Source organism: Musa acuminata, chromosome BXJ2-10 (assembly GCF_036884655.1).
Source record: "Musa acuminata AAA Group cultivar baxijiao chromosome BXJ2-10, Cavendish_Baxijiao_AAA, whole genome shotgun sequence".
Taxonomy (NCBI): Eukaryota; Viridiplantae; Streptophyta; class Magnoliopsida; order Zingiberales; family Musaceae; genus Musa; species Musa acuminata.
Genome location: NC_088347.1, coordinates 25,875,491 through 25,947,278, shown reverse-complemented (window position 1 = coordinate 25,947,278; position 71,788 = coordinate 25,875,491). Strand labels below are relative to the sequence as shown.

Sequence of the window (71,788 nt, the reverse complement as noted above, 5' to 3'; positions counted from 1 at the left end):
GTTGGAAGTTTTTAAGGTTTAATCACTCTTAATTCTATCCTGCAAAGTGGGCAAAGCTTGCTTAGATAGTGGCAACTGTTGCAATGTTGGTAATGGAGTCTAAATGGGTCCTCTGGTATGGGACTGATTTAAGAACTGAATTTGTAAATAGGAATTTGTTGTCCTTATATACATTTAAGGTGAGGGATCATGAAGTGGCAGAGGCTTGTGAATTACAGTGTAGAGGTGCTATGAGTGCTCCAGTGATGCATGAGAGGTCCACCTAGTGATGAGCAGCCAACAGCAAGGTTTGTCGTGAGAATGTTGTGTGCACCTGATTGCTGAGAATGGTGTTAGAGAAAAAGAATTATATTTTCTTTTTGTAGTGTCTCGATTGGTGGTGGAAGTTTCTGTGGAGTAGGTAATCACTAAACCATGTTCAATTCTTTTGCAGTTCATTCCCGACAAAGGAATCTGACCCCACCCTATAATGCTCTAGTCAAAGTTAGCATGAGAGTAAACCCATCAAGGGTTTTATGTCTATTGTGATGGAAGTTAGGTTCATGATTAATTCTGTGGTTGCATTTGACCTCTGTAATATGTGATATGATCAAATGGTAAGGATTGAAGAAAGATAATGGTGGAACAGAGGAGTGAAAAACTTAATCATTCTTGATAAAGAATGAGATTGAGGAATTCATTAAGCCGGCCAAATAGAATCAACCAAGCCCCATCAAACAAAACAAACCATTCCTTTCCCTAGTGTTTGTTTCCTCTTAATTTGGAAGACATTCTCAGTCTGAATACTTGTAGATGTGATTCATAAGTACTTGATATAGGTGATTCTCATGGGGTTGTTCTTTTTTCTTTTTCTAGATAAAACAATCTCCAACTGACTAAGAAACATTTTTTCATGCATTTTGTAGTATGGCTATTCATATGTACAATCTGAAATTTTTCAATGTTTACATTCACAACAGTCTGTTGATTCTGTTTAGTTGTAGATGCATGGAAGTAACTATAGTGAATTAGATCATTTAATTTGAAGGAAATTATAATCATTCTACATTCTGTTTTCTTTAACTTTCATAAAGTTGCAGTTTCAGAGATTTGCTAGTTTTTATTTTTACAAGCTAGCCTACATCATTCACAAATGAAAAAATAGCAACCCACAGTATCCGAAGTTCTCAACTACATGGGGTTGGCTGCATGGATCATTTCCCATTGTTGAGCTCTATTTGGGAATATCACTACGAAGACTCAGAGTGGTCAAATCTCATTTTGTTCTTCCTAATAAAGTTTTTTTAGATGACAGCCAACACGAAGCTTTGTTTGATCGTATAAGCTTGGACCTTGAGCAATATCACTGACAGTAGATGGCTAAATCAGAATAAAAACGTGTTTCGTAAATTTACTTAAAACTTTTGGGCTATATATGAGAAATAGTACTTAATAATTATAGTCTTGCAAAACATGTCATGTAAATCAAGAGCGGACTGTTTTTTAGCTGTTGGTCTACCTATTTGTCATATGATTACTAACTTTGCAGTATAATTTCAGGAATGATTCACCCTATTAGACTTAATTATACTATCAGAACACAAAATAAACTTGTAAATTGCTATTTATTGCTTTGGGTGCTTTAAGGTATCTTTTCAGTAGACTAAGTCTTTTTAAACTTTTTTGGATAACCTAATATGTACAACTGTATATGCTTTTTTTTTGTGTTTCTTTTTTATATTTTGCTCTGGTTCTACAATATCCGATAAAGAATTTGTTTTATAAGCTCTGGTCCTTACATTTTGCAGGTCTATGCCAGTATGACGCCTATTGTTCATATTGTTAATATGGGAACCGCTGCAACAGAATCACATGCTAATATTACAGTATGCTTCATGATTCACAAATGCCCATATAACTTTTTTGGGTCTACAAAAAGTGTAGTTTTTTTATTTAGAATTGCTATCACCTTTTTCTATATTGCTCTGAGTTCAACTGTTGTTACTTAATAGATAGAAATGTATTATGCAAGTACTATTATTCACATCTTCATTTGCATTGAACATGAAATCCATCCTATCACTACACCTCATGTCACTCTAGAAAAATAGAAATGTTTTTTTCTTTACTGAGAGAATTTTGCTTTGGTATACCTTATTAAAGATAATGACCATAGTGGGTAGATATATGCACAATTTCTTATTGCTCAATTTTGGGGCTTCAAATATAATGATGCATTCAATAGTTGCGGTTTTTGCAAGAGCACAACTGGGTAATATTCTACCTTAAACAGAAGAAGGTTGACACGATATACCTCTATTTTAGGCTGGTCTTATTTCAAGAAATAAGGGCAGTATTGACAACTGGAAAATATAAAACTCTCTTTTGTTCCAAACATCTCAATGTTCTTTTATCTGATTTAAGAGGTTAAGCAATAATTTCATTTTAGCTCCTATAATTGGCTCAAGCCTAAAGCTTCTGATGCTTAATACAGCCATGCCTGTATTCTACTATCCAAAGATTTCAGATTTAGTCAGTCTAAAGGGTGTTCTACTACTTAAAAATCTTTAAATGAAATGGTCTTTTTTATATATTTCTCCCATGTCAGTGATAATTTGGCACCGATCAACTTTCAAAGTTGATCAGTAGAGAGATCTGAAGATACATGGTTTCATATTTCTTGCTTACCTGCTTGACAGAGGCCTGGTTATATCAAAGTAAGAGTTAAACAGTCAGTTTCTTCAATAATATGCATCACCATATTTGACATATCTGATTAACTTTAGAGTGCACACAACTCTTACACTTTAGAGGGATCTGAACATCCAAAAGGTCTTCTATATAAACTATTGTTGGTGTTATTCGGCTTTTGGGACTTTGGGTTTAAATTAGTTAAAAGGTTTTGCCTTTGTTTGCCATATGTTGACAAAAGTCAAAACACTTAAGATAATCATTTTCAAAAATATCACAGGACTCAATTGACATTAGTTAACAAGTAAGTTGCTTGTGAAAGTATCCATTATCAGGTACCCAATTAAACTAGTGGTGCGCACCAGAGTAAGACCTCCATTAATCTTCAAAAATTTTCTGGAAGAGTCCACAGTGTATTACCAGGTTTTATAGAGTTGCAAATTCTTAGGAAAAAAGTAACCATGTTATCTTCTTATAAGAGCATAATTGGTACATAGAGATGTGTTACCCTTACACAAAAGTAAAATGTTCTTTTTGTTTATTGGATCACACCAATTTACCCTCCAGATAATATCTTTCCGTTGTTCAATCTCATTACAATTACGTTCTTGTGTTTGGATGTTTCAGATAATATTTTCATTAGGTTACTGAATCCTTACAGATTGATTATTCTACATCCTGATACATATAGTTTCTTTTTAATAATGTCATGCAGGAAATCCATGAAGGATTAGACTTCTCTATGCATGAGGATGTGGAAAGCATTTTTGGCATATTTTCTATAAAATTTTCATCTGATGGTCGGGAGCTTGTTGCTGGCAGCAGTGACCATTCGATATATGTTTATGACCTTGAAGCAAACAAACTAAAATCACGTTTTCCCGCTCATTCGGTACGAGTTTGTTTTGTTCCTGGAGAAAGTAATTGTAGCGTTGTAGGTACACATTTATGTCCACTCTTACACATCACGACAATTGTGCATGCATATTTGGTGCAAATAATGTCTGGCCACATGCAGAAAACTGGATGTAGATGGGCGTGTCTCCTGTATAATTTATAGGTTTCAGTTCGATAGCTGACATACTTAGCAAACTGAAACATAGAAGAATGTATTTAATTGGAAAACAGTAAGACTGAGAGCTGATATACCTTCTTTTATGTATGAGCTATGCTATTCTACGATGTATAATGAATTCATTTATGTATGAGCTATACCTTCTTTTATGTATGAGCTGATATACCTTCTATTTTTTCCATATATATATCCAGTTTGATGTGAACACAGTGGCGTTTGCTGATGAAACTGGGAATGTCATATACTCCGGAAGTGATGATAACCTTTGCAAGGTGCTTTCTGGTTCTTCACTACTGTGTTCTCCATTTCTAAGCATAATCATACTTCCCCTTTCAAATAGTGTCAGCATTGTGGAAATGCTCAGAGATGTTTCATTTGACAAAATCTTCTGTCTGTATCTTGGAGACCTGGAACAATGTAGTAAATTTGGTCATTTGTAAACTTGAATAATTAAACTTAAAACTCTTTTGAAGCATTAGGTTCTACTGGCTAAGATGTTCAGATGCGTAAGCTGCAGCATCAGGCAGATATTCTAAATGTGAGGGCAGGACATAAGAATATAAGGGCAGGGCAGGAGATAAGTCACTACTTCATTACCCATCAACTTCTATTGAGTTACAAAGCATACAAGGATCTGATAGTGGCAGTCAATTCACAATTCTCTGAAATGTATATTGGATCAAGGCCTTTTGTGCACAAAGCAGTACGCCTATTCCAAATATGCCTCATACACACTCTCAACCTTGGGATTTTAATGAGCCATGATGGTTGAATGTATCTTGTACTTTCCTCATTCCTATCAATTCTTCAGATTCTTGGGCGATTTGGGATATGCCATGCTTGTGATTGTGGGCAGCTTCTAAAAAGAGGTTCTATTGCTAGTAATCCATCCAAACCTAGTAGCTCATTACACAATAAAGAGTACATGTGGTAATTATTTATTGTTGACATTGGCATTTTAAATGTATTCCAGTTATGTGCTGTTATCTAAAACCATGCAGCTAGTATGATTTAACAAAATTTGATATCTTAGCATGGTTTTAAATATTATTTTGTCAAGCTATTTTTATGAAAAAATCATTTAGTGCTAAAACAACAGGAGATCATTTCCCTTTGCAATCTTTGGTAATTTTTATCATTTGTATGGGCTGATAAACATACAGTAAGCATATAGGTTGATTGTTGGAGGTCAATTTAATCAATTTTGCAGATCCCACTATGTCGGTTACCACATGCATAGATGGTTTACCTTTTCGTTTGCAAGCCAAGATGGTTTAGATACAAGGTGCTGTGAATTAGTTGGGCATGGGAACCCCATAAGTGAATATTGGACTCTGTATGTGTCGTTATGAGAATGTCAGGTATTATCTTGTTGGGGATTATGACACCTCCATATGATCATATCCAAGGAGATGATGAAGAGTCAGATGAATTTTGGACCAAGGATTCTAATTTTAAATAATACCGCCCGTCAACAGACTGGTACGTAGATCGTCCACTACTGGACGGTACCGTCGATTGGGGTTGTTTCCGCCCCATTACCATCCTAAATCGGTCGGTGACGGTCGATTTCGACTGTCGTCGCCCGTTATCGGGTGGTATTAGCCAAGGGAGAAGAAGAGGGAGAAGAAAAGGGAGAACCTAGAGATCCGGCATTGCTCTCCATCAATGATCCTGATTTGTCGCCGCCCTCCCTCACAGGACATCACAGATGAGATGTTGCCTCCTTTTTGTCTGAGGCGACAAGACCTTGGCGTCGTCGGTGACTTTTCCTTATCTGCGTGGGGAGAAGAAACCTCGGCGACATCGCGGGGAGAAGAAACTGAGTGTTGTCGAGGCGACGTTTATTCTCCCCGCGCGGGCAGAAAAAACGAGGCAACGACGTCGCCTCGTCGCCCTTTTTTGCACGGGGAGAAGGAAACCTTGGTTTCTTCTCCCCACGTGGGTAGAAAAACGAGGCGACGTCGCAATTTCTTTTCTTTTTACTTTTATATATATATATATATATATATATATATATACAAGGTCCGCAATACCGTACCGGAATTTTGACCTGGGCTCGGTACCGGTACGGTACGGTATACCGAGCGGTACACCCAGGTGTATCGAGCGGTATACTCGGGCGTGCCAAGCTACAGTGTTGCTACAGTGTCGGACTGGTAATAGGCGGTCCGTGTACCGGAAGCCTGTCGGACTGGTACGTACCGCCCGTACCGGGCGGTACAGATCGGTACTGCAGACCATATATATATATATATATATATATATATATATATATAACGTACCAGATTCTCCAGTACGGTACGAAATTACGAACTTTGTTTTGGACAATACCTAGGATAGGACAACTAGAATATTCTTCACATATCCTCAAATGATTTTTTTTCTCCCAAAAAGATATGATGTCCTTGAGTAGCAAGTTTCCAGATGTATTTTTCTACCAAAAAGCCATGATTTCCTTGACTAGCAAGTTCTCCAGTTTTGTATATTTTATAACTACTCTTGCTCATGTTCTTATCCTGAAACATTCATGATTCAGCATATCAAGAATTATAGTATCATTCCTGTTTCCAGTCTTTATTTTAGGTGAATTAAAATAAATTTATTTAGTATTTAAATTGATCTGTACCTTGGATAAGTTTGTTCAATCACAAAATTCAATAAATAAGAATGTGCACAATTGTCAGGTCTGGGACAGGCGTTGCTTTGTCACAGAAAGACAAGCTGCTGGAGTTTTGACTGGCCATTTAGAAGGAATTACTTTCATCGATAGCCATGGAGATGGTCGGTATTTTATTTCAAATAGTAAAGATCAAACTATCAAGCTGTGGGACATCCGAAAAATGTCTTCTGGTACAAATTGGTATGTGTTAGTTCCTATTCAACTTTACTTTTCTTTTTTCACAGGTCGCAAATTTGTAGATAAAATGCATAGCAGTGTGTGTTGGATTTTAGACTACTAATTTAAGAGGCAAGTTAACTGTCTCTTGTCTACATCTTAGGCACCCCAAATTAGACAAATAGAAGCAATCATTGTAACACATCATGAGTGTGCCAGGTTCTAGGTGTAAATAAAAACTTGAATGCTATCTGATCTCAACCATTTGATGATCACTTCAAATTATCCAATAGAACTTCATCCCAGTAAAACTGGCAAAAGTTTAAATGGGCATTTTATGAATTAATTATGCTAGAAGAGTTAAGAGAAAATGATGTATGTTTGTAATCTGGCCATGCAGTGAAATATATGGTAGCCAACTACTGTAATGCAATGCTGTTCTTGGTTTATGTTTATTCTAACTTATTTCTGATACAAGAGTACTGAAAATTTCAAAATAATCAAATTCCACAAAAAATGTCACCGAATATTAATTATCAAGGCAAGGCATTAATGCACACTTCCAATTTTTTGAGACTAAATCTGTAAACATATTTTAATGAATAAATTAAGCTCAGATTTCCCCAAGGTACTAGTGTTATTAGCTCTCCTAAAATAGCTTCTTCTGCTGGTGGTAACATAAGAAAGAGAACAGAAAATAGAACAGCATGCATGATGTGCATACAACATTAATTTGTCATAACTAATGAGTTGTTAAAAATTTGACTATTAGGATCCTGAAAAATGAGAAGTTATATGGGGAATTGGCTTTTAACTGTATCAGTAAAAAAATACTATGATATACAGAAAAGCTCTAATTTTCAAAATCAATGAATTCAAATTTGCTATTATGCGAAATAAGCCTGTCATTTTTGTGCTCTGTGGATCATAGTCCTTATACCACGTTTCAGCTAAAGGACCAACAATAGAGTTGCAGCAAGGATATGCATATCATTATCATGTTTTTCTTTTCAAATGCATGGACATGTGGACGAAAGTCGTATTGCTTGAACTTTCATAAGTCATAGTAGCTGAACATGGATGCCGTACACAGCTGTGCTTGAGTCAAGATACATGAGTAATAAGTCTGACCTGTACAGATTGAATTTCTTGTTTTGTGAAGTTACTCTTCTGATTCCATTGCCACAACTCACTCATGCAGTCCAAAGACGAGAACTTCTGGTTGGGATTACAGATACTCACAGTATCCACCTCAGAATAAACATCTAAAACATCCAAATGATATGTCAGTAGCTGCATACAGAGGCCATTCAGTTTTACGTACTCTAATACGCTGTTATTTTTCCCCCTCAAAGAGGTAATGTCAAGAGTATGTTTCTTTCTGTCATTTTAACTTTTCTGTTTTTAGTGGAGTAAGCATTTTAATTTGGTATTCTTAAAATAATTAAATTTTTTAATAATTCTCATATTCGTTCTTTAAATCACTCACATTTACTTCTCTCTTTTTTCAGCACTGGCCAAAAGTACATTTATACTGGATCTCATGACACTTGCGTCTACATATATGATGTGGTATGTCAAAGCTTTTTCTTGTCTGTCACTGTTTTAACCATGTTTTGCTGCATCTGCATTATAAATTAAAGATCAAAGAATAGTGTTTTTTTGGAAAGAGTAAGTGGCGCAGGCGGGATTCGAGCCTAGGAACTTGCGATAAATTATTAGGATCTTTACTAGCCAAGCTAGCTGATACCTTCGTCAAAAAATAATTTCCCATGACTTTGTCTAATTGCAGTTTAGCAGTATAATATAAATTCTTGCATACTACAGTATCATATTTGTCTCTTTTTTGTCCTTCGAGTGTTCACGTCATCTTTGGCAGTAACCTTAGAAAGCAAAGATTCTCATTGAGGAGTTTGAGTCTGGAAAGCTATCTGATATGTGGTCACAATCCTGACTAAGGTCACCTTAACCAACTTAGAATTGCTATTCGTTCATTTTAAAGCAAATTGCTGAACCTTCACAACATATTGGGCATCCTGAATATTGTAGATTTATGAAAAAAAACTGGAATCAGACTAATTGAGTGTTTCAGGTGAGTGGAGATCATGTTGCACGACTGCAGTGCCATCAGTTGACTGTAAGAGACTGCAGCTGGCACCCCTACTACCCTTTGCTCGTCAGCTCTTCTTGGGATGGCCAGATTACTCGATGGGAATTCCCAGGGAATGATGCAGTCCATGCCACCAATAACAAGATCAGAGGAGGATCCATCGAAGACCAAATGTTCCGTGTCATGTATCTCTGAGGAGCATAAAATTTCATAGCTCAGAATCAACTCTTACCAGGAGGCAAAACCACTTTTATCACTCGCCAACTAGAATCTGAAGGCAAAATCTACCACTCAAGTCCTAAGAATGCAACAAGCCCATGACAAGTATGGTCTCCCATAACCACCTTTACCTTTCATACCATATATATCATGAGGCTTATGCACATATTAGCCACATAACATAGAATCATCACATGTAATTTGTCAAGTAAATTAAAAATGTAAAATGGAAGCGTTTGCATGTTTGGTGCGCCGTCTTGTGTGTTCTTATGTAAAAACGAGATGCTTGTACTCATCCATTCAAAAGATGCAATAATCCAGGTGGGTCATTCAAGATAAATGACTGCATTTTGCATGAGAACCAAGTGTTTCTATCTTCAGTGCATATCGAATGGTGTTCTCGGATACAATGTCAAGTAATTTTGTGTACCATTTTTACATGCAATAATCCCAGTATTGTCAGTTTTGTCATGAGGAGGTGTTAACTATACAGTTCATTCTATCTGTGAATGGATGAATTCAACCAGAATCATGTCAACCAAAGAAAAAGAGTGCAGATAGAGATGATTCGTTCTCCATAACATGCAAAGTGCAGATAAAGTGGGCATCCACCTCCTCTCATTTGGTATGGTTTAATGGTACCTAAATAAACATCGAGCTTATGCTAACCAAATTATGATAAGTCCGTCAAGGCATTTGTAATGATGGAATGAATCAAAATCTCATCCACAAGAAACCCTAATTTCTTAAGTGAATCTAATCATCCCCAATATCTTATTATCTCTCTTTGGGTAGTGCCTTAGAGATTAGAACAAATCGTTGCATGGTGTTTGTTTATGAGAAGCTTCAGTAAAAGATAATAAAGAAAGAACAAGTGGGAGCCAGAAGTGTTCCATTGTGGTCATTGGCTTATATGTGAAGGGTAATAATGAATGTAAAGAAAGAGGAAGGAAGCTTCTTCATGGCTGAAACTTCAGCTGTCCTGGAGTCCATGGATTAGGTTGATGAGAGGTCAAAGGAAACCTTTGTCTTGACTTGTATGGTTTTGATTTGCTTCATTGGAGGATACCTCTCACCTCTCATCCAAAGACAATAACTAATGGAAAGTTGGTCCCTTGTCTCTCTTGTTTGATTGGAAACCAGGCAACATGTGTTTTTGCTATTTATTTTGTCCTCATGTTTGTAGGAAAAAAATATTCATACCATAAAGAAAAACAAGAAAAAAATTTTGACTCTTGTTTTGGTTTTTTCACATTTTAAATAGATAAAAAAAATGCCACAAAAATCAGGTTCCAAATGACTAAACTAGTCTTTCTCTGTCTTGTTTTCATCACATAAGATTGATACCACTCCATATTAAAACTCAACATGATGCAACTCCATCCATAAATGTGGCTTGATTAGTTTATAATGAGATGACACCACCCAGCTAATTTTTTATATGACAGAACTACATTGATCTTTGTGATGACTGATTGGGTGGCTGACCCCAGGGATTCAGATAGAAGGGGATTCAGGGGGGCCAACTTCTGACTTCTCTGAAAGTCCATGGTTATGGAGGACACTCTTCCCTCTTTGCCTCTCCCTTTGTTCATTGTTCAAGGCTCAAGGAAGATGAAGGATGATGTCATTACAGGTGAAGAAAGACTCCAAGAAACACTGGCCCATCTTATCATACTTTGTCTTTGCTTGAAGTGATTTAAGTTTATTAGATCAATGATTCTGGTTACATCCAAGCTTTTTTTTTTTTATACTAGTTGAGATGTATAAGAATACAAAACACCTACAGTCATGTGCTCATCCTGCTTATGGTTGCTGGGTCAATGGATCATTTTAACTTGCAAGCATGACAAGCATTCAATCCACATCTGCTGCACCTGAGGCCTCAGTTCAGCTTCACATCATAAAATAGTAAGCATCTCTTCTTAATCAACCTGATGGAATCAAAGACTTAGGAAACTCGTAAGCTAGTTATAGGCATGCAACATAGACAATTGCTTCCAGATATGTATGACAGCCCTTGCTACATCTCAAGCTCTGAGCTTTGCATGTCACAGCATAAGAAACATTCAAGTAGGCTACATTATGTTTGCTGGATCTGTCAAGTGTAATTGTCAGAATGTTCCATCTTTCCACCATGACTGTGAAGGTGATAAAAGAGAGAGGAAGACAAAGTTAGAGGGCCACAGTCATTGATAGAAAAGACATTGACGCAAACACATAGAACAAGAAAAAATCTTGTATTGAACAGAGTTAGCTGATGCTCTCTCAAGAACATAGAACAAGTAACAAATGTCAAACAGGAAATTTCAGTGATCCCACACTATGTTCTGCTTGTTGCTCTCAAACCTTAATGTAACAGTGAGATGAATCCAAACAAATGTTTGTTAAACATATCGAGAAAAGACGATCATAAACATCCAATTAGTCCAGTCTGCCGGCTGCCACCCGCCATCTAGTCTTTGATGTGTAAAATGATCAAAGCAATAAGATTCAGAAGCGGATGATGGAATGTTTTGGCATAAATCCAAGTCACTCAACCACGGCGAATAAGCAAGGTGGCTAAGTTGACGAGTACAGTGGACGCCTGAGACATGATGAGAACGAGAAATCACCCATCTCCATGTGCTGTTTGCGTCAAGGTTGGGCGAAGAACTCTTCATGACGATAGATTTCATCACCTAGTAGTCTTTTGCCACTGTTTGATCTCATCATTCACGTCCACCCACAGCAATTTCGTGGCTTCGGCGCATTGCTTGGATGTTTGACTAACATACAATTATAGTCAATGCATGGTGGCTCTTGCTACATCTGCATGGCAGCCAACTGAGGTGTTGCGGGATGCCACCTCTTCCTTCTCCGGTCCACCCTCACCTCTTCCTTCTTCCTCTCACCAATCCTTCGCTCCACCTGTGTAAGTTTATGTTTGTGTGCGTTGGTGGAGCGAGTCTGCTAGAAGAAAGATGTGAGTTTGCTTTCAGGTCAAGAATCGTCTCGTGTTTTATAGTTGAGGTTGGTGATTGGCTTGCTGAGATTCTTTTGCATGCTTGGTTGGGGAGGAGAGGATGAGAACGGGAAGGACTGTGGTGCTCCTGTTTCTTGTGCTGATGGGATTCCTTGGCTGGAAATCCTGCGCCGTGGAAGCGAAGCCTCGCCGGCTTCTCTTGGACACGGACATGGATACCGATGATTTCTTTGCGCTTCTGTACCCGTAGAAGCAGAACCGATCGCAGTTCGACCTCAAGGTTTGATTCCCGCCATTCATCTGGTTATGACATTGCTTGTGTTAGCGATCAGAGTTCCATCACAAGGACTGGTCTCTCTTCAGTACCTGCAGTCGTGATCTCCATTCACATCACCACAATGAACAAGAGAGGAACGCACTTAGAACATGAAACAAAAGGCTAAACCTAAACCTCACGAAGTTGTGTTTGATAGCATAATTCTGATTGAGATGCATGATGATTTCAGGCCATTACGATTAGCGCGAATGCATGGACCGATGCAGGGCATGCTGTTAATCATGTGTACTTTGAGGTCAAGAATCGTCTAGTATTTGAAGCGAAGGTTGGTGATTGGCCTGGTGATTCCTTTGCATGCTCGTTTGGGGAAGAGATGATGAGAACCGCAAGGAGTGTGGGGCTTCTGTTCCTTGTGTTGATGGAATTCCTTGGTTGGAAATCCTGCGTGGTGGACGCGAAGCCTCGCCGGATTCTCTTGGACACGGACATGGATACCGATGACTTCTTCGCGCTTCTGTACCTGTTGAAGCAGAACCGATCGCAGTTCGACCTCAAGGTTTGATTCCCGCCATTCATCCAGTAATGACATTGCTTGTGTCAGTGATGTCCGATCAAAGGGACTGTTTTCTCATCCGGACCTGCAGTCGTGATCTCCATTACCGCAGTGACGAATAGAACTCATGAATCAAAAATTTAAACCTAAACCTCATGGAGTGGTATTTGCTTGCATAATTCTGGGTGGCATGCATGATCATTTCAGGCTATTACGATTAGCGCGAATGCATGGACCGATGCAGGGCATGCTGTCAATCATGTGTACGACATCCTTTACATGATGAACCGGGACGACATTCCCGTCGGAGTCGGAGGTGATGGTGGAATACTGGACGACGGCACCATACTCCCGCACGTTGGTGGCTATCTCCCCCTAATAGAACAGGTACATCTACAAGGTTCTTATTCTTATATATTATCGGCTTCTGCGAAACCAGGCGCTAACCGTAGGCAAATATCAGGGAATGTCGACGGCAGGCGACTGCCGTTATCGACAAGCGATTCCGGTAGGTGGTCATGGAAGATTAGATGTCAACACTAACTATGGCTTGCGTAGGAGCTTCCTACCTCAGGTACTCAATTCAACTAGTAATGGTTGAATTCTGATAGTTCATGATCATGCTCTTCGACCTTTCATGGTCTTCTCAATGATCTGATGCCTACATCCTGCTTGTGCCTGAAAACACCAGGGCAGAAGGCGTTACATTCCTCTTCAGCAACCCACAGCTCAAAAAGTTCTGATTGACACAGTCTCTGCTGGCCCTACTGTGCTCTTTGTTATTGGATCTCACACCAACATTGCTTTGTTTCTCATGACCAACCCACATCTGAAGAAGAACATCGAGCACATCTATATTATGGGAGGTGGTGTAAAGTCGAAGAACCCTTGCTGCACAAACAATGCAAGCACTTCTTGCGAGCCTCAGCACTGTGACCGTAAGGGGAACCTGTTTACAGGATACATCAGCAATCCTTATGCAGAGTTCAATATATTTGGAGATCCTTTTGCTGCATACCAGGTGAATAGTCCGTCATACATGGATCTGTTTTGAGTTGAATACAGTTCTGCTAGAATCAAGCAATACTGCTTGTGTGCAGTGCAAGTTCTAATTTAGTTTCCATAAACACAGAAAGACTAGTTCATTTGATGTCTACTGCATTGAGGCAGGTCTTTCATGCCGGGATTCCAGTTACTCTCGTTCCACTTGATTCGACCAACACTATCCCCATCAATGAGGAATTTTTTGATGCGTTCCAACAGCAGCAAGAAACATTTGAGGCACAATACTGTTTCAAATCTCTAAAAATCATTCGGGATAACTGGTTCGACAACCAGTTCTACACAGTGAGTTCTTCATGAGGTTTCTATCAGTACTTGGCTGGTGCAATGTTTTCTGATCACGGGCAGCTTGTCATTTGGATTCTACTTGCAGAGCTACTTCATGTGGGACTCCTTCACTTCTGGTGTGGCCATAGAGATCATGAGCAAATCGGACAACTATGATGGTGAGAATGAATTCGCAGAGATGAAATATCTGAACATAACAGTCGTTACTTCAAACGAACCATATGGTGTGCGTGATGGCTCCAATCCCTTTTTTGATGGGCGTGCCGTTCCAAAGTTCAATCTGCAGAAAGGTGGAGTGCACAGTGGTCATGTTCAAACTGGCCTTCAAGATCCATTTTGCATTGTGAAGGGAAGCGACAGAGGGATATGCCAGGTAGCTCCAACCTTTAACAAGTGGGAATCCATATGCTGCATTACATAGCTACAGTAAAACGTTTGTAGGCCTCATTGTATCCTCTTCGTCTTCTTCCTTCCCGCACTATCTTCTGCACTTTCAATTAGTGATATGCGAGGGTTTTGCACATTCAGGATGGGTACACCAAGGAAGAAGCCGGTCCAGAAGCAGTTCAAGTACTTGTTGCACAGGAAGCAAAACCTAACCAAGATGTTCACAGTCCATTAAACAGGCAGTTCTTCAAAAGCTTTCTGGATGTAAGTGTTTGGAACCACTGATTGTTCATGTTACATCGACCACCATGTGAATAAATGATCTGTATTCCAGATGCAAGAAAAGCTTCATTTCTACATGCTTTGAAATGCCAAATTTATCATGTCACAGACTTAAGATGATTCCATGTCTGCAGTGAAGTATACCTGAAACATAACAGCGTGCTCGCTTTGAAACGCAGGTTCTCAATGTCCACCACCCGTCTGGGCGTTTCAACTTCATAACAGAGTTCCCTTTTTACAGAGAAATCCTCTACAAGCCAAATCGTACAAGTCGAACGCGGGGAAGGCCGGTGGTGTTGGACATGGACATGAGCGCTGGAGACTTCATTGCACTCATCTATCTGCTCAAAGCTCCTGTGGATATCGTAGACCTCAAGGTTGCAGTCTGATGCATGAACTTAAGGAAAACAAGAATACCAATTCTAATCCTTGTTGCTGTCATCCACTTTGTTCATAGGGAATACTAGTGAGCGGCAATGGATGGGCAACCGCCGCCACCATAGACATCATCTACGATGTGCTGCACATGATGGGCCGTGATGATGTTCCGGTTGGTCTGGGAAATCTCACTGCTTTAGGCGCACCAAGTCTCGGATGCAAGTACGTGAAGGCCATTCCACAGGGCAGTGGTGGACTTCTCGACTCCGATACACTCTATGGACTTGGTCGAACACTGCCCCGGAGTCCCAGGAGGTACATTTTCTTGCATCCTGCAACGGCTGTTGGATTCAAAGGAAATATTTAGATCTTTCTGTCGAGAAGGAAATGCATTACTAACTCTGATGTTTATTCTTTACTTGTGTCTTTCTAATGCCAAGTATGTTGCAATTTATTCCAGCTACACAGTTGAAAATCCTGTGAGGTTTGGAGCACTAGGAAACACTGATCAGCCTAAACTTAGACAGGCATTAGCTCTGGAAGTTTGGCAGTCCATCTCGAGGGCACTGCAGCCAGGGGAAAAGCTCACTGTACTGACAAATGGACCTCTTACTAACTTAGCCAACATTATTGATCTGGACAAAAGTGCAGCTGAAGTTATACAGGTCAGTCGAATCTGTTGATAAGTTTATAGTTTCTTGAATCGATCTGAAAGGAGAAAATCTTGAACTAGAGAGTTCTTGCACTTCTTCTCTGATTGCAGGATGTTTACGTAGTCGGTGGGCAAGTGATCGATGGGAAAAATAAGAGAGGAAACGTCTTCACGGTTCCTTCGAACGAGTTCGCCGAGTTCAACATGTTCCTTGACCCTGTAGCTGCGAAGAAGGTAATGGAGTCGAATCTTAGGATCACGCTTATTCCTCTCAGTGCTCAGCAGAAAGTGAGCTCCTTTAAGAGGACCTTACAAAACTTAAAGATTGCAGAGAAGACTCCTGAGTCCATTTTTGCACATAGCTTGCTGTCATTGCTCGACAAACTGCAGCAGAAGCAACCAAAACTATACAATCACATGGTAGTTTACCAGCATTTCTTTGCCGCTTGTATCCTATTGTGCGCTTACTGTTTGTTCTTTTTCTTGTGGTGCTGCAGGAAATATTTCTGGGGGAAGTCCTTGGTGCAGTTTTCTTGGTTGAACATTCTAAACTAAACGCAACGATGCAAACGGAGAAGATTACTGTTTTAACTGGGAACATGAGCCTGGACGGGCAGATTACAGTAGACAAAAGATATGGAAAGTTAGTGAACATAGTGGATGAATTTGACAGCGAGGCATATTACAAGCTGCTTGGAGATTTGTTAGGTGATAAGCAGCAGTCTGCAGTGATTGGGAGCTTTGAGGAACAGCAGAAGATATGGAGGACACCGCCTAAATGAAGCGGTGGAACATTCGGCATGATACCCTATAGGAAGTTTCTTTTGCATGCAAATAATAAACAGAAATGAAAGGTATACGATCTGTAAAATGCCTGTAGGCCATACAAAGATCCATGTATTTGCTTCCAATGCAACATAAACCCACACGAAGCATCTAATTCATGTATTGAATTCACTAATCCTTCTTGTAGTAAATTAATAGGCAACCATAATCCTATTTTCCTTCCATATATATTCTCAATTTATAAATGTTGCTGTGAACATTAATTTTTTTCCGTTAGAAATTTACAACATTATTCAATTAAAATACCTCCTCCCTCGATCCACTACGACCGAGAATCCAGAGTCTCCACGCCTCCTGCTGATTCCCCCTCTTCCACTGAAGCTCTATATGTGGGATCGAAGCAGGGGGAGGAGGAATTGGAGTGCGGCGGCGGCAGCAGCAAGGACGGCTTCATTGCTTGGGAGAAGTGCGTCATGGACGCCGAGAGGAGCGGCACGGATACCTCCGGCGAGTGCTTGGAGGTGAGCCACTCGCTCAATAAGTGTATGGCCGCCCGCGCCGACTACTACAATCCCGTCCTCCGCACCGAGCTAAGTCATGACAGATGTCATCGCCGGTTCCATCGCTTAAGGCGACGATCCCTCCTCGGAAGAGAAAGCGAACAAGGATTCTTGAACTACAACAGACTGTTCGTTTTATTCGTGGGTGGATCGGTCATGGACGGTGGTTAATATCTTAAGCTTTTTTTCTTCCACAGCTTTCATTTTGGATCACTCGATTGTGATTTTCTTCGCCAATATAACAAAACACAAGATTTGGAATGACAATGAATAATTTTGATTCTTATACACATTAATGGCTTTCTGTACATGTTTTGAACCCGCCTATAGAGTTGGAAGCTTTGTCAGCATTTATGGATTATAGTTGATGATAGATCTGAAGCACTATAATGTTTTAGGATTTGTCACTGTGTTACTTGGGGATGTCATTTCTATCCCACATACGTTATGTATGATACTAATGCTCATGCGTACACCTCGACAAAATATACTGTTAATATCATACCGTGATGGATATATATAATGATAATTTTCTCCCCTAACATGAATTAATTAATATAAATAATATACTATTTTATTTAAATTATTAACTTCTTTATTTATATAGTATGATCAAGAAAATGATTAAAATTAATTTCTTTAATCATGTGAATCAATTAAGAATTTTATTAACGAATTAAATTATTATTTGATTTATTTTCTAATGAGTGATATGAATTTTAAGAATTAAACAGTTTATATTTTAGTTTTGAGTGTGAAAGTAAAATAAAAATATATTTAAAATAAAATTTAAATTATTATTTACCTTCGAAGAGAAATCACTCCTCTTTCATTCCTCGTTAAAAGTTTGACAATAGAAGGATTGAAGAGAGTATTACCCTAATAGAGGGTCCTAAGGAGAGAGATGATTATCTATTATTTTTTAATTATCTTTTATTCATGATTTGAAATATTTGATATTAGGATTACTATAGTTTTATGATGCATAATAATATTTTAATTTTAAAAATTTATAATTAATAAATAATAATAATTGATTCATGATATTAGAATGATTATTTGATCTTAAGCTTATGTAATTTTTAAGATTGATTTAATTATTAAAATCTTTATTTTTGGATTAATATAATATTTTTAATTTATTTAATTAGATATATTTATGTTTTAAGAATTATATGTGAATTTTTATGATATAATTAGTTTTAAATTTAAAATCATGAATTTAAATTCTTTAATTCATGGATTTAAGTTATTCGTTGATAATTTAAACTATTAAAATCTAATTTAATAAGAGGAGTCCAATTATGACCTAACTTGAGTCGGTTTGATATGTTGAAACCAAGTCGACCCAACTTGGTTTTGTAGGACTTAGCCCATGTAGCCATGTATAGCCTAGTTCATATGGCCATATATGACCTAGCCCATATGACTAAATACAACCTAGCCTATATGACAAAGTATGACATAACCCATATGACCATGTATAACTCAGCCTATGTGGTAAAGTATGACTCAACCCATATAACCAAGCATGATCCAACTCATGTGGCTAGGTACGATCCAATCTATGTAGTTAGATACAACCCCAATTCATATATTTAGGCACTTCCCAACCCATAAAGTTAAGCATAGCCTAATTCAATTATAAGGTTTAGCCTAACTTATAAGTAAGGCTTAGCTTACATCGTGAAATTAGGCCCACCCAATTATGTGATTGACGCTATATATATTATCGCTCCTCTATCTAGCTCATTGTGCCTTAGCTTTACCTATTACTTAAGATAAACATATGCTACGACGTGACTCATCCATGACTCAAGTGGATTGGTTTATCTTGGGTTAGCACTATATAGGGCTAGCACTATATAACATAGTCTAATTTTCTCTTCCTTTATTAGTTTGAGCTTGTTGATTGATTAAATCAGATAAGTTTGATCAGTTCAAGCTAGTTTAGTGTAATCAAGTAAAATAATAATAAGTTAAAAATTAATTTTTTTTCTTACTTGCCATTGTAATTTAGGAAATTTTAATTTATTTCCTTGTTTGTTAATACAAATTAGGAAAGAACTATTAAACATTCCAAATAGGGCGATATCATATTTGTTAATATATTAAATAAAAATAATTTATATTAAATAAAAATAAAAATAAAAATAGATTTCCTTTAATGGAGGCTCACCTCCTCCTATATAAGGGGAGGGATTTCTCTCCTTTGTTCCTCATTTAGCTGAGCCAAGCAACGGGAGGAATAAGGAGTTACATCCTACCGACGAGAAGTAGGTTTCCCTACCTTTCTTGAATATAAAAGTTTTAGTTTTTATTTGATTCTTTAAATGTTGAAAGTTTTGTAGTTTGAAAAATATTTATTAGTCCTTTAAATGTCAAATTTTTATTATTACATTAAAGTCAATCAGTATTTATAATAATTTTTGACCCCTTATTAAGGTTTTTATTATAGATTTAAATATGTTAAAAATTTATATGTTTTATATGATATTTCATGACATTACAATTTATCTTTAATCTTATCTAGATTAAAATTTTTATTAGATTAAAATATATTATCTAAATTTTTTGATATTCTTTGATCTGAAATTTAAAATATGCTATTCTGAATGATTTAAAATTTATTTGACTATAATATGTTGAAATTATATATGTATTGAAAGGATGATTTTTATTTGAATTTAGAATGTTATTTCTTTATATTAAAGCTTATCTCTCGATCTATCTTTTAATGTATTATCATTTCTATTCAAATTTAGAATGTGATTTCATTGTATTAAAGTTTATCTCCTTATTTATGTGTTATTATGTTTTTATTTATATTTTTAATTAATATATATATTATGGTATAAAATTGGATTGAAATTGGATTGAAATTGCTCACAAGCCAGGCCCAACCCACGGGTCAGGCCTTGGCCCATAGGCTAACTCAGCCCAACCATCATGGGCGGTTACATGCATGATCAGTCCATGAGCTAGGGTTGGGCTAGCTTTATGTTATGCATGCCCAGTCATATGTAATGCACATGACCAGTAGATGGGCTGGCTCAATCTAGCCCAATATTATTGTTGTATTTGAGCCTATTGATTGAATTAAACTATGCTTAATTAGTCTAGATTGATTCAGGGTGATTCCGAATTGATTGACTTATTCAAGTCAGTTTAACCTAAATTGAACCTAATCTAGTCCAAATTATATTAGTCTAGGGTAGTTCCAGGCCAGTTAAATGAGGATTAGAGATCGATTCAGTTAGGTTCTAGTAAATTGAGTTCAATTGGATCGATTAAACTAGGGTTCAAGTCAAGACTAATTTGTATTCTTTGATATTGATGAATAAAGTAATGTTTATCTACTTGGTTTTGAATAAATGGAAAGATATGAAAAAAAAAAAAATCCAAGATGTGACATCTTTTATGATATCAGAGCATAGTCTAGGGCCTATAGGTGTATTAGATCTATTGATCGACTTTAACCGATGATTGTCTTTAACCTCTTATAGGAGTAATGGAGCCAATTCCAAAGATTAACGGTCTTATCACTTGGGGTACTCATGGTCACAATGCTACTAGTCTATGCACTTAGAGAGGTGTTCGAACAAATAATAACTTAGAAGCTCCACACATTGTACAGCAAACCCAATCCTTACATACACCTATCACTGATTATGGGCCAGCTTCTCTAACTTTGCAGAATGCCCCTTATGCCCCAGCACCCGTCAATGCTCAAGATGACGTACAAGGAGTCCTCAATGCTATTAGAGGATACTTTCAGCATCAGAATGAGCGAGATGAAATTCCATGGGGTAGGAATAATATCTTAGATCACTTTGAGGGATTGGGACTACCAGTTTTTGAGGGCAAACCAGATGCAATCTTTACTGAACGTTGGATTCGTCAAGTGAAAAAGACATTCGAAGCTATCAAATGTAGGAAAAATCAGAAAGTGCCTTTTGTTTCTTTTATTTTGGAAGGGAAGGCAAACACTCGGTGGACCTCAAAAAGGAGGATGTTAGAGGTTGGAGGTAATGTAATAACTTGGGAACAGTTTAAGGATGCATTTTATGAGCAGTTCTTTCCTGATTTAGTTTGCTTTGAGAAGCAACAAGATTTCCTTAACATCCACCAAGGAAGTAGAACTATAATGAAATATGATCATTATTTCACTGAGTTGCCCTAGTTCTCTCCACATATTGCTTTCAATGAAAGTCAAAGAGCTCGTCATTTTGAGAGGGGACTTCAATCATCAATTAGAAAGTTCGTTGCAATATTAATTTTGCCAACATATGCTGAAGTGTTAAATCGAGCTATAGTGGTGGAGAAATTGGATAATGGACTACAACAAGTAAAAGATCGAAAGTGATCTTTTAGTGCTTCACCATGGGGATCACATTCTTGACCCTCAAAGAAAGGCAAAGGCAAACAGTTTGGGCATCAATAAGTAGGAGTTTCTAGCAATCAAGTCGTCATAAGATGTTATTTCTATGGGAAGACAGATCATGTTTCCACCTCATGTCCCATGTCCCATGGGACAACTTGTATGTTTTTATTGTCAACAACCAAGGCACATGTCGAAGGATTGCCCTCAGAAGCAACATCAATAACGAGCTCCACCCCAAATAGTTAGACAGCAACAGCGAGGACCCAGAGAGGGAGGACAGGCAAGAGTCCACGCATTGACTCATCAAGATGCTGAAGCCTCAGGATCTATTATTAAAGGTATCATTACACTTTGTGGTATACCAGCATCTGTGCTTATAGATTCTGGTTCTATGCATTCTTTTATATCACCATATTTTACTATGAAACTACATAGGAATCGTGAGACAATGAGTATGCATTAATAGTAGTAACTTCAGTTGGAAAATCTTTAATAGTTGATCAGATATATAGAAACTATATTATTACTATTGAAAGTCATGATTTACTAGTAGATCTTATTCTAATAGAATTTCAAGATTTCGATGCTATCTTGGGTATGGATTGGCTTTCAACATACCATGTAAGTGTCAATTATTTTCGAAAGATTGTTATTTTCTCACCCCTAGATCAACTATCTTTTAAGTTCATTAAGATTCAAGAAAAGTTTCTTTCTATTATTTTAGCCTTGAGTGCTACCCTACAATTACTGAAAGGATGTCAGGGATACTTGGCCTTCATTTCTAGAGAAGAATCTAAGAAGCTAGGACATCCCCATTGTACAAGATTTTTCGAATGTTTTTTTCTAAAAATCTACTTGCACTGTTGCCAAATAGGCAGATTGAATTTACAATTGATCTTCTACTTGGCACTGCACCTATTTCTAAATCCCCGTATAGAATAACAATAATTGAGTTGGAGTAGTTAAAAAAACAGATCCAAGAGCTTTTAGACAAGGGTTTTATTGGATCCAGTGTATCACCTTGGGGTGCCCCTATTCTATTTGTGAAAAAGAAAGATGGATCTATACGACTATGATCGATTATAGACAACTCAACCAAGTGACCATAAAGAATAAATATCACATTCCTCGAATAGATGACCTATTTGATCAACCTCAAGATACTCATGTATACTCGAATATTGATTTGAGATCCGAGTATCATCAACTAAAGATAAGGGAAGGAGACATACATAAAACTACTTTTAGGACAAGATATTATCATTATAAATTCTTAATAATACCTTTTGGACTCACAAATGCACCGGCTGCCTTCATGGATCTCATGAATAGGATGTTCCACCCTTATCTTGATAAATTTGTAATTGTGTTCATTGATGATATCTTGATTTACTCCAAAAGCAGAGCAGAGAATGAACACCATCTTAGGACAATTCTGGAAGTCCTAAGGCAAGAGAAACTATATGTCAAATTAAGCAAGTGTAATTTCTGGCTCAATGAAGTTATATTTCTCGATCATGTAATTTCGAGTGCTGGTATATCTGTTGACCCTCACAAGATTGAAGCTGTGTTAAAATGGAAGTAGCCTTCTAATGTTTTAGAGATTATAAGCTTCTTGGGTTTGGTTAGATACTATAGAAGATTCGTAGAAGACTTTTCAAAAATAGCAGTACCATTGACCAGGTTACACAAAAGAATATAAAGTTCATGTGGGATGATAAATGTCAACAAAGATTTCAAGAATTGAAGAAGAAATTAATCAGTGCTCCTATCTTGGTGATTCCTTCGGGGGGAGATGACTTTGTAGTGTACAGCGACGCCTCACTAAAAGGGCTTGGTTGTGTTCTAATGCAAAACGAAAAGGTAGTTGCTTATGCATTGAGATAATTAAAACCTCATGAGAAGAACTATTCTACTCATGACTTAGAGCTAGCGGCTATCATTTTTGCACTAAAAATTTGGAGTCATTATTTCTGTGGACAAAATTTTGAAATCTTCACAAATCATAAGAGTCTCAAATGTATTTTCACACAGAAAGATTTAAATATGAGACAAAGAAGATGGTTGGACTTTCTAAAGGATTATGATTTTAATATCAACTATCATCCTGGGAAGGCTAATGTAGTTGTTGATGCCTTAAGCAGAAATACATATAGTCTTGTAGCCTATATGAATATTCAAAGAAATTCTATGATGACGAAGTTGGCAGACTTAAGACTTAAACTTTTATCATAGATAAATAAAGGTTTTCTTGTATGTTTGATGGCATAATCATATTTGGTGGAAAAGGTTAAAGAATGTCAGAAGGAAGATACATATCTTTAGATGATAGTTAAAGAGATAGCTCAAGGATTTAGACCCGAATTCCTCCAAGCTGAAGATAGTTCTATTACATTCCATAATCGACTTTGTGTTCCCGAAAGCCATCCACTAAAGATGCAATTATTGGAGGAGGCATATAGATCAAAATTTAATATCCATCCCGGGACTACTAAGATGTATCGAGATTTATGCCAAAACTACTGGTGGTATGGTATGAAGAGAGATATAGCAGAATTTGTTTCTAAATGTCTAATATGCCAGTAGGTGAAAATAAAATATCGAGTATCTGCGAAAAAATTACAAAGGATTTTGATTCCTGAATGGAAGTGGGAGCAAGTCATTATGGATTTTATGACAAGATTACCCAGGACTACGAAAGGATATGACGGAATTTGGGTAGTAGTAGACAGACTTACTAAACCTGCTCACTTCCTCCCTATTAACAAGAATTATTCATTGGACAAACTAACAAGCTTATATATTAAGGAAATTATTTGATATCATGGGGTGCTAGTTAACATTATCTCAGATAGATATCCAAGGTTCACCTCTAAGTTTTGGGGAAGTTTACAAAATCTTTGGGCACGTAGTTAAAGTTAGTACAACTTTTCACCCAAACTGATAGTCAATCTGAAAGTACAATATAAACTCTTGAAGATCTCTTAAGAGCATGTGCTTTGGACTTTAGTGGGAGTTGGGATATGCACTTGCACCTAATTGAGTTTTCCTATAATAATAGTTACCACTCTAGCATACGGATGGCTCCATTTAAAGCTCTAAAGTGTAAATCACTTATATATTGAGATAAGATAGGAGAACGGAAGCTTTTGGGACCTCAATTAATTCAAAAAGATGCTGATAATATTTAAATTATACACCAAAGATTATTAACAGCTCAAAGTCATTAGAAAAGTTATGCAGATCGAAGGCGAAGAGATCTAGAGTTCGAAGTAGGTGAGCACGTCTTCTTAAAAGTGTCGCCAACCAAGAGAGTTATTAGGTTTGGTCAAAGGGGGAAGTTAGCCCCAAGATTCATTGGCTTATTTGAGATCTTATAAAAGGTCGAACATGTGGCATACAGATTAGCATTGCCCCCAACTTTAGCTAGCATCCATGGTGTATTCCATGTGCCTATGCTTCGAAGATATATTAGGGATCCATCACATGTCATATCTTACCAACCTCTACAACTAAGAGATGATGTCACTTTTAGAGAACAATCAACCTAGATCTTTATAAATAAAGAACATGTTCCGAAGAATAAAATAATACTTTTGGTAAAGATTTGTTGATAACACCATTCAGACTAAGAGGCAACGTGGGAAAGAGAAGAAGATATGCGAGAGTAGTATTATCATCTATTCTATTAAGGTAAGCTAAATTTGAGGACCAAATTTCCTATAGGAGGGGAGAAATGTAATCAAATCAAATAATAATAAGTTAGAAATTATTTTTTTTCCTTACTTACCATTGTAATTTAGGTAATCTTAATCTATTTCCTTATTTGTTAATACGAATTAGGAAAGAACTATTAAACATTCTAAATACGGTGATATCATATTTGTTAGTATATGAAATAAAAATAATTTATATTAAATAAATATGAAAATAAAAATAGATTTCCTTTAGTGGAGGCTCACCTCCTCCTATATAAGGGGAGAGATTTCTCTCCTTCATTTCTCACTTAGTCGAGCCCAATAGTGGGAGGAACGAGGAGTTACACTCTACTAACAAGATGTGGGTTTTCCTACCTTTCTTGAATATAAAAGTTTTAGTTTTTTATTTTGATTCTTTAAATGTTGAAAGTTTTATAGTTTAAAAAATATTTATCAATCCTTTAAATATTAAATTTTTATTATTACATTAAAGTCAATCTGTTAAAGTATTTATAATGTTCCTTGACTATTGATTAAGGTTTTTATTATAGATTTAAATATGTTAAAAATTTATATATTTTATATAATATTTCATGACATTATAGTTTATCTTTAATCTTATCTAGATTAAAATTTTTATCAGATTAAATATATTATCTAAAATTTTTGATATCCTTTGATCTGAAATTTAAAATGTGCTATTCTGAATGATTTAAAATTTATTTGACTAGAATATGTTGAAATTATACATGTGTTGAAAGCATGATTTTTATTTGAATTTAAAATGTTATTTCCTTGTATTAAAGCTTATTTTCCAATCTATCTTTTAATGTGTTATGATTTCTATTCAAATTTAGAATATTATTTCCTTGTATTAAAGCTTATCTCATTATCTATCTTTTAATACATTATTATGTTTTTGTTTATATTGTTAATAAATATATGTTGTGGTATAAAATTGGATATTAATTGGATTGAAATTTCTCACAGGCCAGGCTCAACCCACGGGTCAGGCCTTGGCCCACAGGCTAATCCAACCTAACCATCATGGGCGATCACATGCGATGTATATGACCAGTCCATGGGTTAAGGCTGGGCCAACTTTATGTTATGCATGCCCAGTCATGTGTAATGCATATGACTAGTAGATGGTCTAACCCAATCTAGCACAATATTATTGTTGGATTTGAGTCCAAATATTGATTGAACTAAACTATGCTTGATTAGTCTAGATTGATTCAGGGTGATTCCGAATTGATTGACTTATTCAAATTAGTTTAACCTAAATTGAACATAGTTTAGTCTAAATTATACTAGTCTAGGGTGGTTCTAGACTAGTTAAACGAGGATCAGAGATCGGTTCAGTTAGGTTTTAGTAAATTGAGTTCAATTAGATCGATTGAACTAAGGTTCAGGTCAATTAAAAGATAATTTATATTTTTTGATATTGATGAATAAAGTAAAGTTTATCTACTTGGCTCTGAATATATAGAAAGATATGAAAAAAAAAATTCAGGATGTGATATTTAGGGTGATTGCAAACAAACATAACTAGTTTAAACCTACTTGACCTAATTAAAATTAATCAAATCTAAATTAGACTAGTTTAGAGTGATTTCAGATCGTTTTTTTAAGAATTAAGGTTGGTTCTATTATGTCCTAATTTAATTAAGTTTGGTTTAAGTCAATTGGGATATTCCAATTAGGGTTTTAGTTGATTCAAGACTATTAAGAGATTGCTATCTTATGTCTTTATGATTTGATGAATTTAAAAGTTTTATATGAGATGTAATTTAAAAATAATTATTGATTTCCTACTTATTTAAGTTTATGATATCGATATGATTGTTATCATATAGTATATGTGATTATACTAGTGGTTCATATTGGAAGCACAACATGTGAAAGAAGCTACATGCTCATCACAATACGAAGCCAACAATGAAGATAGTCTAGTAGATCATACATCAAGCATGATCTCTCATAATATTTTATCATATTATTTCCTAGATATATACGTAAATGAATGGATGAATGTAAATGAATGATCATGATTATTTATGTATCCTTGTCGAGAGCAGGTAGGATGATTCCTTTTGGGGATTAACGAACTGTTAGATGTGATAGTTAGATAGTTCTTCTATCTGTTGTTAGGAGTGTAATATAAATTCTCACCATCCATTGTTGGGATGAATATATCCCATGAAGTATGTTTCTCTATCCGCTAGTGAGAGAGTATATCATTGGGTGTGATATAGACCTTTATTATTTGACTATTATATATGTGTTATATGCGACTAATGTATAATTTTGTTTATTATATAACAATTATCATTATTTTTGTAAATCGATATATTATTGTTTTATATTAAATTATTGATATTTATATATGTTTTACGAATATTAAAAATTATTTTTATGATTTCTCATATGTCCTTACCAATACATATAGTTATTGATATATTTTTATCTTATCTTTATTTTCAAAGTAATTTACTACTTTTAAATAGATATGAGATTTAGGTAAAAAAGATTTTTTTATCGGTCTTTTTTTTAGCTAATAAAATATTTACTATTATAAAGACAACGATTTGAATTCATGGATGAAAAATTAATTTATATAAATTATGAATAATAAAATAATAAATTTTTTTTTATAAATCTAAGATGTGATAACAACGATCCAAAATCTATTATAAATGCATGCATCTAAACATTCATATGTATCTTGTATCTTATAGAAAGTATATATATATATATATATGTATATATGTATATGTATATATGTATATGTATATATATGTATATATATATACATATACATATACATATATACATATATATACATATACATATATATACATATATATATATATACATATATATACATATACATATATATACATATATATATATATATATATATATATATATATGTATATGTATATATATATATATATACATATATATATATATGTATATATATATATATATACATATATATATATATATGTATATATATGTATATATATATATATACATATATATATATATATATACATATATATATATACATACATATATATATATATATACATACATATATATATACATACATATATATATATATATATATATATATATACATATATATATATATATATACATATATATATATATACATATATATATATATACATATATATATATATACATATATATATATATATATACATATATAAGAAAATGGTGTATCATTTTATGATATGCTTTGAAGTAACTAATCAAGCCTTATGATTGTAAAATTTTATCTTAGGACTTGGTGTGGTAAGATTCAATGAAATCATGGTAGGATTTCTCATAAATACGATTGAATTTTGATCATGATTATCGATTAAAAGAAAGAAAATTTAATTATGATAGGATTTCTCAAGAGATGATACATGATATTATTAAGTGATTTCTCAAGAGATGATCCAGAGAAATCTTAATTATTTATTCTAGACACTTTGTTTTCATATATAAAAGGACAATACCTTCTACATAGTCAGTGTGAACAATAGAATACATGGATACGTAAATAAGAGGAGATGATGATACATGATATTATTGAGTGATTATTGATCTTCTCTCATCTTCTTATTATAGTTTTTGAATCCAATGACAATGTATGCATAAATCAAATAATTTTTTTTTAAATGATAACGAAATATATACATCATAAATTTGATATATTATTATTTGATTTTAGATTTTAATATATATATATATATTTACAATCGTCGCTTACACTACTTGAAGGCGATGATTCCTCCTCGAAAAAGAAAGTGAAGAAGAATTCGTTTTATTCGAGGGTGGATCAATCAAGGATAGTGGTTAATATCTTAAGCTCCTTTTCATCCATAGCCTTCATTTTGGATCACTCAATTGTGATCTCTTCGCTTGTAGAACAAAACACTTGATTTGGAATAGCAATGAACAATTATTATTCTTTTACACCTTCATGGTTTTCTGTGCATGCTTTGAAGAGTTGGAAGCATTGTCAGCATCTATGGATTATAGTTGATGGTAGGTCTGAAGCCACGTACATTATGTATGATACTTATTGTAGACCTATACACCTCCACAAAATATACTATTAATATTATACCACCTCATGGTTGGCATCAGATGGATATGTAGAGAGAGAATACATCGGACCCGACACCTCTAGTGATGATGAACAAAAGATACAAAATCTCCTATAAATGCATGCATCTAAAACATTCGTGTGTAACTTGCCAACCAAGGTTGACAAATATATATATATATGACTGGCAACAAAGCTTCTCTTAAGTAACGTGGAAAGAAAATGATATCACTATAGTTATCAACATAGTCCTATAAACTTTTCTATTGATCTCTTCCGATCTTCTTCCATGATGCGCTCCCTCAAACTAAGGCTAAGGCAATAGCTGTACAAAGAGAGAACAGATATAAGTTCGATAAACAAGTATTTTTTGAGGCATTTTGTAGATCGCATGATGGCAAATCTTTCATGCAGATTCAAAGCGAGCAGATATGCAGAATCTTAGACATAAGCTACGTTGTCTTAATGTTGGAAATGGTTGCAAATATTATCTTAGACACATGAATATAAAAAGGTAAGCAATAAGAAACGATGACAAATAATAGAATAATTAAAAAATTTAAGTACAGGAGGTAAGTTCTAAAACAAAAAATAATAGAAAATGAATGACACATCACCGGTCAATATTTACTAGTAAATCTAGTTACACCTTTCAATTTAAGCTAGCTGTCACTATTCTACGAGAAAAATCTTCTGTCTGATTTATCGACCATTAGAACCCAGAACACCTAAAGTTTTATCATGTTAATATCGATTTTTTATACCAACATTGCATAAAAAATATAGCCTATCTTGGTCATAGTTATTCTAAAACCATTAACTTTTCATCTTTTATGAATTATAAAAATATATATATTGAATAGATTAATAGATTTTTATCCTTTCAATTGTTTTAGTTTGTTGAGTTATATATATATATATATATATATATATATATATAATCTCAATGTTTATTCTATGTCAACAACTAATCAATTTTTAAATTTAAAAATTATAATGCTTTATGGGATGTATATTTTATAAAAATGAAGTAAATTTTGATATGTTATTAATTATCACTTTACTTGGGTTATTTAGAACCAAATTTATTGAATGAGTTTGCTAAGTTTTTTCTATATTATGTACTTAAAAAAAGAACTGAATATAAATATTTTCAAATTGACTTAGATTTATCTTTTGACTTAGTACTCCATCCGTGAACTATGTTGAATTAATATTATTTTTTAGGATCATTTTTTCTATGGGGAGAAATGTAATGAACAAAGATTTCTCTTAGTGCTATAAATCAAATAACCATAATTAATGTATTATTTTATCTAAATGATTAATTACCTTGTTTGTATAATATGATTAGGGAAATAATTAAAATTGGTTTCCTTTATCATGTCAAAAATTTAAGAATGTAGTCGATTATAATATATTTATTTCCTAATGGGTGATGCAACTTTTAGTAAGTAATTATTTCGAATTTCATTTTTGTATATGAAAATAAAATAAATAATTTAATAATAAAAATTAAATTATTTTTACTTGTTGAAGTGGGTTAATCTCTTGAGTTACTTTTTATTCATTCTCACCAATGTTAGTGATGAAAGGATTTAGGAGGGAGTACCAAAGATACGTAGGTTCCCTACTTTTCCTAAAAATAAAATTTTATTTTTTAGTTATCTAAAGTTTTCTTTATTTAGATTTAAATCTAAATTATATTATAGTTGTTTTCATATTATTGATGTGGTGTTTAGTTTATGATGTTAATTTTTTGAAGCATTCTTACTTGATTTCTTTTACGTTCATGTTTATCTACAACCATTAGTTATGTTCAATGATTTGATCTACATAAAACTAATTATTTAAAATTAAATTAAACAAAAAGGGTTAGTTGGTTCTTAGTTCAGCCCATAAGTCACGTCCAACCCGTAAGGCCACAAGTAGGCCTAACTTACGAGTTCAGCATACCAAGCTCGTGTGGTCACAAGCAATCCCAACTCATGAACTAATCATAACATAGCCCATATCGTAGTCCCTTTGCTTAGCCTATTGCACCTCAACTTAGGCTACTATCAAGGCTCTGAGGTGGACTGGTCTAATCTCAACTCATGAACTAATCATAACATAGCCAATGTCGTAGTCCCTTTACCTAGCCTATTACACCTCAACTTAGGCTACTATCAGAGGTGGAGTGGTCCTATCTAGACTAGCATTATGTATTCTAATCTAATTTATTTTTATTTTATTAATTTAAACTCATTAGTTAATTAAACTAGGCTAGTTTTACTAGCTCAAATCGATTCTGTGCAATTTTGAATTAATTTGATCAATTCAAGCATATTGGATCAATTGAAGTTGATTAAATTCAAATTAGACTAGTCTACAATGATTTTAAACTAGTTTAATAAAAATTAAAAGTTGATTCGGTTAGGTCCTAGTTGAACTCAGTAAGTCAATTGGCCTATTCAAATTAAGGTTCAGGTTGATTGAGAGCTGTTAAGAGATTGATACATAATTTTTTTATGATTTGATAAAAGTTAAAATCTTAATTCGAAGTTATGATTTAGACATAATTTGTGATTCTCTATTATTTTTTAGATTTAGTTGATGATACTAATGTGATAATTATCATATGTTATATATGACTATACTAAGTGGTCCACATTAAATAATGTACCTTATCGAAAAGGAGTTACAAGTCTATTATAATGTACATAGTCTAGCAAATCATATACTAAATATAGTCTCTCATGATATTTTATCATATTACTCTATTTTGATATATATGTGAATAAATGAATGGATAAATAAATATGAATGAATGATCATTGATAATTATGTATTCCTACCGAAGATAGGTACGGTGATTTCCTCTGGGGATCAAAGGACCTTCAAAAATAATAACTAAAAGGTTCATTCATTTGTTGTTAAGATGAATATGTCTCTGCTTGGGTGAGTGAGTGATACTAGATCTCTCGATTTGGTATTTGGAGGAATCTATCATATGAAGTATGCATTATTGAGAGAGTGTATCATCGTGATGTATGCTATTATTACTTTACTATAGTGTATGTCATCCAAATGCATCGCATAAGACTGATACATGAATTTATTTACTGTATAACACGTATCATTATTTATTTAATATATAAGTTCTATAATGAATTGAAATGTTGTCTTTGAATTATTAAATTTGAATATGTTTCTTGAATATAATTTTTATAATTTTTTTCAAAATTTTTATCAACTTGTATAATTATTGATATGTTTTTATTTTATATTTGTTTTTAGAGTGTCATACTAATTTGTAATAGTTTTAATGTCTAGATGGAGAATATTTTTTTATCATTTATGACATTCACAAAAAGTTAAATCTTTTTTCTAGATAAAAATATTTAATATTGTAAAGGCATCAATTTTGAATTAAAAAACATTTTATAAATTATAGATTTTTAGATAATGATTTAATTTTTATAAATATGAGGTATGACAACTTATGTTTGACTAACAGATTGTCATAGTAGATGTATGGTGGCCTTATCTTTGGTCCACCCATACCTCACTTGAAATAGAAAAGGAAAAGAGATGAAACAACCAGCTTGTTTGATTTAGAATTCCAGTAACCTCCCAGCTTGTTTCTCATCCTTCTTCTCTTCACCTCTGTCTGTGTGCGTTTGTAGAACGAGTCCGTTGTGAATGTGTTTGGAGGTCAAGAATCGTCTTGTATTTAAGTTGAGAGGTTGGTGATTCTTTTGCATGCTCGGTTGGGGAAGAGATGACGAGAACCGGAAGGAGTGTCGCGCTTCTGTTCCTTGTGCTGATGGAATTCCTTGGTTGGAAATCCTGCGTGGTGGATGCGAATCCTCGCCGGATTCTCTTGGACACGGACGTGGATACCGATGACTTCTTTGCGCTTCTGTACCTGCTGAAGCAGAACCAATCGCAGTTCGACCTCAAGGTATGATTCCCGCCATTCATCCAGTAATGGCATTGCTTGTGTCAGTGATGTCCGATCAAAGGGACTGTTTTCTCATCCGTACCTGCAGTCGTGATCTCCATTTCCGCAGTGAAGAATAGAACTCATGAATCAAAAGTTTAAACCTAATCCTCATGGAGTTGTATTTGCTTTCATAATTCTGGGTGGCGTGCATGATCATTTCAGGCTATTACGATTAGCGCGAATGCATGGGCCGATGCAGGGCATGCTGTCAATCATGTGTACGACATCCTTTACATGATGAACCGGGACGACATTCCCGTCGGAGTCGGAGGTGATGGTGGAATACTGGACGACGGCACCATACTCCCACATGTTGGTGGCTATCTCCCTCTAATAGAACAGGTACATCTACATGGTTCTTCTTCATATATATTATCGGCTTCTGCGAAACCAGGCGCTAACCGTGGGCAAATCTCAGGGCATGTCGACGGCAGGCGACTGCCGTTATCGACAAGCGATTCCGGTAGGTGGTCATGGAGGATTAGATGTCAACACTAACTATGGCTTGCGTAGGAGCTTCCTCCCACAGGTACTCAATCCAACTAGTAATGGTTGAATTCTGATAGTTCATGATCATGCTCTTCGACCTTTCATGGTCTTCTCAATGATCTGATGCCTACATCCTGCTTGTGCCTGAAAACACCAGGGCAGAAGGCGTTACATTCCTCTTCAGCAACCCACAGCTCAAAAAGTCCTGATTGACACAGTCTCTGCTGGCCCTACTGTGCTCTTTGTTATTGGATCTCACACCAACATTGCTTTGTTTCTCATGACAAACCCACAACTGAAGAAGAACATCGAGCACATCTATATTATGGGAGGTGGTGTAAGGTCGAAGAACCCTTGCTGCACAAACAATGCAAGCACTTCTTGCGATCGTCAGCACTGTGACGATAAGGGGAACCTGTTTACAGGATACACCAGCAATCCTTATGCAGAGTTCAATATATTTGGAGATCCTTTTGCTGCATACCAGGTGAATAGTCCGTCATACATGGATCTGTTTTGAGTTGAATACAGTTCTGCTAGAATCAATCATTACTGCTTGTGTGCAGTGCAAGTTCTAATTTATTTTCCATAAACACAGAAAGATTAGTTCATTTGATGTCTACTGCATTGAGGCAGGTCTTTCATGCTGGGATTCCAGTTACTCTCGTTCCACTTGATTCAACCAACACTATCCCCGTCAATGAGGAATTCTTTGATGTGTTCCAACAGCAGCAAGAAACATTTGAGGCACAATACTGTTTCAAATCTCTAAAAATCATTCGGGATAACTGGTTCGACAACCAGTTCTACACAGTGAGTTCTTCATGAGGTTTCTATCAGTACTTGCCTGGTGAAATGCTTTCTGATCACGGGCAGCTTGTCATTTGGACTCTATTTGCAGAGCTACTTCATGTGGGACTCCTTCGCTTCTGGTGTGGCCATATCGATCATGAGCAAAGCGGACAACTATGATGGTGAGAATGAATTCGCAGAGATGAAATATCTGAACATAACAGTCGTTACTTCAAACGAACCATATGGTGTGAGTGATGGCTCCAATCCCTTTTTTGATGGGCGTGCCGTTCCAAAGTTCAATCTGCAGAAAGGTGGAGTGCACAGTGGTCATGTTCAAACTGGCCTTCAAGATCCATTTTGCATTGTGAAGGGAAGTGACAGAGGGATATGCCAGGTAGCTCCAACCTTTACCAGTATGGGAATCCATATGCCGCATTCCATGGCTACAGTAAAACGTTTGCATGCCTCATTGTTTCTTATGTTGAACTACCACGACGAGAAGAAATACAGCTATCACACAAGCAAAAAGTAAAAATAAAATAAAATATTTTATATCTCACCCAAAACTTTTATTTCTTTCATGATCTAACACTTAGGGTTTACATAGTCCTCATGATACATTTCATTCATTAAATTTTTTTTGAAAAATCAATAGTCAATTTAATTTATTCTTTTATATGTCATTAACGTATTTCACCTCTTGATATAATAAATATCTTTATAATGCCTTGACAAATTTAATTTCAATATTCTTCTCGCTTAAACTTATTCCATCTAACATATCAAGATTTTTTCGAAGTTATTGAAATACTTCAAATTGGAGAGGTTTGTAAGTATATAAGCCACTTGTTCATTTGTCTTAGCATGAAATAACTTTATTTATTTGTTTTTGGTATGGTCTTTTACAAAAAATCTTATGTTGTTATGCTTTAATTTTTCATAATAGACTGAATTCTTAGAAGGAAATAGTTGACTTATTATCAACATAAATCTTAATTAACTTCTCCACACACAAAGTTCTTGGATTAGTTTTATTAGGTATATCTCAAAAAAAAAAAAAAAAAAAAGATGTTCCTTCACAACTTGATACAACAATGATAGTTTTTTTATAGACCATATGAATGTTGCTTCACCAAGATAAAATACAAATTCGATTATACATTTCCTACTATCATAGTTTCCGACTCAATTACTGTCATTATATCCAATGAGCTCTAACCTTATAGATAATGAATATAATATATCATAATCAATTGTTCCTTTAATATATTATAAAATTCTTTTAGTAACCTTTAAATGAGATGTCTCAAGAGCTTCCCCACACACACACACACACACACACACACACACACACACACACACACACACACATATATATATATATATATATATATATATATATATATATATATATATATATATATATATATATATACTTATTAAACAAACTCCAAATAATATATCAAGTCGATAATAAGTTGGATTAAATAATTTACCTTTATCTTTGTTGGTCAATTTAGTGTCGTTATGCTTCAATTTTTTATAATAGACTGAATTCTTAGAAGGAAATAGTTGACTTATTATCAACATAAATCTTAATTAATTTTTCTTATGGCACGCGAAGTTCTTGGAGTAGTTCTCTTAGTTATATCTCATAACAAACATAAGAAGATGTTCCTTCACAACTTGATACAACAATGATACTTATTATTTTTCTGATTCTAAATCTATTGTTTATTAAACTTAACATCTCTTTTTTTTACAAAATTTATCTTATCACCTTTATTGTTAGGATTATAATAAAATTCAAAGGAGCACTATCCATATCTTTTGCAAACATTATTTTAGACCTTTTATAATTTCTACCATGTTCGTGGCCTTAGTCATGTTCTCGACCATAACATCGACCTCTTTGGTTATAATTTTTTTATTACCTATATTGTTTTAAGATTCTTGATTAATTTGAATTTTGTCTTTTCTTCCTATTTGTCCACAACCTCTTTCTTTTTGAGATTTTTATTTGCTTTTGTTTTCAAGAATAGCTTGGTTTATAGATTTGACTTCTTCTCTTTTTATAAGTCTTTGTATATGAACTTGAAGAAAACTCATTAGTTGTTTTAAAGATATTTATTTCAAATATTTAGACTCTTCAATCGCTCTAATAATAAAATTAAACTTTGGATCTAGAGATCTTAGTATTTTTTTTTATTTCTATTTGATCACTTAGTTATTCATTATTTTATCTTATTTGATGAATAATAGAAAATATTTTTTAAAAAGTAAACAAAAATAAATTCAAGTACCGTAATGTAATTTTTCAAACTCAACTCATAAAACTAGAAGAAACAGAACTTTTTTACCTTATCCATACCATCAAATGCTTGTTGAAGTATTTCTCAATCCTCTTTTGAAGTTTTTGCTGAAATAATGATCTTGAATATTGTATCATTAAGCCCTCGGTAAATCATAAATAAAGATTTTTCTCTTTTTCTCCCTTTAATTTTTGAGTTATTTTCTTACTTCTATATTCATTATTCCTTCTTTTGTTGGATATGATTAAACAATTCCATCCTCTACAAACTTTCATATATCATAGGAGCCTATAAGAACCGTCATTTTGATACACCATATATCATTAGATGGTACTTAAGGAAGAGGTGTTAGCTTAATTTGAATTTAGATACTGAATATTGAACTATATAAGGAGAAGAGATAGTGCTATCATACAAATGACGAGTAAGGATAAGATAAAAATATTTTATGTTTTACTTAAAAACTTTATATCTTTCGTAGCCCAGATTTATATAATCCTCGTAAAATATGAATATTTCTTTTTCAAGAAACTTTTCTCGATAATCAATAGTCAATTTGATTTATTTTATAAATTTTTAATATATTTAATTTTTTTTGAAAGAATGAACATCCTTACTGTCTTCACAAATTTAGTTCCAACATCTTCTTCCTTCCCGCACTATCTTCTGCACTTTCAATTAGTGATATTTGAGGGTATTGCACATACAGGATGGGTACACCAAGGAAGTAGCCGGTCCAGAAGCAGTTCAAGTACTTGTTGCACAGGAAGCAAAACCTAACCAGGATGTTCACAGTCCATTAAACAGGCAGTTCTTCAAAAGCTTTCTGGATGTAAGTGTTTGGAACCAGTGATTGTTCATGTTACATCGACCACCATGTGAATAAATGATCTGTATTCCAGATGCAAGAAAAGCTTCATTTCTACATGCTTTGAAATTTCAAATTTATCATGTCACAGACTTAAGATGATTCCATGTCTGCAATGAAGTATACCTGAAACATAACAGCGTGCTCGCTTTGAAACGCAGGTTCTCAATGTCCACCACCCATCTGGGCGTTTCAACTTCACAACAGAGTTCCCGTTTTACAGAGAAATCCTCTACAAGCCAAATCGTACAAGTCGAACGCGGGGAAGGCCGGTGGTGTTGGACATGGACATGAGCGCTGGAGACTTCATTGCACTCATCTATCTGCTCAAAGCTCCTGTGGATATCGTAGACCTCAAGGTTGCAGTCTGATGCATGAACTTAAGGAAAACATGAATACCAATTCTAATCCTTGTTGCTGTCATCGTCTTTGTTCATAGGGAATACTAGTGAGCGGCAATGGATGGGCAACCGCCGCCACCATAGACATCATCTACGATGTGCTGCACATGATGGGCCGTGATGATGTTCCGGTTGGTCTGGGAAATCTCACTGCTTTAGGCGCACCAAGTCTCGGATGCAAGTACGTGAAGGCCATTCCACAGGGCAGTGGTGGACTTCTCGACTCCGATACACTCTATGGACTTGGTCGAACACTGCCCCGGAGTCCCAGGAGGTACATTTTCTTGCATCCTGCAACGGCTGTTGGATTCAAAGGAAATATTTAGATCTTTCTGTCGAGAAGGAAATGCATTACTAACTCTGATGTTTATTCTTTACTTGTGTCTTTCTAATGCCAAGTATGTTGCAATTTATTCCAGCTACACAGTTGAAAATCCTGTGAGGTTTGGAGCACTAGGAAACACTGATCAGCCTAAACTTAGACAGGCATTAGCTCTGGAAGTTTGGCAGTCCATCTCGAGGGCACTGCAGCCAGGGGAAAAGCTCACTGTACTGACAAATGGACCTCTTACTAACTTAGCCAACATTATTGATCTGGACAAAAGTGCAGCTGAAGTTATACAGGTCAGTCGAATCTGTTGATAAGTTTATAGTTTCTTGAATCGATCTGAAAGGAGAAAATCTTGAACTAGAGAGTTCTTGCACTTCTTCTCTGATTGCAGGATGTTTACGTAGTCGGTGGGCAAGTGATCGATGGGAAAAATAAGAGAGGAAACGTCTTCACGGTTCCTTCGAACGAGTTCGCCGAGTTCAACATGTTCCTTGACCCTGTAGCTGCGAAGAAGGTAATGGAGTCGAATCTTAGGATCACGCTTATTCCTCTCAGTGCTCAGCAGAAAGTGAGCTCCTTTAAGAGGACCTTACAAAACTTAAAGATTGCAGAGAAGACTCCTGAGTCCATTTTTGCACATAGCTTGCTGTCATTGCTCGACAAACTGCAGCAGAAGCAACCAAAACTATACAATCACATGGTAGTTTACCAGCATTTCTTTGCCGCTTGTATCCTATTGTGCGCTTACTGTTTGTTCTTTTTCTTGTGGTGCTGCAGGAAATATTTCTGGGGGAAGTCCTTGGTGCAGTTTTCTTGGTTGAACATTCTAAACTAAACGCAACGATGCAAACGGAGAAGATTACTGTTTTAACTGGGAACATGAGCCTGGACGGGCAGATTACAGTAGACAAAAGATATGGAAAGTTAGTGAACATAGTGGATGAATTTGACAGCGAGGCATATTACAAGCTGCTTGGAGATTTGTTAGGTGATAAGCAGCAGTCTGCAGTGATTGGGAGCTTTGAGGAACAGCAGAAGATATGGAGGACACCGCCTAAATGAAGCGGTGGAACATTCGGCATGATACCCTATAGGAAGTTTCTTTTGCATGCAAATAATAAACAGAAATGAAAGGTATACGATCTGTAAAATGCCTGTAGGCCATACAAAGATCCATGTATTTGCTTCCAATGCAACACAAAACATCTACATAGTAATGTTTGTGATTTTATAAGCAATTGAATTCACTAATCCTTCTGGGACTAAATAAATAGCTAACAATAATCCTATTTTCTTTTCAGACATTTTTCTCAATTTATAAATGTTACCATAAACATTAATTTTTTTCCCCTAAGAAATTTACAACATTAGCCAATTAAAATACCCTAATTATATTATTTAATTAAAATTTCATTATCGATGTATTATTTACGGTTATATTTGTGTGTGTATGTATGTATTATTTACAACATAAAATGATATCAATTGGTGTAACTTTATGTCGCAAACCATACATAAGAAAGCTTCGCTAAGTAACGAGGAAAGAAAATGATATCACTAAAGTTATCATCGTCTTGTCAACATGGTCTGCTATAAACTTTTCTACAGGATCTCCTCCAGACTCCTTTCTCGATGCCCTCCCTCGAACTACTATTGCTTCGTCCATCAGTTGAGGCCGAGTCAGATTGGCAAAGGCTAAAGCAACAGGTGCACAATCTAAAGATGATATAGGTTCGATAAACAAGTATTTTTTGATACATTTTGTAGATCGGATGATGGCAAATCTTTCATGCAGATTTAAACAGAGCGAATATGCACAATCTAAAGATGAAAATGGTTGTAAATATTATTTGAGACACATGAATATAAAAAGGTAAGAAACAAGAAACTAGTAACAAATAATAAAATTGGCATGACAAGTTCTAAAACAAAAAACAAGAGAAAATGTATGACACATCACCAGTCAATATTTACTATTAAACCTAGATACACCTATCAATTTAAGCCAGCTATTGCTATTGTTGTTGACCAGTAGAACCAAGATACCTGAAATTTTTATCCTTTTAATATCAATTTTTGATACTAACATTGCATAAAAAATATAGTCTATCTTGGTCATAATTATTCTAAAACCATTAACTTCCATCTTTTGCAGACTTATAAGATATACAGTAACCATACCTAACAAATATAATATCAAAACCAAATTTCATCTTTTAATAACATCTTTAAATGCACATCAATTCTTCTCAGAAATTTTCTTTGATCTCATTATCTTATACGGCCACCACTTGTTCACCTTGTATGTATCCATCATCTATCCAGAAAATTACTTCTGTCGTTTCAGATCATCTGCATATGCATTTATCTTCAAAACCTAATATAATTAAGCCTTAGGTGACCTCATTAAAATATTTGGCCTTTAGTCTCTTTCACAAGATTTGACATGGCAATCAAAGTAATCAAAGTTTTTTAGATTTTTTGGCCAAGCTTTATAGTAAGCTCACTATATATTTCTGGCCTCATTCTTATAGAGAAATATCTCCCAAAGGACAACTCAAGAATCAAAATCTAAGAACAAACAACTACAAGCAGAACTTGGAAACAAGAAATTGAAGACAAATATATTAATAATAGAATTGGCTGATGATGCACAGGACACATGAAATTTCAAATCTTTAGTTGGGGGAAAAATAGAAGAAAATAGATGATAAATTCAAGCAATTTGTAAAATACCATACATTCCTGATGCGTGTAACCAAACGAGACACCTTCAGGTGTATATCTCTGAGAACCAAAATGATGCATCCCACAGTTGTTCCTTTAACCGCACAACTGTTGCACACCAATAACTTGGGAGGAAGTCGGCGGAGATTATCTATAGAAACTTTGTAGCCAGGTAAATGGTAGAAGCTCTCTTCCAGGCAACATAAGAGTAAAACACAATAGAACCAAATCAGAACAGGAAAGCAACAAACAGTGAACAAATATAAACAAATAAGTTGACACTTTTTATCTTCCTTGGGTACATTTTAATCAGCAATGCAAATGGAGAAACAATTCCTAGCAAAGAAGCGCATGTTCTCCAACATGACAAGCATATTATAAGCTGGACTACTGGCAATTCAGTTGGTCCAAAGATGCTATAAATTCACAAAGACATCATAGAGAATCAGTTGAGCACTCATAGAGCTATAAACTTCCAACAGCAGAAAAGAATAGCATCCTTTGTACATGTCAATACAGAAACACTAGAATCCAGAGAGATCAATTTAGTTTAAGAAAAGAATCTTGGAAACAGCCTTTTTAATTATTTAAATCTAATAGTGTGTCTATTGACCCTCCCCATACCTCGCATTGGTGGGAGCCTTGTGCACTGAATCCACCCTTTTCTTAAAAAAAATGACTGGAGATGAAACCAATTTGATATATCCTAGAAGATTTAACTTCTGCCAAAAAAATGTGTGTGAAATCACCAAGAAAGCAACAAAAGATATCGAACCACATAAAACAAGACTTTGAACTAGGAGAATACCTGCTCTTGTAGAGTAGTACAATGGTCCGGTTATAGGCCACTGCCTGAGATACCTCCCAGACTAAATCAGATCCACAGTGGAGACCACCTATCAGGAATGGACAACCCTAGCGACCTCCTGTATCTCCATCAACATCCGCTTCATGAACTTCCAATGCAACAGCCACCTAAATAATCCTTGACAAGAAGAAGAGATGAAAATAGCACTGAAACAAACAAACAAACAGAATAGAAATCCCTAACAGAAGGGATGACAAATCAGGCACCTGTATTCATGAAGTGTTCATCCTGGAGGTCATTGAGCTTTTCAAGGGTGGAGTTGTCAATCCAGGCCTTGGATGGGGCAAGGTCAGGGTCGTGAGCACTCACTCGCATGCACATGCACATGTAAACGTAGATGCAGACACACACACACTGACTATTGAGAACGGAGACTTTAGACAAGGGAGGTAAATTTACATCAGCTCAGCAACTAAAACTAAGAAATTAAATCTGAAACAAATATGAACCTGCAATTCAATGAGTTGGCAGTGGTATCTACTGTTGATATCAACAAAGTTTCATGGTATAACATGTAGTAGATACAATGATAGATACCCTTCAGCTGGAATTTCCTGGTATAACAGTTGGTATAACATTACCAAAAATATGGTATTCCAATCATATGGAATCAAACATATGATAGATACTTCAGCTGCCACCATCAGAATCCAAGAACAGCTCAAGTAGACTTTAAATGCCAAAGAGGTCATAAACAATTCAACTGGCAACAAAGTATTATGAAACTGGCAATAGAAGATGTCTAGGGACTAGGATAACCAACATTTGGAATGAACAAGTTGTATCTCCAGACAGCATAAGGTACCATACTTCAGTTTATGAAGAAAATATTACAGTAGTCTGATGAGCAACAAAGGCCAGCTGATGGACACATAAGACAAGTTTGAAAATAATTTCAACCATTGAAGACCAACAGAAAATAAAATCACCATGAATCAACCATAGAACCCATTAACAGTAAATAATTCTGTACAAGTAAAGATGAAACAGAGCTCTGCCTCTAGGAAGCATATCCAACTTCATAAATTAAAATTCCAAATCTACAGAATGTACAATAATGGTGAAAGGACAGGTGACCCGATAAGCAGACTTTTAGCTTCCATCTCTCACACTTTCAGCATTGAGTTATGGTTCTCTCAATCAGCTGTGCCCAATCATAAGGTAAATACCTTTGATTGCCAAATGGGAATCAAATAGAAAGAGAGTTGTTACTCTAGTACATGTTGATAGCTTCCAGTTCGTATGTAGAGTCAACTATGAAAAATAGAAATTTACTCCTACAAAGGTTTTGAAGCCACTATCTTCTACAGTGCATTATTGAAGGGAGAAAACACAAACGTAAGAAGATAAATACAATGGTAAGCGCTCCATCTTTTGGTATCAAGGCAAATGTACCAAGTGCCATCAACCTGTTTCACATCATAAGAAGATAAAATATTTGATGCTAACAGAAAATAGAAGAAAAAACAAAATCTATTGATGATTACAAAATTGTAATATAGAAATACAGGTCCACACCTTCTTCGCTAAAGGCAAATACACCTCCCAGCATATTGACATTGTCCCCATCTTCTTCGGTCTTTTCTATCTCGCAATGGCTGCTGTTGCTGTCTGCATCATTAACAGCTTCAGTTAACTCACAGCAGTCATCAAGTCCTGATACTTTACAATAGCCCTCATCAAAATATTGACCAAACTCTTGGGAATCAGCACTTTCAGCTTGTTCCATATGGGTGTTGGTAATACATGTCTTTGGAATTTTTCTACTGCCATTATTGTTCAGAGAGTAATTATCTACAGCCAGTCTACCATTATATGACAGGCCACTTGATCTTGTTGACACACCATTGTTGACTGAGTCATCCTTGACAGGATAGTTATCAGTGTTTTTCAAATTAAGTTGGATGCAACTTTTGGCAGAGCACTTTCTGGGCATTACGGCTGATGCTTTAAATTCTGACAATGCATCAACATCATTTCTGATAACTGAACACAAACCATGACCAGATTCATTAGGAATAGACTTCTCCATCAACGGCAAGCTAACAAGTTCATTAGGCCTTGTCTCACTTAAACCAAGCAAACCTTCTGTGGTTCTTGGCCCTAAAATAAACATATAGGCAAAAAAAATAGCTTCTGATTACCAAATTCCATATCAAAGTTTCGGCAAATTTAGAAATTGTTCTTAACAAAATATGATCCACATGCAAAAGAAGTAGGCTCAAAGTTACCATTGCTTGGATCAAGCAAACCTCCTGATGAAGTTTGGTATCTACCACCAACCCTGCAAAGATGTAACGGTCTCATTATACAACTATGATGGTTAGTGTCCGTTACTTATTCTGATGTTGCAACAGTTATTTCCCATTTTGCTGAGTCAATGTTCAACCCAGATTTCTCAGATGGTGTCAAACCAACAGATGCATGCATGCAAATAGTTTCCTACTATGGTTTATGGAGTTTCCAGCATTCACATTCTGCAATTATTTTTGTATTGCTCACTAGCACTGTCCCAATGCTTTTAGGTTATACATTTCAAATACATCTTTCTCTTTCAGACATCAAATGTGAAGATGTCAGCATTACCCTATTGCACGACCATCTAATTGCAGCTAGAAAGGATGCAGCAGCTTCAGGTGCAATGTACTGCCTGTGTTAATGAGAAAAACAATATTTCAGATCTGAACCTTCAAAAATCTGGTTTCTAAAGACAACACTTTGTCTTTAAAGTGCTGCTGCAGAAGCAGACAGATATCACAAACTAAGAAAAGCCTCGATCGAATCCAAACTTCATATGCTCACAATATTTGAAGTGCTAAATAACATGCCCAGCATTAGATAAGTTTAAATTTTCATCTAGCCGTGATGCAACTGGATGACTGATCTCTACAGATATAGGGATCAAGAGTTTGCTTTAGTGGGCTTATGTCATAAATACCATGATTGAAACTGATGCATATTGTGGTAATCAACTAGTCATAATGAAAATTGTTACCATAAAACACCAAGAAGAGATGAGTGTAAGGAAAGAGATAAACCACCGCAATAATATGAAGGTTAGAAGAAGGATGAATTATTCAAGAAAGAGAAATTAATCCTTTTGAAATCAAATTTGAAGGACTTGAGAATAATAAACCCTCTCACATATTCTTGATGTATGAAGGATTGTCATTTACATTTTACAATACAAAAAGCAATGGGCTATTTCCTGTATTTGGATGGAACCAAATCCTAAGGACAAGATTTAATATAGAACTGTTTCTCACAGCTAGATTAGGACAGTATCTTCATTATGAGACAGTATCTTCATTACTTTTAAAGTCCCTGGTAACATTTGGACCATCTAACCAAGCCAAAATTCCTTGAGGCAGGATGAGGCAGCAAAAAAGGGTGCAAAATGAGGACTTCATAAGAAGAAAAAATATTTGAGGAAAGGTATTGCCTGGCTTCACTAGTAAAAACCTTTACATGTCATCGCAAGGTCCAGAGATCGAATTCTGTCTTTTATTGTAATATGCTGGTTAGCTTAACTTGTAAAGATCTTAATAGGTCATTGCAAGGGCCTGGGCTCAAAACTTGTCCTCATCACTTAACCTTTGCAAAAAAATAAATTCCTCGAGAGAAGAAAAGCATAAACTCCCTTCATAACTTTCCTATTCATATTTCATCATGCTAATACTACCAAAGGTTTTTGTACATGTGAGAATGAGCTAATTCTATCAAATCTGTGCCACTTTGCAGAATTAAGAGAATTCATAATCCGAGCATCTTTAAATGATACATTACAAATTAGTTTATTAAATTGGTTTCGTCAATGCTTTTATTCTGGTCAAGATCAAGATGTACAAGAGCAAGCATATAGGTACCAAGTCCATGCTTCATTGCAGAACTCAGTATGTTCTTGATCAAGCATCCCAATATGAGACTTTGTCAAAAGTAGAAACTATAGTAATTGATTCGTTCATACTTTAGTCTGGTCAGATTTGTGACTTTCATGTTGAATCTGTTCTTTTTTTTTTTACTCCTGCTGTGTTGTGGGAGCATTACTTTTGTGCTATACTACTCAATACAATAGAAACTGTGCTGCACTCCACTTCAGTTACATATATTTTGTGACATCCAATTTTACATAAAAGAGTAAAAAAACAATCAGGGCAAAGGCCCTTGAATTATGTCTATCGTGTTGTATTAAGTCTATAAGGATACTAGCAGAAGACAAGCCTTATAGTTTAATTAGTGACAGCAGTATTCTATAGAAAATACCTGTCATTCCAGTCTGACTGGAATCCATGAAATTGCTCAAAAACAGGAAGTAAATCCTTTTGCCTTATTTCCACCTCATTAAAAGATAATTTTTCAATCTCAATTTCTCCATGAGTAAGATCTTCTGCACAACCTTCAAAAGCTGGTAGTGGATCCAACAAACAGAAACAAATCTACAATAAAAAATAAAATAGAAGATATATGTTATCCACCTTTAAGAATTGTCGTCTTTATGAACTGCTCAGGAACAAAAAAGATTAATACCTTTGATTTCTGCCAAACTGGGACCTTTCCTGAGCTAATCTGTACTTCTGCATTTGAAAAGTACCAGGACCTTTCACTTCCCATTGACTCTGTTCCAGGTACACCATTGGCACTTGACAGGATACATGAACTTCCATTATCTTTACAATCTCCTGAATCGATGACAGTCTCACTATCTTGTTGATTATTAAAGATAATTATGGAAACATGTTCCTCTCTTTGAGGCCAATTTGATCTTCGACATGCATCCCACCACTGAACTGGCTCAGCATTTACATGTAATTCTTCATCTTGAAGTTGCAACAAAGGAGCAGGTAAAGCTTTCAAGCTGCTATCACAAGGCTCCACAAATGAAGATAAAAGAAGTTCATATTGTATGACAAGACCAGACGGAGAGTAAACTAGAAGATGTTCCAAAGAGTTGGCCTTGGGGGGAACCGGTGAAAGATCATGGTAAAGAGAATTATGAAACATAGCAGCAACAGCACCTGATGGTCCAAATGTCTTTCCTGCTGCAGAAGCAGCAACACTGCTAACAGTACTTAGCCAACTGGAATTAACATTTTTAATCCTACTAACTACAGAATAAGTAATTGGAGGTGGATGAGGAGGTGCATGTGACTGTTGATGCATCATGCAACATGCAGCTGACCACCATGGCGACGTTAGATTAGGAGTTAGAACCGGTCCTTCACCATTCACATTTTGTTGTTGAAGGCTAGCATCACCACCAAAAGGCGATAGAACATATATGTGGCAGGTACCCTTAGATGAAACAATTGAAATCCATTGACTATAATGGCTAAACGAGATATCCTGGATGACCTGGTACAAAAAGAAAAAACTATCAATCAAAGGTATCAAATAAATGATTTGCCATAGAAATCATGGTAAAGAGCATCTTAGATTCATACAGCTGCTGTTATCCCACGACATAGTGTGTAAAGATGCACATGCGACGACGTCCAATTGTAACGTGCTGGGCCAGAACCATTTAGTACACGAGTTGGCATGATTCGGAAAATATTTATCTTGTGCCCGTGTACTGAAGCTGTGACCAAAAGAGTACCGCTTGGGTCAAAACATAGAGCAGATATCGGACTGGTATGGGCCCTAAATTGTGAAATGACATCCGTTGAAGTGAAATCTGTAACAACCACCTGCAGGGTCATAAAAAATCATCAATTTACCTTGTTAAAGACTAAATGCATTTAAGATCTGTAAATAATTAATTATAAATATCTCATTTAAGAGTGTTTGCAAGTATTAGTTTGTAGGATGATGTGTCCAACTCTGGTAGTATACAGACCATTCCTGCATTATCAGATTCACTTGGATGTGAAGTTGGTGGATGTCTTCCAGATCTCCTGCTCAAATTTGTTGACAAAGGAGAACTACAGCCATCAGGAAGTATCTCTTGGCAATATTTTGACCAAGTTTTGTGAGTCATATCTCCAAGATTTCGAATTCCAGCAGCCAATGTTTTACTAGATTCCATTGCATAACGAGCAACTAAGTTTCCACTGCCGGGTGAAGTTGATGGGCTGACACCTGGAGAGGGAGTAAGATTTTGTGGACTAAGGTGGCCTGAATTTGGTACAAGAGGGTTATCAGAAGCATAAGCTAACCACCTAGAGCCAACAGCCATTGGACCATAACCAATGTTAACACCAGGTACTCCTTGTAATGGATAGGTAAGTACGCTGAACTTTTGCTTAAGAGTAACTGCATCGAAACACAATATCTGCCAAAACATAATTCAAGCAATCAGAAGGAAATTGTAATACCCCAAATCTACTGATGATCAAAATAAAATAACTTATCCTGTTTACTTGTGTAGCAAATAACACAGCAACAATTCGGGGACTGCTTCGAACCATATATACAGCAGACTTGAATTTCAGAACATGAACATAACTGTGAGATTTGAATGAGTAGAACCAGACGGCTGTAGGAATTAAGATGCTGTTTTCTGCCCGAGGTTCACTTTTGTTCTCTCTCATTGATGCACTCAGATGACCACCTTGCACGACACCAGTGCCATTGGTTTCATCACCAGCAACAACCAAGAGCAAAGGATGTGATGCTCTGAGTCCTTCAATAGATTCAGATTTGATCGGCATGGGCTGCATCTGTAAAAAAGTAGCTGGGCCATCACGCTTGGAAACCAGTTCGCATACACTTGAAGCATTCTCCACATCAAACACTTGAAATCCATTTGAATAACCAAGAAGTAGAACATGCTTGAAGGAAGATGGACCAAGCTCTATCTTATCAAAGCCAGCCCATAATACCTGTTAGAGCAACAAAAATTTATTATCAAAATTTGTATTTTCTTAAACCAGAGATATTAAGTGTAGAAATGTAGCATACACGGAGATCTTCTGTGAATGACTGGTGAATACAAAAAGAGCAAGACAAGAAAGACTTGACCAAGGTTCTATCGAACCCATGTCGGTTCAAGCTGGATCGGTATGGGTCCAGCTTGTGTTGGCATTGTGACCCAATATGCCGATACATACCATCGTACAAAGAAGTGGGGAGGGGGTTAAAGAAAATTTTTAAAAAAATAACAAACAATAAGCCCTATACCGAATGTGGACCGTCCAAAGTTGGAGGTTTATGATGGTACATACTGGTCCAAGCAAGAGGCAATACCTTGGACTTAACAATACCCAATAAGCAAAATGTATACATTAACCAATATAAACACTAAAAAATGATTTAAGTCAAAGAGATGCTAGCATAGTAACATCCACCTCATGGAACATTTTCTTATGCACGAACCATATTGTTTATATAATAATAAAACTTTTATACTAAGTGAATTGCACCTTCATAAACCTCCCTGATATCTGTCACTCTCTTCACTTTCCAAAAAATCACAGGCACACAAATGTTCATTAATCTGCTTCTTTATCTTCTAATATCTCATAGCATTAACCAAGGACCACTATATCTATCTTTCAGTTACCAACTTAATGAAGCCCGCTGGCTCTGAAAATACACACGAAAAAGATATAGTGACACTTTTGCCCATTGACGCCATAGATAGAGTTATAAAAAATCCAACTATTGGAGAAATGAAGAAAAATCAAGGGTGAAAAATGAAAATTATGCAGGTGCATTTTGGATTGATTATATACTGGCTTGAACCACTTGGCTAATAACTGCTCTTTATCTCCTCCTGTGGCTCACATACCAAATTTAATCATATGAAATTATTCCAGCCTCAATCAATTAACCTCTTCTAGCAGAATCTACAGCTTGTATGCAGAGAGTAATAGTTCTGATAAATTTTAGCATTTTCCAGTAAGATCAGTCAAAGATCTTTCTGTATAGTTTTGGCTCAATCACTAACTTTTTCATGTATATATGACAAAGGTAGGACCTTCCACTTACACAACTTATTCCTAGGTCTTGTACCAGAGCCCATTCATTCTGAAATATAGACTGGCTAGGAAGCTAGCAGTAAATCTTAAAAAATCAATCATAAGTCAAAAGTGGATAATGTACATTTCTCCTTCAATTAACTTCTCAGCTTAGTATTCTGGTCCTCTATTAATGTACATTTCTCCTTCAATTAAGAGCCAGAAATCCCAAAGCGTAATAATTTGAAAAGAACATCAAGAATAACCAGAATGCAAGTGTTTTTTCTTCCCAGACATCAAATAAAATACCATTTTTTTCAAGATAAATAACTATTTTCATTCTCTATAAATCTTCCAACCCCTGCATTCTTCCTAACCGAAATCTAGGTATTGAGGAAGAGCCTTTTTTTTTTTCTTTTGAATAGCTAACAAGTACGCCAGTTGAAATTAAGAAGTCCGAGCCATAAATTTAGTCAATCAAGAAGCTCAAGAACCATGAACCTAAACACTGTCAACTACCTGGTATGCATCACAGTTCGTCCCCTCTTATAAGAGACAACACACAAATCAAATTGCAAACCAATCAAATTAAAAGAACAGACTTCCATTTAACACCGATCTTCGGCCCAATAGCAAGAAAGGGGAGATTATTCTGTTTTTCCACGAATAACCTGGTCCTTGTCATCTTCGGGCGGAGCGGCGATCGACGCGGCGATGGACGCCCCAGCGGATCGGACGCTGCTCACGACGGACCCCGCGTTTGACGAAACAGTCTTCAGGCAGGACGAAAAGATGCGCATCGACTTCGGGAGTAGCCCGTTCTGACCTTTCCCCTGCTCATCCTCCCCGACCCACCGCCCCCTGCCGCCCATCGCGGGATCCCACCGCAGCAAAATGACTTCCAACGTTCTTTTCGCCTACTTCAGCTCAGAAATAAAACCAAGCCAAGAACTCAATTTTACTCTTCTCTCCTCGCCGTTACCTTCGCGATCGCCTCACCCGCTCCCTTAAATAGGGATCGTGAAACCGGTTCTGCCGGGCCCACCAAATAAGCCAAGGGCACAGGATTAGCACCGTACAACCGCGGCTGACTGGAACGAGATTCCTTTTATGATTCGGTCCCAAGACACCATCTAATGCGAATCCAACACCTCCCTCTTTCTTATTGTGAATATTTATTCAAGAAAAATATTAGTGAGGAATTGATATGAAACATAAGGAATTAATTTTGTTTCTGTTAGACATAAAATGCATTGGATAAATGGTCTCATATTCGAATTATATTAAAACAAAAACAAAAACAAAAAACACATGGAATTGGGAGATCAAACCGTGCTGATGATGCGTGGATGAGAAGGGTGCGGGGGTGGCTTGTGGGGTTCGTGTGCCGACAATTGGAGTGTCTTAAAAGAAAAAGAGTATGGGAGGGTAGGCCTAATAATTGCTTATTTTGATCAAAGATTAGCAGATGAAATAATACCTACCAGGCACTATAAGTGATAGATCATTTTTATTATTTAACATTTTAATATTATCTAGTTAAGTTCGAAATTTGTTTGTAAATTTAATATGTTGTCACGTAGTAACATTGGAAGATTCTAAATTTAGTTTCCTAGATTGCTTGAAGAGAAAAAAAAAAATAAACGCGGAAGCCAATTTCATAAGTTAGCACATGACAACACTTGACATTTTTAATTTAGCTTCCTGTAATTGCTAAATGAGAATAAAATGGAAACCAGTGAAGAAAAAAAATGAAAGAACAACTAAAAAATCACCTCTATAAATATGAGGACTTATCGATCAAGAATATACTATTTAAATCAAATAGTAAAGGCTATAAAAAAAGAAAGAACAAATGATTCATTTGATATTTTCCCTTCTTTTTTTTTTGTTACCTAGAGGTCCACAATAAAAGCAAATAGAATATAATAAAACATCATAATGGATAACGAATTAGCTTTGTTTCCCACACTATATGTTATTGGTTCAATGTAATATATGTTATGTTTTTGGATCATATGACTAGGCGTAGAGATAGTTATTTCTTCTACTATTATACTTTTATGGTTATTACCACTCTTGTTCACTTCATTTATATCCAAATGGACAGTTAAAACTCGTCCTATATTGATAAGTAATCCAAATATGGCAAGATTTGTACGAAAGGAGAACAAACTATAAAAATTAATATTTAATTATTCTATAAATATCATTCGTATACTTAGTTTTCTTCTTCTTTTTTTAATAGAGATATAGGAATATATTGCATGTTCTTAAGATTTTTCTCTGATAAATCTAGAGAGGTTGTGGGTGAATAAAGGAATCTATATTTGAGCCCATATTAACATAAGAAAACTTAGTCTCATCTTCAGGTTAAAAAAATAATTTTTTTTTCTTTTTTATGGACATAGGTCAAGATTATTGGATCATGTGAATGTCACATCGATCATTTGATCTGTATTAGATTGTTGATCTCTGAATTTTTTTTTTTTTACTATCATTATCTTCTCCCCATAACACTTACCTTTTATCAATGTAGAAATCATAAGTAGAATGTCGAGCAAAGTATTTATCATTAACAAATAAAAATTGTTAATCCTATCATTATGATTAAAGAATAAAAATTTCTTGTATAGATTAAAAATATAGTCATAATTAATATATATATATATATATATATATAGAAGTTTTAAGACACATATGTATTCATGCGGTAATTAGAAGGGGACACTGTTGTGTGAATTCTCCTCCAATCCCAATATGGAATGACATTTGATAATAATAAGAAACCCTTAAAATGTAAAACGCTATACTTCTCTATCCAAAGCTTCACAAAGACTACTGTACTAATAAATATCACAAAACTAAACCTGTCAAGGAAGATACTGGATTAATGGAAGAATAAGAGAGAAAATGACGAGAAGTGGAAGAAAAATGATTGCATTTCTTGATAATTCTGCTCAGATTATAATTTATAAGGTTGATAAATGTAGTACTATCAACTTCAACCTAAACATTTTGACTAGAAAAGCCACCATTGGATTGCGTCTTACATGTAGATTTGATCTGAATTAATATGGGCTAGAGTGGGAGAAATTATAATATCCCACTTAGGTTCACATTAAAAGTGGACAAAACTAAGGATTTGATGAGTATACTATTATCAACTTCAGCTTAATTATTTTAACTAATAATTTAGACTTAATCCACCGAGACCAAGCCCGAATCATGATGGTGATCGACAGAATTGGCAAAACAAATGGTCAAAGTCAAAAAGACACAGTCAAAACGGACCTCACAAACCCATCATGTCAGTCACGATATAGCCCGCAGCCTGCAAATGGTTTGTAGATATGCCCCATAGACTGAAACTATTCAGGTATAGTTTGTAGCAATGATAAGAGAACCTAATACATACTGCCACCAGTTACTCCCCCACACTGAGTTACATTGCTGCCAGTAGAAGCAACTTATTATTTGCAATTGCCCCTACTTGTTCTTCTGGGCTTTGAGGGTATCTGGGCCGGGCATGACAAACCTTTCGACATGTCCAATAAACAACAAAACGTGCAACTAGCCTAATGCTCACTCGATCGCATGCTCATGTCGACGGACATCCAAGAAAGAGCACAGTTATCAGTCGATTAACTAATCCCAAATCGTAAACCAGTGAAAGATGAAAGGACGGACAAAGCTAGCGCACCGAATCTGTCACGCATTAACGCAAACAGGTTCCCGGCATCTTATTGCCCAACTTTATCTAAAGAAAAGAAGACTCACCATCCAATTAAAAGGTCTCCACCGGAGAAAGGCGTAGGTCCTCACAAGCAGTCGCATCAACCAGGGGTTAAAAGGTCCCGCTAGTGGAAGGTCACACTGCCATTTAATTAGCTGCACTTTCCGGTTGCGGGTCCTTTAAACGGAAAAACGCTAGCTCCGCAAACGCCCTCGAGCCCTTCAAACAGGGACCCTCCGTTTATAAATGCCGCAAGCTATGCGAAACAAACGGCGACCTAACGGTGCTATGGAGATAAAACCGAGCTAACCCTCTCATATCGAACAGCTGACGCGGATGCGGATCTTGCGGTACACGCGTCGCCCATCCAACGACCAGAAATGATGTGGGCCCGACGCATCGCTCGCCTTTCCCCTCCATAAATGAACGCCCTCCGGCGACCCCTTCCTTCACTCTTAATTGCCCGTCCAATAGGGACTAAATAGCAAAAGGGTTCGTCTTCCTGCCTGAGGAGGAAGAGCACGGAGAAAGACGTCCTTGATTCCGACTCGTTGCCAAAGATTAGAACTTTGCCAGCATCGAATCGGTCGATGCCATGGGAACCGAGGTGTTGCGCCCCCAAGACTGCCTCCTCCGCCCATCCCCTGGCCTTCGGAGCGCCAAACCCCTCCGCAGGAGGAGGGAGGGATCGCCCAAACAGCCCGCCAAGCCCCGTCTGGCCATGGGGCAGGTGACCATCCTCAGGCGAGGTGAGTCGCTGGAGGCCGCAAAGGCGAGGAAGGGCGGGCCGGGCACGGCGGCCATTCCCTCCGCCAGCGTCGGGTGGGATCCGGCGTTGTTCGGCATGGGGCGGCTAGGGCCGGACCCGGTCATGATCCCGAAGCAGATCCGGCTGAGATCGCCGGCGGCTGCGATGCCGCCGGACGTGTACGCGGGGTCGGCGTTCGATCTCTCGCCGTCGCCCCGGGCGCTGCCGCTGCCGAGCTTCTCAAGGAGGAAAGAGGATCTACCGCCGGCGGGGGCGAAGGCCGTCGTGGATTGTTCCGCCACCAAGGATCTGAGGCGATTGCTTCGGCTGGAATGATACGATCTGAAAGTTAAATAGTTTAAGCAAAGAAAAAGGGACGAATAATCCGAAAGATGGCTTCTTTCCCCTCTTCCTCTCTTTGATGGGATCAAATCCAACTTTTTCTTGTTTTCCGTGCGATTTTTGGAAGGACGGATGAATCACAAGAAGTTGGATATGATCTCTGCGATCAAAGGATGAACAGAGAGGGACAAAAAAAGGAAAGACTCAGATGAAAACAATGGGAATTGTGATATGTAATTGCTGTGAACTGATCTCAAATCCTATTCTTCTCTAGCATGGAGAAGTGGTTTCCAATCCAAACATAATATGATCACATGTATTAGCCAAATCTTTTCTCCTCTGTTCTTCTTCTCCTCATCTGTGTTCTTTGTTTTCCATACAAGTTTTTGGTCATGTGGCAGATGTGGAGCCATTCCTTTTCCTTGGAAGAGAGATGGGTTGCTGGCATATGCTCTTGGCATCTGCCAAGTTGCAGTTGTCGGTCTTCCTAATTCCTAATTATAATCAACTTTTTTTGGAACTTAATGGCAAGGATTGCAAAAGCGAAGCTTCCAAGCAAAGGATGTAAACAGTTTACACTGCTTATGTTTACTTCAACGAGATTTTATCTTCTTACTGCAAACTTCTAAGTTGTTTTGTTCCACTCATATAACTATCTGGTTTAACTCATTGACCCGAATGATGAATAAAAAATAAAATACCTATTCAATACATTACATTCAACTTCTTTCCTTTACCTTTGATGGGTTGGTCTGCTGTCAATGTAAGAGTAAAAAAAAAGTACTCTTGATGATTGAATTTTCTTTGAGACGGGACCAAATTGAGCAAAATAATGTTCTTATAATATCGAATTGTTTTTGTTATTGCTTGGAAAAAGCATCTGAATAAATCCTTCCAACAATAATGTTGATAATGATTAAAAATTTATCACCTTCTTCCACCTCAAACCACCACCAATTAATGCGATTTAATTGCATTTCTCTCTTTGTCAGGGGATCCGACAAATAATGTGGGTCAAACATCGATTCGTCTCTAGTAAGGCTTAGTTCATCCCCATGATCACGTGCATAAGATTACATCTAGTAATGGAAGCATAATTCCATCATCTCTTGTACCACACCAAGACTTCTTTGCCTATTTCAAAATTATAAATTAATCTTTCATTTTCCTTTTTCTACTTCTAAACTAAACAAATGTATTCTTTTGATTGATGTCTCAAAGTTATTTTTCTCTACCGAAATATTGATTATCAAATACGTTCAATGAAAATTTTGATAAATAAATTGAATTAAAAAGACTTTCCCGCAATAATTCAACTTCAGTAGTAATAGAATGATAAGAGAATAGAAATAGTAGCAGAAAGAAAATTACACAAAAAGAACGTAGATTGACAGATGAAGTGTAAATGCAGATCAAGAATTTGGTCCCAAGAAATATTATATATCGTCATAGAGATAAACTTAGTAGAACAAACTCATCAATGATTTAAATTAAATCCTAAAGTTTTGAATCACTTGCCAAAATATAGAAGTTGGTTCTTCCTTGAACAACAAAGACAGACTAAAAGGGCAAAAAAATTGTTGAAGTCCCCCAGATAGAGATACCTTATTCGTTCACAAATAAGTGGGGTGGTGACAACCAATTTATTGTCATTTCACTTTTCATTGTCAACTTCAATATAGCTAAGTGAAGCAAATTATGCAAGTCTCATTTCCGTTGCAATCAAAGTGTGCAAATGGTTTTCCCTTTGCTAATGAGAACTCATGAAACAAGCAAACAACTCAGTAGTGTTTCATGTGGTGAAGTCCTTGAAACAAAAATTCACAGAGAAATCTGCTGCGAGTCAGAAGAATAGAGCTTATTATAAGTCAGTAGTATGTTCATATTTGCGAGTGCTCATGATGTTGTGAGGCTGCAGCTGGGTTATTCACTATAGCTAGTCTTCACTTCTGCTCACTAGGGTTTCTTCTTGTATGGCATGCTTTTAATGCTTGAACATCTGGTTTAAAAAAAATGAAAAAAGATACCTATTTAAAAACAAACTAATAAAACGTCTAGCAGCATATAATTTTTACCCCACTATTATCTCATCAAAGCACTGATGGAACACAAATTTGGCAGACAAACAACAATATTGTACATATTAATCATCTTGCATCCTTGATATGCTATGCGGCTTGGGAACATACTAGGTTTTACGCATAAAATAAGATTGCCTAATGAGAAAAAAAAATATCAAGTGCAACAGGCTCCAGATTTTTTGGTTTCTTTAAAAATAAAAAATCTATTGTCTGTAGAAACAAATGCAAAATAATCAAAATAGAACTTACAGGTTAAACAGAAAAATTAGGAAACAAATAATACAATTCAATTGGACTAGAACTCCATTTTTTAGGTAACTAAAGGCAAAACACTTTTGATTTATCATCCTTACCAGGAATGTACAACGACCTATCTGACAAGATGTTATGCATGTTACACATCTCCAGAGTCTGCTGTTGTTTTCTGGATTTTCTACTATTTCCCTATACAAAATCACATGATTGACTTTTTCTCTCCATTCCTGTGTCATGATTGACTCTAAATTAGTGTTGCATCTTCTGTCATCATTTCTAATGTATTCTATAAACCACCTAGAGAATCCCCACTTAAACACCTTTATACAGTTCTTCCCATTCCCAGCATCCACTGGAAACAGATCATTTGACGTGGTCACCCTTCAGTTCTGAAATTGCTCATGACTAAATTTACCATCCATTCTGGAATCACATACACCAAAGACCAGCCCAACAAATTCAGAACATAATGCCCCCATCACATATTCTGATTAACTCTTTACTTCAAACAATTTCTCTCATTGCTAAATTTACACTCACCTACAAACCATGCTTTACAAGCCCATGTGACCAATGATCCAGCGAATATGGAAGTAAAAGAAAGCATTATTTTGTGATAAAAAAAACAAAAGACCAAAATCATTTTATTTGTCATATTTTTATTCTGGTTAGCAAGGTCTTTTCAATTTTTTTGATATTCCGTTATGTAACGGACAAACTTCTAAACAAGATGTTGGATGTAATGCTTATGTCTGTCCGTTGTCTTTTGGCATGTTCATGCCTTGTACAGCAGGTAGAGGGGCGGCCGAAGGCTAAATAGTCCCATGTTAGTTGGGTTGGTGGCCTCTTTAGGCTTGTAAATAAAGGTTATGTCATGTGGACACGTGCAAGAGCTTTTCGGTCTGTAATGGACCATTTTACCCTTTGTTGTGCAACTATTCAGAGCTTGTAAAGTCTGTTTGTAATTTGCATTGTCTATGAAGTATTTTTCGGACATGTTTGCTTGTGGATCCCGATTGAGGCGTTCTCTTTAACCCGTTCTCTCTTTTGTTGGTCCTAAGGGACAATGGGAGGCTTCGGGGAGGCTGACCTTTGCGGACGGACGCGCGAGGGTGCCGCACGCCTTAGGCAAAACTTGCTAAGGTCGTGACATTATGGTATCAGAGCGGGACAAGCACTCATAGAAACACATGACATGCAAACGTGGGGGACCTAGCGGGGCTGCGTCGAGGGCAGTCAGCACACGCGCGACCGTTTGAGGGAAAACGGGCATGGAGATGTAGGGAAAAGAGTCGCTCAAAGGAGCGGGCATCTAACATTGGCATTTTGAGGAATGGCCAACCCTTCGCGCAAGAGGCACCACGAGAACAGGCAAGCTTGGAAGAATGCGGAGCGCACAAAGGCTGGGATGGCTGAGTTTGAGCTACGGCTCAACGTTGACAACTATACTTGATGGCGCTCTAGGCAAGCGAGGCGCTTGGCAAGAATGAGACCATCCAAGGTGGAATGAGTTGTTCAACGACCAAAAGAGTTATGCAAAGCTCACAGAGATGAGGGGAATTGCTAACTCGAAGAATTTGGTACTCATGCATGGGCTTGTATGCGGACGATGGAATGTTCGTGGCCATCCCAAGGCGACCGAGACTCGGCGCCATGGAGCATTGAAACTTTCTCTTCGTCATGCAAAGGATACGTCCGGAAGAGGCTGAAGTGTGCAACGAGTTCAGCATGTTGCTAGGCCTTGAGGGGTGCAGCGGTGGTTGTATTGACGTGGAGGCGCAATCTAGCAAGTGCGTCTGCAGGAGGCAGAACAATGCACAGTTTGTTCAGCAGATCGGAGTAGTCCAAGGGGATGGTGGTCTCCGAAACGAAGAGAGATGTTGCTCCAACGGGACAGTTATCCAGGAGGGATAAGTCTCGGCACTCCAGAGGGAGAATCATGTGAGACGGACTTCACATGTTGAGGAGGAGTACCTCACAAACAACTCCACGAAGCTCAATGGACCGAGCAAGCAGCGAGGAGTTGCCGCATGATCTCGCTCGAGAGAATGCATTGGTGGATGCATTGCGAGATCAAGTGGGGGAGCGACCTAAAGCAACTTAAATGAAGGCACACTTAGAGTCGATATGGAGATCGGACTCAAGGGAGGGTTGACCCGTGGAATGGTGGGCGCGAGGGCCACCATCGACTCAATGCAAAAACGAGGAGCGGAGCAACTTGGGTGTAACTTGGCGAAGTACCCAAGCCGCCTGAAGGGAGCCAGCAGAGAAGTTGGAACATGGAGCAGAAGCACAGTGCTTTCCTTAGACAGAGGTCAAAGACATGAACTCTTGCAGAGGCAAGGGTAGGATCATGTTGTTCCATGGGTCCTTCATTCTGACGGAGCGGACTCATCTTGCATGGTGCCAAAGACGAAGGGAGCTTCTGGGCACATGCACCTTATCTCGGAGGAGCATTTGATGGAGGAACTAAGGCGACTCAATTTGCAGAGGCGAAGTTGGGTTCATGAGGCCTTAGCACGGGGTAAGAGGACGCAGAGGCGGGTACTCTTGAAGAATATGCCATAGTGTTGCCATTCAAGTTGCTATGAAGAAAGCAGTGCACGGCGGAGATTGTGCTGGTAGGGGCAGAGGCCCAGGATCTAGACAATGGTGCACAAATCACAGTGAAGTCGGTGGACTTCGGGAGCTACTAGGCGACGGACTGTCCTAGAGCGGTGCTTCATCTGTGTGTAACCCAAGAGTGGGTGGATGAAGGTCGATTGCCAAAGGAACAAACAAAATCGAAGGTGGAGGAGACCCTGCGATGTATTGGCAGAGGCCACACATGGAGGGTTCACAATTCGAGCTTATTCCACAAAGATCAGAATGCAATGGAGATGTCACCAGGAGGCGACATGGTGTAGCGGATCGTGGTGGAACAGTTCGTGGCAATGCGATACACACAATCCGTCCCGTGAGGGATGAGATCATATGGAGGTATGATCGGGAGCTACTGGGAGCTTCGCTTTGGTGAACAACACGACGGCAAGAAGGGCTATGGATTCAAGGAGTGAAGGCCATGGTACCGCAGAGGCGGGTCTTCCGGGCGTGCACCGAATTTTGCATCGGATGAAAACCTTGGTCATCAGCATATGGGGGCTGGGTTCCACCAAGGGAAAAGTTCGAATGCAAGTACCAGTGAGTTCCATGGGAGGGACTTGATCATGCAGAGGTATGATCGAAGCAGCTGGAGAGTTGGACTTCTCCAGAGCTCATATTCGCTTAAGGGAGCCCGACAAGTCAGAGGACAAGGTCGAGTAAGCGAACGTTGCTACCAAGGAAGCTAAGGAGAACAGAATCGGTGCAAACTCTACAACGTGATGGCAGAGGCCATGCATGGGAGTTGCAGTCTGTCTTTCCATCGACCAAACGGACTGCTTGGAGAACACAATGGTGTTGAAGCAGGGGGTCGAAAGGGGCGAGGAAGCGACGACGAGTCCAGAGGGACTTAGCTACCCAAAATCAAGCATCAGTCGGAATGGAGGTGGACTCAGAGGAGTGCCACAGAGACATTTCTACTGATCATGCAGAAAAGGGATACAGATGCGAGGCGATGGATAGTAGGGCCATGGGCATGGCAGCGCCATGGTACCGCAGAGGCGGGACTTCCGTGCAAGTCATTGATCCCTTGCTCTCATGGAGGGAGAGCGCTTGGTCGTGAAAGGGGCCGAGGAGGTGGAGCATGCAGAGGCAATCTCCGAGTACCGAGACAAGGCTGAAGGGCAGAGGCCAAGAAACTTCGTAAGACCGGTGTCAACAAGTTTCTCATCAAGATAGCCGTAAGTGAAGGACTTCAGGTCATGCAAGAGTGCACGACCAAGGAACGAAGCAAGCAGTACACGGTGCTGTACCTTTGCTACTCAGTGGAGTAGGCGGCAGGGTTGATGGAGAAGACGATACAATCCCAGAGGCGACCTCATCTATCAGAGAATTACTCCAAGTTGGGGTGAAAACTTCCCGCATTCCAGAAGTTCGATAGCATTGAGAAGGTGAATCACAGTAGCTAACTCAACGCAAGGAGTGCAAACACTTCAAGTGCTTCAGAAGTGTGAGCAAAGAGCAGGCGAAGACCAGTAACCAGCTCGATGCATGAAGTACAACCTCGAGGAGGCGGGCGAAGTCAAAGTAACCTTTGCCTTCTCAACTCTTAAGAGAATGGGCGAAACCGAGTACCCCAGTTCTCTTATCTATCCAGCAGAGGAGCTCTGCACAAGTTCAAAGACCCTTCGAAGATAATGGAAGACAATAGTTGTCAAATCCTCACCAACGGTGATCAGTGCTACTGAGAGTAGATTGTCCGCTTCATTTCCCAACGAAATGTCAATCGAAAGCGGAAGTGATGCGAACCTACTTGGATGTGACAACTAACTAAAAGAAGAGTCAATGAGCAGATTTTGTGGAGGAAGGACCCAAAACTTCAGAAGTTTGCGAGGCGATGCTCGTTAAAGCTCCAACAAGCATCCACCCAGTTCAAGCAGCATGTGGAAATTGTGAGAGACTGGCGCAGTAAGGATGGTCTTTTCCTTCATTTGGTGGATCCGCAGGAATCAACGAGGATCAATACAACTCAGCCAACCCCACACCAGAGTCAGAGTCATTGGCGAGTTGAAGCAGCATGGCGGATCAAAGGTTCGACTACTCAGAAACAGCAGCGGAGAGCAGCTGGGAGCCAGGAGGCGCATTGCAGCTGGAGCAGAAGATTGAAGACTCAGCAAAGGCGAAGAGTTGCAGTGTTCACAAAGGCTTCGACGAGGACGTCAAAGGGATAAGTGGGGGAGAATGTAACGGACAAACTTCTAAACAAGATGTTGGATGTAATGCTTATGTCTGTCCGTTGTCTTTTGGCATGTTCATGCCTTGTACAGCAGGTAGAGGGGCGGCCGAAGGCTAAATAGTCCCATGTTAGTTGGGTTGGTGGCCTCTTTAGGCTTGTAAATAAAGGTTGTGTCATGTGGACACGTGCGAGAGCTTTTCGGTCTGTAATGGACCATTTTACCCTTTGTTGTGCAACTATTCAGAGCTTGTAAAGTCTGTTTGTAATTTGCATTGTCTATGAAGTGTTTTTCGGACATGTTTGCTTGTGGATCCCGATTGAGGCGTTCTCTTTAACCCATTCTCTCTTTTGTTGGTCCTAAGGGACAATGGGAGGCTTCGAGGAGGCTGACCTTTGCGGACGGACGCGCGAGGGTGCCGCACGCCTTAGGCAAAACTTGCTAAGGTCGTGACAGTTAGGTGATCAGAAAGTATTATGCTTCAGGACTATAAATGATTGAAATAAAAAACTCTAACATAGTCCTATCTTGATATACTGATTTAGTTTTGCTTTGTCCCAATTCCCAAGTTCTCATGGACACATATTGACATTTAATGCAATTAATTTACAATTGAAACTAACATTTAAGCATTAGCATCACACTGTTGGCTATTATTTATAGCTTGCAGCATTCCGGCTAGTCAGGTCCTAATTGTCACTATGGCATGAGCTTTTAGGATAAGTATAGCAATAGTAGCAACCAGTATATTTCACGGAAGACGAAAACTGGCACCAAAGTGGAATTTTCGTAAGTCAAATTCCACGGAACTTAACTTCGACACGAGTGTTCAGTTATCCAAGGATTTCTCTGAATTCAACTTAAGTAACTGTCTTCCCTTCCAACTTTTCCTTAAGTAACCTTGGCGCTCTCCACCGAAGTCCACTTTCTTCAAGTTTGGGACCTTTTGGAACTCCACTTCAGAGTCGGCATCAATTCATGGTGAATCAAATATAGGCAACTTTTGCCGCAAGTACACTTCAGGTCACTTATAGTGAAACAAGATAACCCTTGATATATTTAACAGTTCATTAATGTCGAGTAATCCATGAGGCAAGACGTCATGTGTCTTGGCTATAGTAGAAGTTACGTGACTTCTCAGACTCTTAGGCTGAGAATGTCTCTCACCATTTGTTAGGGGCTGTTGCAGTCTTCTTAAATTCTATCAAGATCATGGTTGCTAAAGCACTGTCTTCCAACTGAAATTGGTAAATAAATATCTGGCGACCGAAATTGGTTGGAGACCTGCCTCTACAAGCGAATAACTCCTATGTGCCTGTAGATAAAAACCATTCCAAGGTATACTGCTTCTTATTACCATCTCGGCGATCGTTAGTTAGGTCAACATCTAACTTGAGCATTCGAAAGGACCCACCAGAGGCAAGTTTGGTTTCCTTCTGACTATGCTGATATTGCAGATTTGCACGCCTCATATCTTGGCAGACTTAAACCACTCCTCCCCCCACCCTCTAGCTACCGTTTAAGTTGACTTGTATGGAGAATCACAAATATGCAAGTCTTCCTTTACCACACTACCAAGGAGAAATACCTAACTACAACTAAATATCTCGATCAAAATGTGAAAATTGTTTTAGAGACAGCAATAAGTAAATCACACCAAAAGGAAAAGAACCAGGCACGTACAGGATTGGCAGGACTTCCAATTCCTGTTGGTCTCGGCGAGGCACTCCTGTTTCAGAAGACAACGAATGATATGGGTACCATCCAGATCAGAACAAAGCGGCAGTCTATTAGAAGCGAAGGAAACCAGGAAAGAAGGAAGAAAGGAAGTGTTTGCCTGAAGGGACAAGTAGAGGGTGGCGCACTCCTTAAGTTGCTTCACGTTGTCGTCTTCCTCGTCGGCGTCCATGGCGTGGAGCGGAGGAGGAGAAGAAGCCGCCGGTGGGAGCTGCGCTGCGCCTGAATCTCTCGGAGATGCCATCAATCGATTTCGAATCCCTTTCTTCGTATGTCAAGGGGAAGAAGGAATCGGCAGGGTTTCGGGTTCTTAGCTCCGCCTGGGAACACCGAAACGCTCCGCCATGGCGTGAGCCACGAAGTGGGAAAAGGGTTTTAGGGATTGGAACCCGAGATTCCGATCTCATCCGACACAGGAAGACTCAACCCCAATGACACGGTATGACTCGAGTCTCCTCTGAACTGGGCTCGGATTTGGGACAACCTGTTCAAAACAAGTGACATTGGCTTGGGTTGCTTAGCTCATTCATTTATTTTTTCTTTGTGGAAAATAATAATACATGAATGAGCTAAATTGTGCGATCATAACCATTGATTACTGGGTATTCCTCCAAAACATTGGTTATTTTTTCCACAAAAAAAAAATTTTGTTCCTCCCTTAAGGCCTCATTGTCCTTTTTTTTAATTAAAAAATATCATTATGTAGCCACTACCGCTATTATACTGTTACCAGATACCAAGATAACAAGAGTCCTAGAAATATTTTCAAGTTTTTTGCTTCTCTCTGGTTCGATAAAAGATGGTAAAGCTCACATCCAGCCAGCCACCAAGCGATCAATTCAAACTCATATTTGCAACCCCATGACTTCGCCACATTCTTCTACGAATGCACCTTACCATATTGCAGGCCTCAGCTACCCGATCTGGCATTCTGCTATTTGTATCGCCTATGCTGACAGAATTAGCTGGTCATAGACAATGAAGATGCCAAAGCAAGTCCTTCTAAAGGTCAGGGAGTTTCATTTTGCTTGAAGTGGCTCTGCCTCATTTGCACAGCGGAAGAGATAGCAAAGTCCATATACAGAAGGGCCTAGAATGTCACTGAAAATGTCACCGACGAAAGAGTGTATGGGTCTTTTTTTGTGCATTCTGATGTAAGTGGAAGAACACATTTAATTATCCTGCACATCGTGAGGATTGGATAGAGTTAGCAATAGTATAGTAAACAAATTTCTCTGACAAATTCTAAAACTATGGATGTGCATGATTATGAAATAATCAGGTGGTATTTAACTCCTAACAATGAGATAAGGATGGCAATATAACCACTTACGTTTAAAATTTTACAAGTCATTAGTAGAGTAGTGCTTCCCAGTACCAAAATTGAAGGCATATATATAGTACCATTTAACTCCAGTCAGTCCGAATTAATCGCTGCCATAACAAAAAAATATCACAACTGAAGTGTTGGAGAATTACAGAAGAAAAACATAGGAAACAGAAGGCGTACCATTTAAATGGAAAGACTGAGTTGAAGGGGCAGCACGTGCAGAACTTAGATCCACTGAGCAGTCAGGAAGGCACGACTGCAGCTCGAGACAGCTGCTTTTCTTTGAGAGATTAACTTCTGATCGTGAGACTATGTACCTCTCAACTTTTAATTTACCTGGATCTAGAGAAGCATTGTTGTTGTTGGTTTGGATAGCTCCATCATTTGCAGCAGCATATGACTGATACAATTATTTTTGAAATGTTGGAAGCTGTTACCAAAACAATGAAGAAAATGCAGCTAATGTTATCGTCAGGTAATAAAAGGTTGAACTTACATCACTGATGTTTCTGATCTGCACAACAATAACTGTTATATCATCTGTCCGGTTTTCATTCTCTAACCACAATTTGTAAGATTCAGAAGCAATTTCCAAGCAGGCATCCTGAGGATCAGCAAACCTGGAAACCTGAAGCCAAAAACAGGTCTCTGAAAGCAGCAAAACTGGTGTAAACTTATTAAATAAATAGATTCAGCGATCAAAATGTATAACAATCAGATATAGCAAAAGAGGATGTTGTGAACAAATAAGATGAGTCAATCAGAATTAGAAGTGTGAAAAGAGGTAGAGTGAGACATTAAAAAAATACTAAAAATAATATGAAAAGAGTGAAATACTCTTGATTTAACTAGAGATATTGCATGACACAAAATGATAGAAAATTATTCATATATCCAACCCCAAATAGTTGGGACATGAACCGTTGTAATGCAAAACTTTTCATGTTTGTGAGAAAGAAAGAAACATGAGGAACTTGAAAGAATCAAAATATATATTTTTACATTATCTATAAAGAAAATATACAAGAAAAGTTTATGCCCAGAAGAAATTGCAAGTGTATATACCTGCACAAGATGAGCTGATATAATAAGGATTAATGGATGAACATATACAACTCAAAGAAAAAAAAACAAGAGGTTAAAGACCATTAAAGTCAACCAATTGATGTTGTTCCATCCCATCAAGTCTTCTAGTACAAAATAACATGAGATTGACAATCTCATGCCTAGTTCATTCTTTTATTCAACTATAAGATACTCCACAATGAACCAGGCTCTTAATTGTCACTGGCTCTTAAGAACCTCTTTCTGATTTAGAGTTTTCATATAGGGTGGATGGTTATTATCTTTGATGTCAGCATTACACAACCATGTTAGAAGTTGGACCCTTCATTGCCGTCTTCTTGCCAACATCATGCTTTGCTTAATGAAGGCCAACAGTATTGGAATTTGAAATCTTGTGCTTCCTATCCGAATAAAGTCCTCAGACACGTACATCTGATGCTCATATTATCTGGACTAAAGAGGCAGAATCTAATTCTTTATTGTTTCTTTTTATCTCATTCCAATATGTGATAAGGAATTTACCCTCATACAACATCTCTAACAAAACCTCTCATACTTATTTCTTGTGTAGTAAACTCAACTTTCATCAGATAATCTACACCTGACTGTAGCAATTATCCACTGGTGAAAGTCATTAAAGTCAATATCATCTTTAAAGAAAGTCTTTGTTCAAAATTATCAGAAGCAATATAAAGAAATTTGATTCAACTGTAGAAAATTACAGATCATGGTAGAAATCAAAGGATACAAACTTAGGAAGACATAATATCCAAACTCGACAGGGCACTGAGGAATTATTTGTATAGCCTAGTCTTCTATCAGACAAAGAGTCATGCCAGAAGAGAAAAAAAAAAACATTGGACTTGATTGCCAAAGTTCAATTACATTCACCTATTGCGTAACAGGAAAAAAGATCCACTAAAGAAAGAAGTTCACTAGAAAAATAACTTTAGGTGTATTCTAGAGAAGTGTCAACTTCAAATTCATTATTGGCCATCTCTTTACTAATTCATACACTTATACTATCACATTCATTTTAGTATAGATCTGCAAAAGTGTATGTCAATTAGGTTTGGTAACAGTATAAGTAAAGAAATCACAAATGAATGCACTAAGCAAATATCAAACAAAGCAATCCTCTAGAGGAGAAATGGAGACTTACCATATCTACCACCGCTTGACTTGATAGAAACTCAAATATGCCATCACTTGCCACAACAAAGAAGAGATGGTTTGGTGTGATCTTCACAGTCTTAACCTCCGGATCAGCGATCACTCCTATACTCTCTGCCGTCGAGTCTCCCACACTCCTTGTGAAAGCCGTCCCTGGGTACATGCCATTTTGCACCCACAGCCTTGGTGGATCCCCGTCACCATCCTCCTCATCACCCCAGCTCTGTATATCAGGATCCACAATGCCCTCCACTTGATCAACACTCAACACTCTCGCCCCGCAGAGCTTCACCCTCTCGTACTCATCCTTCCTGTACGGCGTCTGATCACTCGATAAGTCCTCGGCCATGACACGATTACCATTCCAAACTCCGGCCACAGCCCGTGAATCCCCCACATTCGCAACATAGAGCGTGTTCCCATCTACAAGAACAGTGATCGCGGTCGTGCCGCTCATCGAATCATCGATCTCGCTGTCATGAATCGCCGAATTGGCTGCCAGGAAAGCGGAGTGATAGGCTTCTACGGGATCCTCCGACAGGTGAGCATCGCCGGACAAGATGTCTGCGAGCTTGTCACGGACGAACACGGAGCACTGGGTGCCGAACTGGCCGTGTCCATCGAAGACGCCAAAGAAGTGGAGATCGGGGTTGGCCTGGAAGCCGGTCTTCACGCAGAAGCTGTCCTGGTTAGCGCGGTCGGGCGAGTCAGGATAGTGGCCACGCTGCGTGAGGGAGGCGTACCGTAGGCAGATACCGGCGGAGGGGACGACCGCAAAGCCGCCGGAGAGCGCGTGGAGGGGGAGACCGCGCGAGGAGTCCGTTTCGTGGATCCTAAAGGGATCGGTGGCGTCGGTGGAGATGGAGGAGGGTTGGTAGTGGCAGCAGCTGCTGCTGCAGCGCTTCTTGTAGCGGCCACAGCGCTTGCCCTGGACACACCCCATTCAACCTTTCGTGTCCTGAACCTTTCGTGGGGGATGAGGGAAGCAAACGGGCGATCGCCTCTTCGGCTTCAGTTAGAAGCTGAGATCGTACAAAACCAAAAGAAAGTTCGATCAGATCGCCGAAGGAAGCAACGGCAGTAGCATTCGAGAGAGCAGAAGGATCGGAGAAGGGTTTGAAATGGAAAAGATGCGGCCGCCTCAAAGTGTGAAGTGGACGGAACGGGAGTACGGGGGACTCCTGCAGACCAAGCTATAATGACGGGTGGGTTCGCAACATAAAGGGGCAAGTCTACAGTGATGAACACAAAAGGGGAGGAGGGAATGGCCCAGAAAGCCAAGTGTGGGTGGAAAGACGATATCAAATACTTTTTGCGTGTCTTTTTTAGAACTTTTAAATTCATTTACTTTATCATAATTGTGTATGGTGAGATATTTATTTATAAATAATATAAAATTAAATTAAATTAAAATTATTTTATAATTATAAATTTAGGACAGAGGCAGCCAACGAGGCAGAAATTGACAATGTCCGAATGGATAACGATGGCGAGAGATATTTAGGGTATTAGATAAAAAAAAATATTAAATAAAAAATTAAAACCCGGTGATACGTTAAAAAATCCAAAAGGAATGATTTTTTTTCAAGAAAATCGTCTAAATTTTTTTACCTCTAAAACATTAGTATAAGGACCGTGCTTCCTCTTTGTATTGCAAACACCTAAAAAAATTAAAATATATTTTACTATTTACATTTCATCTATTGATGATCTTATCCTTTTTCCTTTTTCTCATAATCCCATTGTGTTTCTCATAATCTTTGACATTGCTTGTTGTCACTTCATTCTTATTGGTGGTCTTGATCCAATGTGAAGGCGAGTAAGTGTGTGGTCGTTGTAGTCACTTTCACTTACTCGATCCACTCCTCCCCTCTTTGTCCTCCCTCCTCAATTACTCACTACATTATAAGCCACATCGACTTTATTATCAAAATATATATTTATCTGTTATGCTTCTTCTATAATCATTTTCTCCTATATTATATTATAAAAAATATATAGAGACGACATCAAACGAAAAAATAAAAATCTCATATTTCTCAAAAAGGTGCTTGGTGCGAAGATTGGTGCGTAAAAATTCGTAAAATTAAAAATCATATGTGAGATAGTTATGTTACATGGGGAGATCGTATATCCCTGAATTCCTATAGATCTATGAGAAAGATGAAAGAGGTCAAGTGTTCTCCTCTCTAGCGGTGAACCACACGGTAGAAGCTATGAAGGCGCTCCTCAAATCACTATCCAAATCTTTATAATTGTTGGCTTAAGAGGAGAATGAGAGAGGAGAATAAGAGAGGTAGCCAAGAAGTCCCAACCTTTGACCCTTTAGTTCCCTCTTATTTATAAAGGTCTTCTGTCAACATAACCCTAATATATCATGTCCTATTGGGTATTGAATTTCTATCTAATTACCAAAGCCTCTTAGATTAGTGGGTCTCTATCCAATAATCTCTTATTAGTTTTTATTGGATCTCATCTATATGATCCAATAATTCATGAGCTTAATGGATATTTAATAAAATAGGGGCTTCGGTGGATATTTCATATCTGAATCTCTACTCGTCGTAACATCTATCATATGTATATGACCCCCTAGGCCCAATATTGAGCCGGTCGTGAGTCATACATATCAAAACTCTTTCCAATTCAGTGAATTATTATCTCTATAATAATTCACTCGACTTATCAACTACAGATGTACTATGCCACTACGCCGTAGTCCCTAGACGATATAGGGCAATTCAATCCTTTGGACCTATTTATCCTCAGTTATCGTGTACATATAATCTCTCATTCATATAATATCTCACAAACCGTACACCAGATATGGTATTGTTAGGCTCATACGATTTCTCCTCAAGTCTCGCTCTAATCATATTCTTCTGAAGAACACTTTCTCTCTTAATCTGAATAACCTTGGCTAAGGATTTGTCTAAGCAAGAACACATATAATATTTGTCTTATGATACCGAGAGCGGATGATCCTCTATTAACACTCAATAGTCCTCCTAAGGTTGGTTGCCACTCTCGATGACCGGTTGTGCTAGATCTAAAACTTTCAAACATATAAGTTTGTTATCAAAGAGTGGAGTACTCATATAAGACATTCTTGGTATCTTAAGTCTAAGAACCAAGTACATCGCTAAGATGACGTAATCGTTATCTAACAATGAGGTATTATTAACCATCGAACATTTCGTGAGCGGACAATCAGTGAACTCATTCTCCAATGAGCACCTACATTATAGCCCTAGTGTCCCCCACATGAGTAGCTATGAGACCAACAGCTTCCATCATATGGACGAGTATACAGTATACTAATATGTCCGGTTATCTCGATGTCTCTCTCGAGTAACCTATGATTATGATTATTTAGGGTATACGTTTAAATGTGAATCAATCTCATTATTATGATTTCATCACAATTTGATTCTCATTGCAACATCGTAATATATTTATGTATCAAGTAATATAAAGTGAGAAAAAATCATAATAATAATAATAATAATAAGCAAAAGAAGTGCATATCATGTCGCATATGTCATCACTTACGTGATTGGTTTACATGACAACTATGACTAGCAATCTCTCACTTGATCTAAAGTCAATCACATATGTATCTAACCCTTATAAGATACTTGTGACACTCAAAGATAATTTAAGACAACAGCTTTGTTAGTGGATATGTGATATTAATTTTGAATTAAACTCTTTCCATTACTACATCTCATTGGGCCACGATCTCTCTAATAAGTTGGAATCTCCTCATAATACTTTTAATAAAACCCGAGTTCCCAAATTTGAGTAATCATCTTATACTTCTCACAATATAAGGGAATCAGTTTAATCGTTGTCTGGCATGACTACTAGATTTGTAATAAATTTCTTTATCCAGACTCCCTCCTTTGTTGCCTCTACTGTAGTAATGTAGTTCACCTCTGTAGTTGAGTTAGCAATTGTATCTTGCTTGGAACTCTTCCAGCATACTGCTCCTCCATTTGGGGTGAACACATACCCTGAGTTAGACTTATTATCATCAATATTAGACTGAAAGCTCAAGTCTGTATAGCCCTTAACCCCGAGGCTACTTTCATACATCGGTAAAAGTTTCTTAGTCCTTCTCAATTACTTAAGGATACACTTTACTATTTTTCCAGTACTCCAAGCTTCGATCCGCCTAATACCTACTCGTGACACTCATAACATGTGCTATATCAGGCCTAGTAAATAGTGTAACATATATGATAGACTCTATCATTGAAGCATATGGTATCCTATTCATATCTACCCTTTCTTCAAGAGTCTTTGGAGATATACTCTTAGAGAGCGATATCTCCTATCTCAACGGTATAAGACCACTCTGGAAAATTTTCATACCAAACTTTTTAATATTAAAGTCTATGTACCTGGATTGAGACAAGCCAAGTATCCTCTTGAATCTATCTCTATAGATATGAATCCCTAATATGTAGGATGTTTCCTCTAAGTACTTCATAGAGAAGTATCTAGATATCCA

The 71,788-nt window shown here is 37.2% G+C and overlaps 6 protein-coding genes across 10 annotated transcripts in view; 4 read left to right on the top strand and 2 right to left on the bottom strand.

Annotated features, from left to right (window-relative positions):
* Positions 1-9,268, top strand: part of LOC135624719 (LEC14B protein-like) — a 10,429-nt gene extending 1,161 nt beyond the window's left edge. The window contains exons 4-10 of the mRNA XM_065128617.1: positions 1,788-1,865; positions 3,386-3,562; positions 3,940-4,017; positions 6,433-6,608; positions 7,786-7,941; positions 8,096-8,156; positions 8,677-9,268. Coding sequence (XP_064984689.1) covers positions 1,788-1,865; positions 3,386-3,562; positions 3,940-4,017; positions 6,433-6,608; positions 7,786-7,941; positions 8,096-8,156; positions 8,677-8,889 — 939 coding nt within the window. The 3' untranslated portion in view covers positions 8,890-9,268. The remainder of the gene's footprint in view (positions 1-1,787; positions 1,866-3,385; positions 3,563-3,939; positions 4,018-6,432; positions 6,609-7,785; positions 7,942-8,095; positions 8,157-8,676) is intronic.
* Positions 9,269-12,356: 3,088 nt separating this feature from the next.
* Positions 12,357-17,230, top strand: LOC135624248 (nucleoside hydrolase 3-like). Its single transcript, XM_065127666.1, has 12 exons — positions 12,357-12,711; positions 12,916-13,095; positions 13,172-13,282; positions 13,400-13,729; positions 13,879-14,055; positions 14,144-14,431; positions 14,587-14,709; positions 14,907-15,104; positions 15,185-15,420; positions 15,566-15,770; positions 15,869-16,177; positions 16,255-17,230. The coding sequence occupies exons 1-12, from the start codon at positions 12,529-12,531 to the stop codon at positions 16,537-16,539; spliced, it is 2,625 nt and encodes an 874-aa protein (XP_064983738.1). The 5' UTR covers positions 12,357-12,528; the 3' UTR covers positions 16,540-17,230.
* A 15,819-nt stretch (positions 17,231-33,049) lies between these two features.
* Positions 33,050-39,818, top strand: LOC135624718 (nucleoside hydrolase 3-like). The gene is made up of 12 exons (XM_065128616.1): positions 33,050-33,260; positions 33,465-33,644; positions 33,721-33,831; positions 33,949-34,278; positions 34,428-34,604; positions 34,693-34,980; positions 37,608-37,730; positions 37,928-38,125; positions 38,206-38,441; positions 38,587-38,791; positions 38,890-39,198; positions 39,276-39,818. The coding sequence occupies exons 1-12, from the start codon at positions 33,078-33,080 to the stop codon at positions 39,558-39,560; spliced, it is 2,625 nt and encodes an 874-aa protein (XP_064984688.1). The 5' UTR covers positions 33,050-33,077; the 3' UTR covers positions 39,561-39,818.
* A 3,206-nt stretch (positions 39,819-43,024) lies between these two features.
* On the bottom strand, positions 43,025-50,977 carry LOC135624715 (autophagy-related protein 18g-like). Of its 4 annotated transcripts, none has more exons than XM_065128608.1 (9): positions 50,663-50,977; positions 48,453-48,914; positions 47,930-48,364; positions 47,535-47,780; positions 46,621-47,445; positions 46,357-46,529; positions 44,325-44,377; positions 43,612-44,196; positions 43,025-43,502 (listed from the first exon to the last, which is right to left on the bottom strand). In XM_065128608.1, exons 1-9 carry the CDS (start codon positions 50,861-50,863, stop codon positions 43,498-43,500), a joined length of 2,985 nt encoding a protein of 994 aa, XP_064984680.1. In that variant the 5' UTR covers positions 50,864-50,977; the 3' UTR covers positions 43,025-43,497. The 4 variants fall into 4 exon arrangements, with proteins under 4 accessions (XP_064984680.1, XP_064984681.1, XP_064984684.1 ...); XM_065128609.1 differs by having other exon boundaries at positions 43,612-43,704; XM_065128612.1 differs by lacking the exon at positions 43,025-43,502 and adding an exon at positions 44,680-44,743 and having other exon boundaries at positions 43,607-43,704.
* A 3,163-nt stretch (positions 50,978-54,140) lies between these two features.
* LOC135624717 (uncharacterized) lies at positions 54,141-55,145 on the top strand. The gene has a single exon (XM_065128615.1). It carries the CDS (start codon positions 54,323-54,325, stop codon positions 54,809-54,811), a length of 489 nt encoding a protein of 162 aa, XP_064984687.1. The 5' UTR covers positions 54,141-54,322; the 3' UTR covers positions 54,812-55,145.
* A 1,284-nt stretch (positions 55,146-56,429) lies between these two features.
* On the bottom strand, positions 56,430-68,531 carry LOC135624716 (probable protein phosphatase 2C 35). Of its 2 annotated transcripts, XM_065128613.1 has the most exons (7): positions 67,262-68,531; positions 65,531-65,662; positions 65,215-65,434; positions 65,038-65,138; positions 63,805-64,885; positions 63,651-63,696; positions 56,430-56,816 (listed from the first exon to the last, which is right to left on the bottom strand). In XM_065128613.1, exons 1-4 carry the CDS (start codon positions 68,213-68,215, stop codon positions 65,122-65,124), a joined length of 1,323 nt encoding a protein of 440 aa, XP_064984685.1. In that variant the 5' UTR covers positions 68,216-68,531; the 3' UTR covers positions 56,430-56,816; positions 63,651-63,696; positions 63,805-64,885; positions 65,038-65,121. The 2 variants fall into 2 exon arrangements, with proteins under 2 accessions (XP_064984685.1, XP_064984686.1); XM_065128614.1 differs by lacking the exons at positions 56,430-56,816; positions 63,651-63,696; positions 63,805-64,885 and having other exon boundaries at positions 65,215-65,306; positions 65,371-65,434.
* Between the last annotated feature and the right edge of the window lie 3,257 nt (positions 68,532-71,788).

Coding starts and splice junctions, on each gene's coding strand:
- LOC135624248 (XM_065127666.1), top strand. CDS start 12,529: ATGATGAGAACCGCAAGGAGTGTGGGGCTTCTGTTCCTTGTGTTGATG. Junction 13,730..13,878: donor ATCCTTTTGCTGCATACCAG/GTGAATAGTCCG, acceptor GCATTGAGGCAG/GTCTTTCATGCCGGGATTCC. Junction 15,105..15,184: donor TGGATATCGTAGACCTCAAG/GTTGCAGTCTGA, acceptor CTTTGTTCATAG/GGAATACTAGTGAGCGGCAA.
- LOC135624718 (XM_065128616.1), top strand. CDS start 33,078: ATGACGAGAACCGGAAGGAGTGTCGCGCTTCTGTTCCTTGTGCTGATG. Junction 37,731..37,927: donor TCTTCAAAAGCTTTCTGGAT/GTAAGTGTTTGG, acceptor TTTGAAACGCAG/GTTCTCAATGTCCACCACCC. Junction 38,792..38,889: donor GTGCAGCTGAAGTTATACAG/GTCAGTCGAATC, acceptor CTCTGATTGCAG/GATGTTTACGTAGTCGGTGG.
- LOC135624715 (XM_065128608.1), bottom strand. CDS start 50,863: ATGGGCGGCAGGGGGCGGTGGGTCGGGGAGGATGAGCAGGGGAAAGGT. Junction 48,915..50,662: donor CCGAAGATGACAAGGACCAG/GTTATTCGTGGA, acceptor TTGCTCTAACAG/GTATTATGGGCTGGCTTTGA. Junction 47,446..47,534: donor GTCGTGGGATAACAGCAGCT/GTATGAATCTAA, acceptor TTTTTGTACCAG/GTCATCCAGGATATCTCGTT.
- LOC135624717 (XM_065128615.1), top strand. CDS start 54,323: ATGGGAACCGAGGTGTTGCGCCCCCAAGACTGCCTCCTCCGCCCATCC.
- LOC135624716 (XM_065128613.1), bottom strand. CDS start 68,215: ATGGGGTGTGTCCAGGGCAAGCGCTGTGGCCGCTACAAGAAGCGCTGC. Junction 65,663..67,261: donor GTCAAGCGGTGGTAGATATG/GTAAGTCTCCAT, acceptor TTTTGGCTTCAG/GTTTCCAGGTTTGCTGATCC. Junction 65,435..65,530: donor AGATCAGAAACATCAGTGAT/GTAAGTTCAACC, acceptor TAATTGTATCAG/TCATATGCTGCTGCAAATGA.